The sequence below is a fragment of the Miniopterus natalensis genome, chromosome 10 (assembly GCF_054644295.1).
Source record: "Miniopterus natalensis isolate mMinNat1 chromosome 10, mMinNat1.hap1, whole genome shotgun sequence".
Lineage (NCBI taxonomy): Eukaryota > Metazoa > Chordata > Mammalia > Chiroptera > Miniopteridae > Miniopterus > Miniopterus natalensis.
Genome location: NC_142090.1, coordinates 54,180,458 through 54,252,546, shown reverse-complemented (window position 1 = coordinate 54,252,546; position 72,089 = coordinate 54,180,458).

Sequence of the window (72,089 nt, the reverse complement as noted above, 5' to 3'; positions counted from 1 at the left end):
GGTCTTTCCAGTCTTAAGTTACTGCACTGCAGTATTTTATACCAGTGATAGGTCTCACTGTCTCTCTGTCTCTCTGTCTCTGTTCTCTTCTACGTTTCTGTAGTTCCTACTTAATCTTCTTGGCAGGTTTCTTTATCTTTTTACCTGTTGATGTTCACAAAAGGCTGGTCTCATTCTCTGGATTATCTAATGTGTTCTCTTTTTTTTTTTTAGGTATCTGTATTCTCAAGACAGTAAAATTGCTATATCCAAAAATGTTTTGTCTTCTGACTCACATATCCAGCTGCTTATATCTCTTTCTGGGTTTTCCTGGGAAATCCACAGATTGAATGTGTTTAAAAAATATCTATTTTTCTTCTATATCTGACATATGGCATTACCATCTGTTCACTCACCCATCAGAAACCTGAAAATCCTTCTTTTCCTCTTCACTCAAATCTTAACACAAATATGTAACTGTTTAATTTGCTTTATTTTTTTGATATCTTGCAATTCCATCTTATGTGAAACTTAAAGTCTACAGACTTAGTTAAGTCTCCTACCCATTTCTTGATTATTGCTGGAGATTTCACAGAGCTTTTACTTTCCTAGGTCTTAGCACATTAAATGGCTCTCAGAATTTTCTAAGTCAAACAGAAATCTGACCATTATTCTGTGCTACTTAAATCCTTCAATAATAACTATTATACAGAGAATAGTCCAAAGGTGTTTTTTTTACAGGTAAAACAATATTTCATTCTTACATTATTGCCCATAAATTTGATTCTCCCCAATTATTAGCTGAGTCCTATTTGCCCTCCCATTTAAACAAGGTGGGCCACCGTGACTGATTCTGTAAAGAGAAGAGCACAAATGATGCTGCTCATCCTTGGGAACCAGCTACCATACTGTGAGACAAGGCTACCTGGATAGGCCACATATATGTCTTCAAACAAACATCCTCACCTAAGGTCCAAATTGAAAACCAGAAGCAATGGTAATGTGTGAGTGATCACATTTGCGTGAATAGACTTTCAGATATTAATAAACCCCCAGGTATTGAGTCACCCCCATAAAACATAATGAATGAAGTTAATAGGAACACTGTGAAGTCATTTTAGAGGTCAAGAAATAGAACACCGACAGCACCCCAAAAGCAATCTCATTACTACCCTCTCATTTTTCCAAAGTAGTACTTACTATCTAAATTTTGCTGTATTTCAATTTTACATAAATTGCTCCAGATGGCAAGTACATTTTTTGTTGCAAGTTTTATTTGCTCAATTAAATCAATTAATTTTAATAAAATTTATTCATTGTTGCCTATGATTTGGTTCATTTTCATTATACTATATTATAGCACTATTTGAGTAGATTATGATTTATTTATGCTTTGGGCTGTTTATGAATATTTGGTTTGCTATAAATATATTTTGCATATGTTTATTGATGCAAATGTTCAGTATGTATTTTGGATATACCTGACAGTATATTTGTTTTTTCATAAGTAAATATTCCTTTAACTTTAATGGATAACAGCAAACAGTATTTCAAAGAAAGTTTATCCCCACAACACTATGAGAGTGCTGGTGCTCCACAATCTCACCATCTTTTGGTATGGCCATCCAAACACATAAGAATTTCATAATTATCCCTTTATTATTGATGCCTAGGTTTTTTGGGTTGTGTCTAAAGAACATATTCTCCATGATATCAATCATTTGAACTTTAGTGAGGATTATTAAATGGCTCAGCATATAATCAATTTGATAAATATTCCATATGTGCATTAAAATAAGCATTCTACAGTTGTTGGACGACTTGTTTTATACAGAAACACACACTATCAATTATATATTATATTAATTTTATAATTTTACATTAATTAAATTTTAGGTAATAAGACATATATAAAATCTTGTCCAAGGGCTATTGAATTGTCTGTTTCACCTTTTAATTTAATAAATTGTCACTTGTATATTTTGATGCTATTTTATAGGTGGACACAAATTTGAAATATTTGCATTTTACTGGTGAATAAAATTTTTAATTCTTATGAAGTATCCTTCTCTATATTTCTCAAAGCCTTTTATTATTATTATTATTATTTTAATTTTTAAAATTTAGGTTCTTAGAGCCAATAGCTATCAGAGATCAACTTAATCTAATTCTGTGACTGACATGGAATCTGGAACTGGGCTATCCTCTCTGCAACTACTATGTCTCCTAGGATGTGTCCTTTTGATTTGTGGGAGTTTAACATGCAAACTCCTTGGTATGTTTTGTCCAACTTTTGTTTTCCTAGAACTGAATAGGTTTACCTATTCAGCCTTTTAATCTCCCCTTTCTTTCTTTCTTTCTTTCTTTCTTTCTTTCTTTCTTTCTTTCTTTCTTTCTTTCTTTCTTTCTTTCTTTCTTTCTTTCTTTCTTTCTTTCTTTCTTTCTTTCTTTCCTTCTTTCTTTTTCTTTCTTTCTTTCTTTCTTTCTTCTTTCTTTCTCCCTTCCTTCCTTCCTTCCTCCCTCCCTCCCTCCCTCCCTCCCTCCCTCCCTCCCTTCCTTCCTTCCTTCCTTCCTTCCTTCCTTCCTTCCTTCCTTCCTTCCTTCCTTCTTTTCTTTTTTTTTTTCTTTCTTTCTTTTTTGGTTGGGGAGGTAGGAGGAATGGGGCAACAAGGGTGAGAGAAATAGGCAAAGAGGCTAATGGGATAGTGGCACTTAATAACATTCTCACCTGTCCATGTTTCCCACTTTTTAAAAACTATTTGTTGGTAATTGTTTACTGCCATGTTAGAGTTCCAATTAATTTAGGCAAATGATTATTATATCTCTACTTGTCTTATGTGGGGGACATTACCTAGTTTGTCATTACCAGAAACAGCATTGCATTTATTAATTTATAGAGTCAATGATATTTTAGGATTTTTTTCAACTTATTTACACCTTCTTTGTTCACCATATCTTCCTGAATTTCAGACTTCGGACAAGGGAATACTTTCCCTTTCTCTAAAGTACATATTTCAGAATTTTCTTGAATGAGAGTCTATTGGTAACAAAATGTCAGTTTTTGTTAGTATAACATTGCCTCTTTTCCACTCTAATTTTTGAAAGATGCTTACATGGGTGATACATTTTTGATTTGCTATTTTATTTTATTTTATTGGATATTGCATATTCTCACATAGCTTCCACTTTTGTACTTGAAAAATTGGAATCTTATTTTTATTTCTTTGACTATAATCTTTCTTTTCTCTGTGTATATTTTAAAGTCTTCCCACATAATGTGCTATTATAAAGTTACCCAAAGGCTTATTATGATGAGATTTTTTATCTTGCTTTTGATTCTTTGGAATTTATGATTAAGAGGATTAGTATTTTTCATAAGTTCTGGAACATTCTCTTATTATCTCTGCAAATACTGCCTTTATAGTCATCCTTTCTTTCCTCTATTTCTATAACTCCATTTGAACCTATATGAGACCTCATTTTATCCAAAATTTCTCTAAATTTATCTTTTATATTTTCTATGGTTTTGTCTTTCTACATTGTTTCATATAGATATTTTTTAGCTATATCTCTGAGTTCACTAATTCTTTATTTTGCTTTATAGTCGGCCTTTAAACCCATCCATTGAAGTTTTGTTTCTTTTTTATAATAGGTTTAATCCTTTTTGTTGAAAGTATTACAGATGTCTCTTTTTTCCCCTGTTGGCTCCCTCCACCCGGCTCCTCTCCCCTCCCCAAGCCTTCTCCACACTACTGTTTGTCCATGGGCTATGCATATATGCATGTAAATTCTTTGATTAATCTCTTCCTGCCTTCTCTCTTTACTTCTGAAATATGTTAGTCTGTTGCATATTTCAGTTTCTCTGGATCTGTTTTTATTTTTTGAGAATATTATTAATCACTATTTATGTGAAAAAAAAATTGTTTGGTGTTTTCCAAATCTATTTTGCCATTTAAATATCCTCCTGCCCTATATTTATACTTAAAATTACCTTTTTATGTCCTTAAATGAAATAAATGTTTGTATAATCCACATAGTGTGAATTCGGTTGAACAATTCATAAAAGGACTGTATTACAGTTACACATTCTCATGATTACATTCCTCCATTATTGCCTAGATTTTACAAGGCACTCTGGTGAACAGTTTTGTTTCTAGTACATTTTTTCCCTTATGGTATACCTCCATGAGTACCTAATTTTCAATAAGCAACGAGGTAGTGCCCTATAAGATCTTTCATATTCTATATTTTTAAACATTTTAATTTACATTTACCATATTCTTATTCATCTTTACAGACTAGTTCAGACACAAATAACTCTACAAAGCATTTTTTGTCATGCTAATGGCCAAGGTAGAATTGACCTCGTTCACTTTTGTGCCAACAGTAAACATAATGCATATAAAAAAACTGAACCTTTAATATCTTTAAAACTTATTTTTCTAGTATCCATTTCTCCCAACAATATACAAACTTCTTAAAAACAAGACTAAGTATAATTTTTTGATTTATATTCATAACACCTAGTGATACCATTGTAATTAACTAATTATTAATAGGAAAGGAGCAAAAGGGAAGGCCAGACATTACAGGCATGTCATTTGGGCAGCTTTACCAGGAAGCTGAAACTTTGCATTCAGGAACCACTGGCCCTTCCCTGCAGATCATTGGGGGAAGGGGTCCGACAAGGGCAAGATAGGCACATGCCCAGTGAAGCTGGGGTGACATAGGAAAGCTACTTGCCTGTCAGTCCAACCTGGGCACAGGGATGGTTGGCCAGAATGGGCATGGCCACTGCAAGCCTGAAAAAACTGGGGGATACATAATGCTCTAAAGAAAAGAATTATCTCTCTTGTTGTGCTTGACTCTTGGCTCATGGGACTGTTTTTAAAAATACGTATATATATATTTTTTATTGATTTCAGAGAGAGGAAGGGAGAGGGAGAGAGAGATAGGAAACATCAATAATGAGAGTCATTGATTGGCTGCCTCCTGCGTGCCGCCTGCAGGGAGATCGAGCCCATAACCCCGGCATGTGCCCTGGATCATAGGTCAATGCTCAACTGCTGAGCCATGCCTGTTGGGCTCATGGAGCACTTTTGCTTCTGCTTCCTTGCATTTTCCAATGTTTCCTCCATAGCCATGCAGACCTGCAAATCCCACATGCAATGAACTGTTGGACTGCAGCAGGGAAACCCAAATTAAGCTAGCCTGATACTATATTGGACTCTGCAGACATGGAAAGGAAATTCTGGACACTCACTTTGATTTTAACTCTGCTAAAGACAAAATGGGACTTCTTCCTTGGCAGCTCTGAGGGAAATGAAATCTTGGAAACTCTGGAGTTTGAGCACACATAAATAAAGATTTCTACAATATCTCATCCTCCCTTGAGAGTCTCAGAAAATTTGTTTTCTCAGGATATCACAAGAAATCCACTCCTACAGGTAATCAGGGTAGATGAGGACTTCTCCCCATCAGAGACACTAGAACCACTTTTAGTTCATAAGATGTGCTCAATAAATGCTTGGATATCTATAGATTTCAAGACTGGATATGGCCCAGCTGGCACGGCTTAGTGGTTGAGTGTCCACCCATGAACCAGCAGGTCAGGGTTCGATTCTGGGTCAGGGAACATGTGTGGGTTGCAGGCTCAATCCCCAATAGAAGGTGTGCAGGAGGGAATTGATCAATGACTCTCATCATTGATGTTTCTACTTCTCTCTCTCTCCTTTCCTCTCTCTGAAATCAATAAAAACATATTTTAAAAAATGACTGGATATGGAAATAACTTCCATTTCTGATTCACAAAGAAGTCTATTAGACTTCCTATGCTTTATTCATTAGTGCATCCAAATAGTATTTTGTTATTTTTTAAATGGCTTCTATGGTTTGAATAGAAACTTGCTCTAGATACTGTAGACTAGAATATCTCATTCAATTTTTAAAAATTTCTCAGTGCCTAAAACATGCCATACTCTATTCAGGTGCTAGCATTGCAGCAGTAACTATTAAAAGTAAGTGTGAAGCGTGTGAATAAAAACCAAGATTCTTTTCTCTTTCCTTTCCTGTACCTCATTTTCTTCTGACCCTTAGATAAAATCTAGGGCAAGTCCTATGATTTATGTAGTCGTGCTCAGATGATAAAAATATCTCCTGTCATTTTTTATCAAACATGTAATTTTATTTCAGAAACAGCCAAATCTACAAATTTTATTTGAATACAATGTTTTCTTCCTGCTCCACTTTGCCTGCAGTGTGAAAAGGGGGTCATGATTGGATTCTTCATTATTTCTTTAGCTAAGCTTTTTACACCAGTCTTCCTATGCCAAAGAGGAGTAGGAAACCAGGAAAAGTCTTATTAGATTAATATTGCTTAAAAAACTGATTTCCTCTGGCTGTAACAGATACTGAGAAATACTATTTCTCCTTCAGAGTGCTTTGTGGGCTCATTGCAGACATCCTGAAATTGCTCATCACTTGTCTAGTGCACTTTATAGTACGTGAGTACTCCACTGTACAGTGGCCACTTGTTCCTCTCCACATGGCTTCTTATTAGAGTAGTCCACTTATACTCGGAGGGCCCTTATGAGGATCCATAGTCAAGGAAATCTGAGTCAAAATCATTTAAGACAGTTGCAGACAAGTTCCCTCCCTCTCTCTCTCTCTCTCTCCTTTCCCTCCTCTTTCTTTTCACATGGCCACATTTGATCTTTGGGAAACACACTTTTGAATCTATAGCTACAACAATATTGTAAGTTGTCTAAATGCAACCCTCTACTCTGTTGGCACATGTAATTTCAGTCAAATTCTCATCCTTTATATCTCTTATGCATGTATTAGTTTATAGCATCCCTCAAATGCCAGAAGATATATATCAAACTCTCCAAATGGTCTATTTGAAGCCTCCCTCACCACGCTTAAAGGAGTAACCTTTCCTCCTTTCCATATCAGGTTATGAATTGTTATTCAAGTGAAAATTTTCTGCAAAGAAATATCTCGAATTTCCAAACTCCTTTTAGAATCATCAGTTTTATAGCCAGAAAATGAGTGATAATTACAAAACCTATTTTTATCTATCTCCTAAGCAAATTCAATATTGGTCGCTTACAGTAGTCTTTAGAAAATAAAAATATTCAGTACCTGTTATCTTAGAATCTCAGCTCTTTCTCCCTTCCTTCCTTCCTTCCTTCCTTCCTTCCTTCCTTCCTTCCTTCCTTCCTTCCTTCCTTCCTTCCTTCCTCCCTCCCTCCCTCCCTCCCTCCCTCCCTCCCTCTCTCTCTCTCTCTCTCTTTCTCTCTTTCTCTCTCTCTCTCTCTCTCTCTCTCTTCTCTCTCTCTCTCTTTCTCTCTTTCTCTCTTTCTCTCTTTCTTTCTTTCTTCTTCCTTTTTCTTTCTTTCTTTCATCCTCACGCTAGGACCCACAGATGCCCGACCAGGTGGACCAGGGTGGGGGATCGAGCCTGCAACAGAGATACATGCCCTTGACCTGAATCGAACCTGAGACCCTTCAGTAGGAGGGCTGATACTTTAACCACTGAGCCAATCTGGCTAGGGCAAGAATTTTGTTTTTATCATCCATTTATGAAATGCTGACTAGAAGCATACTACAATGAAGTTGACATTCTAGGAGAAAATAATTGGTATACAATTAATTGCTAACAATAGTATACTTGCTTTAATATACACATAAACTATGCACTCTGAAGCCAGCACAAGTGGGAGAATAACTGTCTGGTTATGTGAAATAATGTTCAAAGGGCAAACAATATTTGAGGAAAATATTTGAAAGCTGTGTAGAAGTGTGGCTGGAATAGAATAGCCAAAGATTACCAAAGCAGAGTGACCTCTATGTTCAAAGGCAAATAGTAGTAAGAGAGCAATATTGGTTTGGAGGAATAAAAGAAAAGCTTTGGTGTCTATAATGAGTGGTGCATGAGATGTGGTGACAGAAAGAAGTGATGAATAGAAATGATGCTGGGTAGGTATTTTGGACAAGATGTACATAGTTTTATCCCACGTTTTTAGACAATGGGGGTTTATAATCAGGAGAGTAATAGGATGAGATTTGGATGAAAGTATTTCTCAAGATGTACTGCATGGAAAAATAATGGAGAAGAAGTGGAGGATCCTAGACAAGGTCCTCAGAAACAGGCTTTATAATTAAATTTTGAGATAGTTAGTATTAGCTTATCATGTATACAAGTCTATTGAATGGTCTGAGAATTTTTTAAATTTTCAAAAAATTTATCTTTATTGTTGAAAGTATTGCAGATGTCCCCCTTTTTTCCCCTCACTTATCCCCTCTGGCCCACATTCACCCCACCCAGGCCTTCCACACACTATTGTCCGTGTCCATGGGTTATTCATGTATGCATATTAGTTCTTTGATTAATCTCTCCCCACCCTCCCCCTCCCCTACCTTCCCTCTGAGAGTCCTCAGTCAGTTCCATGCTTCTATGTACCTGGATCTATTTTGTTGATCAGTTTATTTTGTTCATTAGATTCCACATATGAGTGAGATCACGTGATATTTGTATTTCTCTCACTGGCTTATTTCACTTATCATAATACTCTCCAGGTCCATCCATGCTGTCCCAAAGGGTAAGAGGTCTCAGTTTTTACAGTCGCATAGTATTCCATGGTGTAAACATCCCACATTTTTTTATCCACTCATTTCCTGGTGGGCACTTGGGCTGTTTCCAGATTTTAGCTCTTGTAAATTGTGCTGCTATGAACATAGGGATACATAAGTTGTTTCTGACTGGTGTTTCAACTTTCTTAGGATATATTTCTAGAAGGGGGACAACTGGGTCAAATGGCAGTTCTATACTTAATTTTTGAGGAAACTCCAAACTGTTTTCCACAGTGGCTGCACCAGTCTGCATTCCCAGCAGCAGTGCACTAGGGTGCCCCTTCTCCACATCCTCACCAGCACTTGTCATTTGTTGATTTATTGATGATAAACATTTTGACAGGTGTGAAGTGATAATTCATAGTTGTTTTTATTTGTATTTCTGTTAATTAGTGACTTTGAGCATTTTTTCATACATCTCTTGGCCATCTGCATTTCCTTTTTTGGAGAAGTGTCTATTTAGGTGTTTTGCCCATTTTTAAATTGGATTGTTTGTCTTCCTTTTGTTAACTTATATGAGTTCCTTATATATTTTGGACATTAACTGTTTATCAGATGTGTCATTAGCAAATATGTTCTCCTATACAATGGGCTCCCTTTTTGTTTTGTTGATGGTTCCTTTGCTGTGGAGAAGCTTTTTATTTTGATGTAGTCCCATTTGATTATTTTCTCCTTTGTTTCTCTTGCCCTAGGAGATGTATTAGCAAGCATATTACTACTATGAGAGATAGTTGAGATTTTGCTGCCTACATTTTCTTTTAGGATTTTATATGGTTTCACATCTTACGTTTAAGTCTGTTATTCATATTGAGTTTATTGTTTTATGTGGTGTAAGTTGGTGATCTAGTTCCACTTTTTTGCATGTACCTGCCCAATTTTTCCAACACCACTTATTGATGAGACTGTCTTTACTCCATTGTATGTTCTCGCCTCTTTTGTCAAATATTAATGGAGCATAATGGCTTGGGTCATTTTCTGGGTTCTCTGTTCTCTTCCACTGATCTATATGCCTGTTCTTGTGCCAATACCAGGCTGTTTTGATCACAGCAGCTTTGTAGTTTAACTTGATATCTGGTATTTTATCCCTCCAACTTTGTTCTTCTTTCTTAAGATTGCTGTGGTTATTTGGGGTCTTTTGTGGCTCCATATAAATTTTTGGAGTATTTGTTCTAGATTTGTGAAATAAGCCACTGGTATTTTAATAAGGATTGCATTAAATCTATAGATTGCTTTGGATATTATAGACATTTTAGTGATGTTAATTCTTCCAATCCATGAACACAGTATATTCTTCTACTTGTTTATATCTTCCCTTATCTCTTTTTGCAACATCCTGTAGTTTTCTGAGTACAGGTCTGAGAATTTTTGAGGTAAAGAAACCTTTTAGCAATGAACTAATCCTGTATCAATGAAATGTGTTAGTAGCCATCATTTTAACAACAAATTATGACTTAGAGAAATATTAAATAGCAAAAAAACATCTCTTGGGTTGCCTGGTGTTAATGACATTTATGAGCATTTAGAGGCTACTTAGAAAGTGATCATAATTGTATACATGACAGATTTTGAGAGCCTTCATTAAAAGAATTATAGGTTTGATGACTCAGACTACCTATGTAGAGAATTTATTTCACTGCTGGACATGAGTGGACAATGAAAAAAGGAGTAAAATTTCACTCTGAGTGCTCCATTTTCAATTGTCTGTGACTGTCAAATCATTCACAGGTGATGAGCAAGCATAGTAAATTTATGTTTAAATTTTAATTTTTAATTAAAATATTAGTTTGATCATCTGCTCTAAATTATTTTGCATTATATTAAATCTGCTAAATACTTTTTTATTGTCTACCGGAATGTGAATCCACTAGTAATTCAATTGCTACACCTTTAGGAATTAAATCCTCATAAGACTTATCACAGCATCTCACACACACGTAAGATTCCTGTCTCAGTTTGGAAGAACTATCTCCGAATAACTTCTGAATCAAGAAGAAAATATCCATGCGTTTGGAATAAAAACCCTGCTTACAGCCAATACTCTATTAATGTTCTTAGTTACATTTTTTTTCTTTTTTTTTCTTATGTCTACAATTCTGAAAAGTGAGGATTATTCAATATTTTTTAAAAGTAGCCATGTTTACAGCTTGAAAAAAACGCACACAAAAAAATCCCTACTACTTTTTGTTAAAAAGCTATCCTTTGAGTTCTATTTCCAGTAACATTGCTGACTATATATCATGAAAAACAAAAGCTACTGGCATAAAATACATAGAAATGCTATTTCTGAATGCATAGCTGAACTCACAAGATGTTGAGGAAATCCCCAAAAGCATAAAATGAAAAATAAGCTGAAAACCACAGTGTTAAGTGAGCCCTGAAATCATGAATGTCCTGAGGGCATTTACTGAGTTCAGTAGCTGAATTTTGGGTTTGAGTGCTTGCATAAGGAATAGGAACAGGTCAGTGCTTTGGGCATGGTGAAGTAGTAATTATAAATAAGGCTTCCACCTAAAATAAGACCATTAAAGGATGCAACTTTAGGAAAGTGTGGATGTAAGAAAGTTTTCCTACAGGCAATATCAGAAACCACAATATATATTTATATCAGTGTGGGTTCAAGGAAGAATTTAAAATATAAAAAAAAGAAAAAGTTTGTTGACCATTCATAAAAATATGACTGGTTTCATGTAGATATTTGTTTAAGTTTACAATTATTGAACAGTTACTAAGTCAAAGTTTAGTTTAAATTACATTAATGTTTAATAACAATCTGTGGTTCCTGGTAGAGGAAAATCCTCCTGGGAGACACTTACGTTTGGACTCAAAGAGTATGAAAAGGTTTGAGACAAAAACTGACACAGTTAAAAAAAATCATAGGAATACATACATAATCATAGGAAATTGTAGCACATCAATCACAGTAATTATCAGAAAAAATGTCCTCAAATTAATATTCATAAATTTATGTCAATAAAATTTATACAAAAATTATGTTTATATAAAATCATACAACCTTAAACTTAGAAACTAAATATCCTTATATAATTGTTAGACAAAAGTAAACCTCTGTAATACAGCTGAAAAAGCAATTAGCAATATAGTAACTTAAATTTAGATAGCTAAAATTGCTGGGCCAGGTAAAGTTACTTTAAAAACAAGATTTTTCAGTGATTGAAGATGGCGGCAGATTTAGAGGAAGCAACACTGACACTATCCATGGACCAAACTTGAATTACAACTAAAGTATAGAAAAACCCCCTTGAATAATCAACCGCAACTGAAGGCTAGCTGGACAGCACCATCATAACCAAGGATGAAAAGTGAAGGCCACATACAGACTGGTAGGAAGAGTGGAGGTGCGAGAGGGATGGCTGGGCTCCCACAGACAGCAGCTGAAGTTCTAAAGGGATATCTCAGCTGTGGGGGTGTTCCCACTGAGACCTCTGGGGTCTAAACCCCAAGCTGGGCTTCCCAGCCAAGAGCAGAGAACTGAGAATGGTGCCCACATAACACCTGGCTGTGAAAAGCAGCAGGGTTTCTGTCTGCCAGAGAGACAGCTGGAAAAGCAGGCACCCTCTTAAAGGGCCAATGCAAAAAGTTTTGTGTGCGGCTGCTCACTTGGGCTCTGGAAGAGGGAAAGCAGAGTGGACTAGAGCCATGTGAAGAGAATCCAGGTGGACTGGTTAGGGGAAGAGATATCAAAGGGCACCCATCTGAACCCAGGTGCTGAGTCATTTCCCCATTCAACAGAGAACATAGTTCTCACACGGAAATTTACCTTCCAAGCAGCTTTTGCTTGGGGGTGGGGGGAGCAATTGCCCCATCCTGCTGGAAAACATCTGTCCCCATCTGTGGAGTTTATACAGTCTGAGGCTCCTTAAGAGACTGATAACAATCAGCCACACCACCCTGGAAAGTTTCTACAGTCTGAGGCTCATTAAAAGGCTGAATAACAGCCTCTGGGTGCTTTAAGTCTTTATCTCATTTGCTTCTGGACCCAGGGATTGAAAAAGCAGACCTTGGTGCATTGCTTGGTCTTGTCCAAACACATCCAACCTCAGGAGAGGAAACCAGAAGCTGTGGAGTGTGGAAAACTTCAAATGGTACTCAAGGCAAGTCACAAACAGAGTCTGACAGTGGTCTGCACCAGAGACCATCCAAAAAAACTGGGAGTCCTAGCATATCTAAGTAATACATAGAAACAAATACAAATAGACAGCCAAAATAGGGAGACAAAAAAAAAAAAAAAACAAGCCCCAAAGGAAAGAACAGAAGAATTCTCCAGAAGAAGAACTAAGTGAAATGGAGATAAGTAATTTATCAGATATAGAGTTCAGAATACTGATCATAAGAATGCTCAGCAGCATGAAAAAAGATATAGAAACTATGAAGGAAATTAAGAACAACATAGTAGAAATAAAACATAAAAAACATTGGAAGGAGTGAACAGTAGAATAGGGGGAGCTGAAGAATGGATCAGCAAATTAGAAGATAGAGTAGAAAAAATCACTAAATCAGAGAACCAAAAACAAAATCAATTAAAAAACAGTATACAGTTTATGGGAGCTGTGGAACAACATGAAATGTAACAATATTCCCATCCTAGGAGTGTCAGAACAGGTAGAAAATAAGCAAGAGTTAGAGAACCTGTTTGAAGAAATAATAGTAGAAAACTTCCCTGATCTGGTAAAAAAAGTCACACAAGTTCAGGAGGCACAGAGAGTCCCAAGCAAGAAGAACACAAAGAGACCCTCATCCAGACACATCATAATTAAAAAGCAAAAAATTCAAAACAAAGAGAGAATCTTAAAGGCAGCAAGAGAAAAGCAAGCTGTTACCTACAAAGGAGCTCCCAGAAGGTTGTCAGCTGACTTCTCATCAGAAACTCTACAGGCCAGAAGGGAATGGCATGAAGTATTCAAGGTAATGCAAAACAAGGATCTGAAACCAAGACTTTTCTATTCAAAATAGATGGTGAAATAAAGAGTTTTTCAGAAAAAAAAGAGTCCAAAGGGATTTATCACCACCAAACCAGCATTTCAAGAAATGTTAAAGGGGCTACTCTAATAAGAGTTGAAATAGAGAGAATGAGAAACATAGGCATAAAGAAATAAAATGGCAGTAGGTAAGTACTTATCAATAATAACCTTCAATATAAATGGATTAAATGTTCCAATCAAAAGACATAGGGTGGCTGAATGGATAATAAAACAAGACCCAAATATATGCTGTCTACGAGAGACCCGCCTCAGAACAAAAGACACACAGGCTGGAAAAAAAAAAAAAATACAAAAACTTCTGAAGGATTTTAAAGGAGAGATGGGCAGCAATACAGTCAGAGTAGGGGACTTGAACAACCCACTGGCTTTACTGGATAGGTCTTCCAGACAAAAAAAATCAACAAGAAAACAGTGACTCTAACTGACACACTAAATCAGATGGATTTAATTGACATTTACAGAACATTCCGCTTCAAATCTGCAGAACAGGCATTCTCCTCAAGTGCACATGGGACATTCTCAAAGATACACCACATGTTAGGTCACAAAATAAGTCTCTATTAGTTCAAGAAGACTGAAATCATATCAAGCACCTTCTTGGACATTTACACAATGGAATACTATGCAGCTGTAAAAACAGAGGATCCTTTTTTCTTTGAGGCAGCTTCTTGGGACCTAGAGAGCACTATGCTAAACAAAATAAGCCATTCAGAGAAAGACGAATGTCACAAGATCTTTCTCATATGAACAAAATAAACTTAAACTAATGAACAAAATAGATCCAGAGACATAGAAGCAAGGAACAGACTGACAAATTTCAGAGGGAAGTGGAGGTGGGTGAGGAGATCAACATAAGAATTTATATGCATATATGCATGACCCAAGGACACAGACAATAGTGGGGTAAAGGCTGGAGGGAGGGCTACAGGGTGGAATGGATCAATGGGGGGAAAAGGGGGACATTTGTAATACTTTCAACAATAAAGATAATTTTTTTAAAAAATAAGATTTTTTCAAATTAATAATTATCCAAATATATATGAGCTCTTGCAGATATTTTTAAAAATCCACTAATTATATGAGGCTAGTATAAACTAGATAAAACACAGAAAAACAGAAGAATAAAAAATCTCTAGCTTAGCCAGTGTTGCTCAGTTGGTTGAGTGTCATCTGTTGCACCAAGAGGTTGCCAGTTCGATTCCCATCAGGGCACTTGCTCAAGTTGCCAGTTCAATCCTAAATAAGGAGTGTTCAGGAGGCAACCAATCTTTGATCAATGTTTCTCTGTCATCAATGTTTCTATCTCTCTCTCTCCCCATCTCCCTTCCTTTCTCTAAAAAAATCAATAAAACCATATTTTTAAAATCTCTAACCTACTCTCTATATGCACATAGAGGCAAAATTCTTAAAAAAGAAGATTATTCAGCCACATAATTATTCAGCCACTGTAAGGAAAAAAGATAAAAAGATAAAATTTCTTAGGACACCAGGAGTAGAAGAGAGCTTCCTTGGGGGAAAAGAGGTATATATTATAAATATTATAAACTTACCATTAGTATTATATGTAATATTAATGTATACTAGAAACATTCTTTTAAAATCAGGAAAAAATTAAGATTCTTGTTCATATTTAGCATTGTACAAAGAATACTAGTTGTTATGTCAAGACAAGAAGGAATAACTAAAGCATGAATTGCAAAGTTAGAAGTAAAACTGAGCCCAGTCATCATGGTTCAGTGGTTGGGTGTCAACCTATGAACCAGGAGGTCATTATTTGATTCCTGGTTTGTGCCCAGACCCGGTTGCAGGCTCCATCCCCTGTGAACGGTGTGCAGGAGGCAGCTGATCAATGACTCTCTCATCACTGATGTTTCTATCTCTCTTCCTCTCCTTTCCTCTCTCTGAAATCAATAAAAAACATATTTAAAAAAAGTAGAATTGATTCAAATTACTTAAAAATGTATGCTATTGAAAATAATATGATTGTCTACTCAGAGACTCAAATAAACTAAAAAAGGATATAAAATTTTAGAAAAAATTAAATAATTGCTGTATAAAAAGTTAATTTATGACACTAAATATATACTTATATATCAGCAAGAAGTAGCTAGAAAATGTAATAAAAGACATTTTTAATAACAATAAATCACCTACTTGATTTTTATGGGCCAAATTCCCTTCATGAGAAAATGTGTCTGCCATTTTTATACCTGTTTATCATTGATATTTCATCTTGGCTACTCATAATCTTTCCTTTGGCTCAAATCGCTGTTGCTCACATTCTTCGTTTGTATTATAAGGTAAAATTAGAGTCATAGACTTTAATTACTTAATTAGACTTTAGCTAGTTTAATTAGATTTTAATTAGGTTTATTAGACTTTAATTAGTTGAGTGTGGGATAAGAAGGTAGACAATCATTTTCTCAGAAATCAACTACAGGGTTTCCCAAAAACATGTATATACATTTTAACAGCTAATATCTCAATTTTGAAAATGAAATGTATTTTAATAAATACTGCCTTTTAATTATTCAAAGTGTATGCATACATTTTGGGGGACACCCTATATGAAGGTGAAAAAAAGTCAAAAAATATTTTAGCATTGTGAAAACTGACCAAAGACATACAAACATTTATGCATAAAAATTGCTAAAGTTTGCATAGAAAGAGGGTGATTCTGTAGTATTCGTACTTAGGGTTGTTTTCATGCCTCACTTCCAACTCTGTGCAGTCCAACAACACAATGTGTGTGTGTGTGTGTGTGTGTGTGTGTGTGAGAGAGAGAGAGAGAGAGAGAGAGAGAAAGAGAAGGTGTGACACTGCTTGGAAAAAACTAAAAGAAAAGGAAGACTTCAAAATGGTTTGGACTTTGAATGCATTCTACAGAACACATACAGAACTGTCTTCAGAGAATGTAAACCCTGTTGACTTGGGCACTCTCTTTTTTCCACTTGTGGCTGAACACAGGCTGTGTAGATCCAGAGACGACCATAAAAAGCAGGCTTAAAATAAGCATAAGAAAATAAACTGATCAAGAGATTTACAATCAGATATATCATAGGTAAGCTCATAAACTTCAAAGGGGGGAAGAAACAAATTTTAGAAGCAACAAAAGAAAATTCATTATGTACAAGAGAAAAATATAATTAATGATTGAATTTCTATCAGAAAAAAAAATAGAGACCCAAAGGAAGCAGAAAGACATTTTTTTTAAGAGTGGAAAGAAAATAATCTGTCAATTATGTATCTAGAAAATCTACCTTTAAAATACAAAGGTAAAATAATGATATATTTAGATTTAAAAAAAAATAAAACTGAAAGAATTTATTGCTATTAAATCTGTCTTACAAGTAACACTAAAATATGCCTAATAGACTAAAATAAAATGAGGCCAGAAAATAAATTAAATTCATGAATAAAAATGAAGAATATTAGATATGGCAAATGTAGGATAAGTATAAAAGAATTTATACACATATTTTTTATTTGTTTCATTAATCTTATAAGATTGTATAGAGCAACAAATGTAACATTCTGTTGTGGGGCTTATAACATGTAGATTTAATGTATATGATAATAACTTACAAAGGAGGGGGAAGAAAACATTGAAACAATGTTTTTATATTTTAAAAGAATTAGGTCAGTGTTATTCTAAAGTAGGATAGAACAAATTAAAATCTATTTTTTAATTTCTCAAACAATGACTAAGAAAATTGATGGAAAAGGGCTAAAAATAAACACAAGAAATAAAATAGTGGACACAGAAAAGGACACAAAAAGAGAAAGAATGAAACAAGAAAGTTGTCAATAAAATAGAAAGCAAAGAGTAAATGTCTGAAATCCAACCATAACAGTAATACCTTAAGAATAAATGGACTAAACATTCCATTCAAAAAAAGGAGAGATTGACACTCTTGATTAAAAAAAAATGACTCAAATATATGCTGCTAGAAGAAGAATGACTTAGATACAAAGACAGAACAAGCTGAAAATTAAAATATGAAAAAAATTGATCATGTAAAGGGTATACATTAGAGAGATGGGATGATTATATAAATATCAGAATAAAATCGTCCCTGAGATAAGAAATATTAAAGAGAAAAATCATTTATAAAATGGCCAGTACATCATTAGGATATAACAATTGTATATACATTTAACAATAGAACTATGAAGCCAAAACTGACATTTTAAAAAAATGGACAATTAAAAAATAATAGTTACAGATTTCAATATGCCACTCTCAAAAAAATGATAAAACAACTAGATAGAAAATCAGCAAGGGAATAAAAAATGAACTATGTTATTGACATATTTAATAAAAAGCCCACCCAATGACTGCAGAAAACACATTCTTGTAAGTATAAATGGAACTTATTCTAGAGATGCCAAATGCTGGACAACGCATACACACAAAAATAATCTCAATAAATACAAAAAACATTAAGTCATACAAAATGAAATTGAACGCCTGGGAAAACCTGTAATACTTGGAGGTTAAACATACTCTTATATAACCCATGATTAAAAATTGCTAGCACAGGATAAGTTAAAGTATATTTGAAATTGTATGATAATGAAAATATAGCATATCAAAATTTATCAGCTGCAGCTAAAGCAGTGGTCAGAGAAAAATTCATAGTTTTAATCTCTTAGATCAGTAGAGGAGAAATGACTCAAATCAAGAAACTAAGCTTTCACTACAGGAAAGTAGGGGGGAAAAAGATCAAGTCTAAAGCAAGCAAGAAAAATAGAAAAATAAAAATTAGAGCAGAAATCAATGATATGGAAAAGAGAAAACAATACACAAAAATCAATAAACCAAATGATGTTTTTTAAAAAAGAGAAGCCAAGAAAATTGTCAATCAGCATACTGAACAAGAAAATAATTCAAAATTAGAGATAAAACAGGGGAAGTCACTAAAAACCCTATAGAATTTAAAAGAATTATAATGACATATTATGAACAGCATCATGTCAACAAGTAGGTTAACTTTGATAAAATTGACAAATTCCTGAAAGGAACAAATTTCAAAATTTGACTAAAGAAAACATGAAAAATTGGAATAGACTGGCAAGTGAAAAATTGAAATAGTGATTTTAAATCTTCCTACAAAGATAAGCCCTAAACCAGATGGCTTCACTAGAAAACTCTATGAAATATTTAAAGAAATAATACGACTTCCAAAAGTCTTTCAGAAAGCAGAGTATGAATGAGCATTTCCCAACTCATCTTATGAAGCCAGTATTACCATTACACCATTGACAGACAATGATACTGCAATAAATAAAATTACCAATCAATAGACCTTATGAAAATAGATGCAAAATTCTTAATAAAATATTAGCAACTGAATCCAGCAACATATAAAAATAATTATAAATTGTAATCAATTATAATTTCTACCAGGAATGCAAGGTTAATTCACCATCAAAAAATAGAATAAATGACAAAAACATATGATCTTTCCAATAGACTCAGCAAAAGCATTTGGCAAGTTCTTCTTTTATAATAACAACACTTACACTATGAATAGAAGAAAAATTTCTCAACCTGATGATGCTCTTTTTTGAAAGACCTGTAAATAATATTATACAAAATAGTGATTGAAAACTTTCCCACTGTTTGGGAATAAGAAAAGAATGTTGACTTTTGACATTTCTATTCAACATTATACTGGTAGCTCTAGCTAATGCAAGGAGAAAAGGAAAGAAAATAAAGGAAATAAAAGAAAATGAAAAGGGAGAGAGTGAGGAAGGGAAGGAAGGAAGGAAGGAAGGAAGGAAGGAAGGAAGGAAGGAAGGAAGGAAGGAAGGAAGGAAGGAAGGAAGGGATACAGAGAGACAGAAACAGGTGTGTGTGTGTGTGTGTGTGTGTGTTTGAGAGAGAAGTGATTATATGTGTAAATACTAAGGAATCCACAAAAATATTACTAGAACTAATTAAAGAGGTTACAAAACACGATAAATATATTAAAATAAAATTTATATTAGCAATAAACAATCCAAAAATAATACCAAGAAAACTCTTGATAATAACATCAAAATTAATAAAAGTAAGAACCATAAAAGTACATGCCATATTTATACACTGAAATCCATAAAATATTGCTGAGAGAATATCAAGAAAATGTAAACAAGTAAGTATAGAGATCCTCCATGTCCATGGGTTGGAATGTTCAATATGGTTAAGCTGACAATTATGTCCAAATTGATCTATATATTCAACATAATTATTATCAAAATTTCAGCAGCAATTTTTGTACAAATTGATTAGCTAACCTTAATATATTTACAGAAATTCAAAAGCGCTAAGTATTTATAGAGAGGAGAAGATTTGAAGAATTTATACTACTGGATTTTTAAAGTAACCATAAAGCCACAGTAATAAAAACACATCAATAGAACAAAAGTAAGAGTCCAAACAAACCCTGAGATTCATGATGAATTGATTTTTGACACAATGCCAAGAAAAATTCAATTGAGAAAAGGATAGTGTTTTCGATAAAATGTTCTGAGACCATTTTTTTTTTTATCCAAATGCAGTAACATGAACTTAGACACTTCCCACAGTACACAAAATTAATTTAAAATGGATCATTGACCTGAATGTAATGGAGAAAATACTAAAACTGCTACATGGAAACTAAGGATAAAACCTTCATGACCTTGGGATGAGTAAAGATTTCTTAAATATGGTAACAAAAGTATGAATGTTAAAAAGGGGCAAAAAAACCCAAAACTTGGACTTTATTAGAGTTAAAACTTTTATACATTAAAAGACACCATTAAGTAAATAAAAACACAAGCTACAGACAGGGAGAATATATTTGCAATACCCCCAGGGGTTTCTCCTGGTCCCGTCATTTAACCCTGTCCACTCGTGTAGTTAGGGCCTTTGACTTGCTCCAAACATATGGAGTATGGCACCGGCAATGACACAGCATGCCCATCGTCGCCTAGATTTTGTAAAACGGTCAGAGATTCTCCGTAAGCCTTGACGAACTGTACAGCCATAAGGCAGAAGCTCATGTCTCAAGCAACGGTGGTCGCCTCTGGCCAAAAGCCAGAACAGAGCAAGGACCAGCATGTATATATCGACAAGAAAATGAATTCTGCCAACAACTGAATAAACCTGGAAGCAGATTATTCCCCAAAGAAGCCTCCAGAGGAAAACAGAGCCCTGCCAAAACCTGAGGGCAGCCTCAAAAGACCCTGAGCAGAGGATTCAAGCGACCCATGCCTAGACTTCTGACTCAGGAGTGAGATTATAAGTGTGTGTGTTGTTTTAAGCCAGTAAATTTGTGGTAATTTGTTAGGTAGGGATAGAAATCAAATAAACCATATTTCTTTTAAAATATATAAAAATGGATCCAAAAGGGGAATAACTTTTAAATTTGATATTATAAAGTCAAATGTTCCAATTAAAAGTGAGCAAAATAACTCAATAGACATGTCTCTAAAAAGGACATAGAGAGGAAAGATGGAGCCCCAGCTACCAGCCACGGACTTGATTTACTCCTAAAATCCTACAGAGCCAGCTTGGAAAAACCAGAGAAAGATACCTGAGTGGATGGAATGAGAGTGGGGAGCACCGAGGAAACATCACGGAGTCCGGTAAGAGAGGGGGCATAGGAAGGAGGAGCCCCCTCTGAAGCCTGTGCTGGGCTCCGAGCCCTGAGGCCTGGAGGCTGCAGGGCTCCCTCCCCTCGGGAGTGTGGACGGCATCCAAGAGCAGGGACCCCACACCCGGAGCGATGAGAGGGAAGGAGCACCCCACGCACAGGGCAGAGGGTCCCAGGGGAGCTGTGAGTCCCAGAGGGGACAGCGCCTTCCTAGGAAACAAAGCCTCTAGTGGTGGCTGCGATGGGCGTCTGGTGCTCAGGGTGCCAACCACAGGGAAGGCTGTCCCAAGGTCTGTGGCACCCAAGTGGTAACGGACCAGAGGACTGTGCTGAGCAGCCACACATGAGGACCCACTGCCTCCCTGTGGGGCATTGTGTTGAGCCCCAAAAGCGCAGAATCTGTGTGACAAGGGGGAGGGGAGGAGCCCTCCCACCCTGAGCTCCCGGTGCCAAGAGGCTGGGATCTGTGACCAGCCCTGAGGGGCGCCGTGGTGGCATCTGAAGCCGTCCCAGCTTTGCTGAGACCAGCGGTGCGGGGAGCTGCGTGGAGCTGACTTTGGGTCCCCTCCCGCTGGGGACCTTGGTGCTTGGGCAGCGGGACCTTGCAGGGTGGACTCTCTCCCTGTGTTGCTTCGGGCGTTTGTGAGTTGACCATTGAACTGGCTCCCACCTTCCCTGCGTCCACTGGCCTGACAGACCAGCAGAGGCTGGGATTGGAGTCTGCGCAGTAGACTGTCTGAGGGGCGGGCCTGGGGCAACCAGCCAACCAGAGCTGAGCAGGGAGGGGCAGAGCCCACCCACCTCTCCTGCAGCCGGGAGCACCGCCCCCAACAGGAAAGGGGCAAGTCCGGCTCCCTGAGGCCCCAGACACCCCCATAGGGCACAGTCCTGTGGGGGAAGGGAGAGCAGCTCACAGGAGGACTTTGCAAGAATAAGACTCTCAGGGACTGTGGTTTGGGAACTGGAGGAAAAGCTGAACACTCCTGCTGGGGACTGGGCAGGCAAAGGGCCCACCAGAATGTGTTTTTAATCGAACCCACTGAGCCCAGGCTGCTGAAACGGCCAATACAGAAAAGGCAACAGGCTGAAATCAATCTGAAGCTGCAACAGGACAGAGCCTAGGGAACTAAAATCAGAGCACAGGGTAGGGACTGAGGAGCTGGCACTGGAGCAGAGACTAACTCCCGCAGAGTGAGAGCCTGACAGTGAAACCTCTAAGGGGAGTGATACCCTGGGCTACACCAGCCACCTTGCACCCTAAAAACTACAGAAGACTCTGGAGAAAGACCAGGCAACTACAAGGTTGCAAAACAGTTGACAAGAGGAGGTGGTCCACGGAGAACCTCAGAAAAACCATCTACCTAAGGAAACCAGAGCCTAACCTAGATGGCTCCTCACATTGGCTGATACACAAATACCTCCCAGGAGAACTGAAATCAGCAAACTAAACAGAAGAAGAGAAAGGGGAGAAAATTTGTTTTTTCTTCTTTTTTAAATTTTATAATTAAAAAAAATTTTTTTAAACATTTTTTAACTAATTTTTTTTTCTCTTTTTTATAAAAGAATCTTGTCTTGCTTAACTTTGTTTTAGTTTTGTTTTGATTATTTGCTTTGTTTTGTTCTATCCTTGCTTCTACTATCAAGACTTTCTTGATATCCCTGTTTAAGGACTGGGACTTTATCATTATAACCAAGTTTACTGCTTTCCTCTATAGTTTCCCCCAAATCTCTTACTGGACTCCCTCACTGCCTGGGCTATATCTCTCTCTCCTCTTGATCCATTAGCATAACTTTTTTTCTTGTTATGTTTTCTCTTTCTACTTTTCTTTCATTCTTTTGTTGTCCTCCCTTCTGTCTTCCTGTCTTTTTGTTTGATTGTTAGTTTCTCCTATTCTCTTTATTGTATTTTTGCTTTTTCATTTTCAACCATTATCCTATTCCCATTCTCTCCCTTAATTTTTTTCTGGCCCTTCTTTCAGAATCTTTTCTCTGCTTCTGTTAGCTCCTAGTAGCTTCTCTATTTCTTACATTTTAGTTTATTATTATTTTCTAAATTTTCACCACTATTAACAATATACATCTCTCTCTCTCTAAGTGTTACTTTTCTTTCTCTCCTTTTTTCAAGCATTTTTGTGTGTGTGTGTTCTCCCCTCACTCTCCCAGTTCTATTTTCACGTGGATTGTTTTCACTGTGAATGTCAAGGTATTTCTTAAGATACCTCTTGTTTCCTGGAAGTTTAGTTGTGTATTGTCCTGCCTTGCCAGCACCCGTACAACAGCTTACACGATAAGGTTGGGGCTGAGACACAGTTAGCCAACCTGAGGGGAGGGTCCTCCCAAGGACTGGTCAATGACAATCTAGACCCAACCACAATAGGAGAACATAAAGAAACCACAAAAGGGACACCCACAAGGAGGACACACCTAGAGCAAAGAGCTCAAAAATATAAGGAAAACACACCTCTGGGCTCCTCTGGACCCACAAGACAAAATCCCATCCCACAAGACTGGGAGACAGCAAATATAACTAATATATAGATACAAACACTAAGAGCTCCCAAAATGGAGAGACAAAGAAAAAAACCCAAATTAAAGAAAAGGAAAATTTGACAGAAAAAGACTTTGATGAAATGGAGTTAAGCAAGTTATCAGAAATGGAGTTCAGAGCATTGATGAAGATGTTCAAGGAACTTAAGAAGACACTAGATGATAAGATTGAGGAACTTAGTGAAAACATGAAAAAAGAGATACATACCATAAACAAAACTCAGACAGAGATAAAGAATGCTCTATCTGATATCAAGAATGCACTGGAAGAAGTTAAAAGCAGGCTTAATGAAGCAGAGGATAGAATAAGTGACTTAGAAGACAAGATAGAAAAAATGGATCAGAGCAGCAAAAAGAAAGAACACTTAAAAAGCATGAGGACAGTCTAAGAGAGCTTTGGGACAACATGAAGTGAAACAACATTCGCATTATAGGAATGCCATGGGGGAGGAAAGAGGGCAAGGGATAGAGAAATTAGTGGAAGAATAATGATAGAAAACTTCCCTAAGCTGGCAAAGGAGAAAGCCACACAAGTACAGGAAGCACAGGGGATTCCAAACAAGAAGGACCCAAAGAGATCCACTCCAAGACACATCAAAATTAAAATGGCAAATGTCAAGAACAAAGAGAAAATATTAAGGGCTGCAAGAGAGAGATGAGCAGTGACCTACCAGGGAACCCCCATAAGGCTGACAGCGGATTTCTCAACAGAGACACTTCAGGCCAGAAGAGAGTGACATGAAGCTCTTCCAGTAATGAAAAGCAAGAACATGCAACCAAGATTGCTTTATCCAGCAAGGTCATCATTTAAAATTGAATGTGAAATAAACAGCTTCCCAGACAAAAAAAAGTCAAAAGGAGTTCAGTACCACCAAACCAGCACGGCAAGAAATGCTAAAAGGGCTGCTTTAAGAAAAAGAAGAAATAGTGAGAGAAAGGTACATCAGTATAAAGGGCAAAAATGGCATTAAACAAGTTGATATCAATAGTAATCTTAAATGTAAATGGAATAAATGGTCCAATCAAAAGACATAGGGTACCTGAATAGATAAAAAAACAGGACCCAAATATATGCTGGCTACAAGAGACCCACCTGAGAGCAAAAGACTCACACAGGCTAAAAGTGAAGGGATGGAGTAAAATGTTCCATGCAAAGGGAAAGGAAAAGAAAGCTGGAGTAACAATTCTTGTTTCTGACAAAACAGACTTCAAAATAAAGACCATAACAAGAGACAAAGATGGTCACTACGTAATACTAAAAGGATCAATCCAACAGGAGGAAATAACCCTTATAAACATTTATGCACCCAAAATAGGAGCACCTAAATATATAAAAAATTTCTTGGGGAACTTTAAAGGGGAGATTGACAGCAACACAATCATAGAGGGGGACTTTAATCCCCACTGTCAGCATTGGACAGATCATCAAGACAAAATATCAACAGGGAAACGCAGACTTTAAATGAATCACTAGACCTAATGGATTTAACTGACATTTACAGAACATTTCACCCCAAAGCAGCAGAATACACATTCTTCTCAAGTGCACATGGAACGTTCTCAAAAATAGACCACATGTTAGGGCACAAGGCAAGTCTCTACAAATACAAGAAGATTGAAATCATATCAAGCATCTTCTCGGATCACAATGCCATAAAACTAGAAATCAACCACTATAAAAAAACTCAAAAATATTCAGACACATGGAGGCTAAATAGCATGTTATTAAACAATGAATGGGTTACCAATGAGATCAAGGAAGAAATCAAACATTCATGGAAAGTAACGAAAATGAACAGACAACAACCTAAAATCTATGGGACACAGTGAAAGCCGACCTGAGAGGAAAATTCATAGCATTACATGTCTATCTCAAGAAACAAGAAAAAGATCTAATGAACCATCTAACAAAACAACTAAAAGAACTAGAATGAGAACAGCAAGAAAAGCCCTGAGGAAGTAGAAGGAAGGAAATAATGAGAATCAGAGCAGAAATTGATGACATAGAGACTAAAAGAACAATACAAAAAATCAATGAAACAAGGAGCTGGTTCTTTGAAAAGGTAAATAAGATTGATGAACCTTTAGTCAGACTCACTAAGAAAAAAAGAGAGAGGACCCAAATAAATAAAATCAGAAATGAAAGAGGCAATATAACAACTGACTCAACAGAAATACATAGGATTGTAAAAAAATATTATGAGCAACTATATGCCAACAAACTGGACAACATGAAGGAAATGGACAAATTCCTAGAAATACACAACCTTCCAAAGTAGAATCAAGAAGAGGCAGAAAGCCTGAATAGGCTGATAACAACTAATGAAATTGAAGCAATAATCAAAACACTCCCAGCAAACAAAAGTCCTGAACCAGATGGATTTACAGGCGAGTTTTACCAAACATTCAAAGAAGAATTAACACCTATTCTATTCAAACTATTCCAGAAAATTCAAGAGGAGGGAAAACTCCCAAATTCTTTTTATGAAGTCAGCATCATCCTAATCCCAAAATCAGATAAAGATACCACAAAGAAAGAAAATTACAGACCAATATCCCTGATGAACATACATGCTAAAATCCTCAGTAAAATACTAGGAAACCGGATCCAGCAATACATTTAAAAGATCATACATCATGACCAAGTGGGATTTATTCTGGGGATGCAAGGCTGGTACAACATCCACAAATCAATAAATGTGATACATCACATAAACAAAATGAAGGACAAAAATCATATGATCATAGCAATAGACCCAGAAAGAGCATTTGACAAAATCCAGCACAAATTTCTGATAAAAACTCTTAGCAAAGTGGGAATAGAGGGATAACACTTCAACATAATAGAGGCTATATATGACAGACCTACAGCCAACATCATGCTCAATGGGCAAAAACTAAAACCATTGCCATTAAAAACAGCAACAAGACAGGGATGTCCACTTTCACCACTCTTATTCAACATAGTACTGGAAGTCCTCTCCATAGCCATCAGACAGGAAGAAAACATAAAAGGTATCCAAATTGGAAAGGAGCAAGTAAAACTGTCATTATTTGCAGATGACATGATATTGTACATAGAAAACCCTAAAGACTCCATCAAAGTACTACTAGATTTGATAAACTAATTTGGCAAGGTAGCTAGGTACAAAAATCAACATCTAGAAATCAATGGCATTCTTATGTACCAACAGTGAACTTTAAGAGAGAGAAACTAAAAAAGCAATACCATTTACCATTGTAACTAAAAATATAAGATACCTAGGAATAAACTTAACCAAGTAAGTAAAAGACATGTACTCGGAAAACTACGTGACACTGAAAAAAGAAACAGAGGAAGATTTAAACAAGTGGAAGAATATACCATGCTCATGGATTGGAAGAATTAACATCATTAAAATGTACATACTACCCAAAGCAATTTATAAATTCAATGCAATTCCTATTAAAATACCAACAGCATATTTCACAGACCTAGAACAAACATTTCAAAAATTTATATGGAACCAAAAAAGACCCTGAATAACTACTGCCATCTTGAGAAAAAAGAACAGAGTGCGAGGGATCACATTACCAGGCTTCAAACTGTATTACAAAGCCACTGTAATCAAAATGGCCTGGTATTGGTACAACAGGCATATAGATCAATGGAACAGAACAGAGACCCCAGAAATAGACCCACGTCACTATGGTCAGTTTATATTTAACAAAGGAGGCAAGAGTATCCAATGGAGTAAGGACAGTCTCTTCAATAAGTGGTGCTGGGAAAATTGGACAGATAACTGCAAAAAAATGAAACTAGACCACCAACTTTCACCATACACAAAAATAAACTCAAAATGGATAAAAGACTTAAATGTAAGTCACAAAACCATAAAAATCCTGGAAGAAAACATAGGCAGTAAAGTCACAGACATCCCACATAGTGGACTGTTCACTGCTATATCTCCTAGGGCAAGAGAAACAAAAGAAAAAATAAACATATGGGACTACATCAAACTGAAAAGCTTCTGCACAGCAAAAGAAAACAGCCTCAAAATACAACGGAACCCCGCGGCTTGGGAAAACATATTTGCCAAGGATGTATCTGATAAGGGGCTAATTTCCAAAGTGTACAAAGAACTCATAGCACTCAGCAAGAGGAAGACAACCCAGTTAAGAAATGGGCAAAGGACTTGAATAGACACTTCTCCAAAGAGGACATACAGATGGCCAAGAGACACATGAGAAAATGCTCGACGTTGCTAATCATCAGAGAGATGCAAATTAAAACCACGATGAGGTATCACTTTACACCTGTCAGAATGGCTGCCATCAATAAATCAATAAACAACATGTGCTGGCGAGGGTGTGGAGAAAGGGGAACCCTACTACACTGCGGGTGGGAATGCAGACTGGTGCAGCTACTATGGAAAACAGTATGGAGATTCTTCAAAAAATTAAAAATGGAGCTGCCTTTTGACCCAGTGATTCCACTCCTAGGAATATATCCTAAGAATCCTGAAACATTAATCAGAAAGAATATATGCACCCCGATGTTCATAGCAGCACAGTGTACATTAGCTAAGATCTGGAAACAGCCCAAGTGCCCATCCATAGATGAGTGGATAAAAAAGCTGTGGGACATATACACCATGGAATACTATGCAGCTGTAAATAAGAAGAATCTTGTACCCTTTGGGACAGTATGGATGGACCTGGAGAATATTATGCTAAGTGAAATAAGCCAGGTAGAGAAAGACAAACATCACATGATCTCGCTTATACGTGGAATCTAAAGAACTTAATAAACTGGTGAACAGAATAGATTCAATGACATGGAAGCATAGATGAGACTGACAAATGTCAGAGGGAGGGAGGAGAGCAGGTGGGTGGAGGGAGAGAGTAACCAAAGAATTTATGTGCATATATGCACAACCCAAGGACAGGGAGAGAGACTGGGGAGGGGGATTGGACGGGGTGGAACAGGTCATCGGGGAGAAAAAGGGACATCTGTAATATTTTAAACAAAAATAAAATTTAAAAATTAAAAAAATAATAAAATAAAAATAAATAAATAAAAAGGACATATAAATGGCTAATAAGCACATAAAATGTGCTCAATGTGATTACTCTTTTGGGCGATGTAAATTGAAATACAAAGACATAACACAGTCCACCCATGAGAAAGGCCATAATGAAAAGGATAGATAATACCAAATTTTGGCTAGAATGTGAAATAACCAGAACTCAACAACCCAACATAAAGTACTTTCATTCAATGTCATTTGCATAAATAATCCTTTGAGGGATTAGAAATTGAACACACTGCAAATTAAGAAAGCACTAATTATTGTTTAACTAACTATTAAATTGACAGGTGACTTTTACTTAATATCTCATTTAATCATAAACTGAGGATATATTATAATTTCTCTATTTTATATTTGAGGAACTGTGACAAAAAAGACTAAATAGTTATATAGAAATAGATAACATTTATTGATCAAGTACTATGTTCCAAACATTGCTCTACATGCTTTAGGTAAGTTAATCTTTATAAGAACCCATGAAGTAAGTACAATTATCATTACCACTCACTTTGGGAAATGAGTGAAAAATAAAGGAGCAAGTGGGAAAGAGAAAGAGAGAAACTTAAAGAAGTTAAGCAACTTGTATACCATTAAATATTAAGTGACAAAGCTGAATATGAATGAAGGCAGTATGGTTGGAGATCTCAATTTTTAACCCCTATGTATAAATCCTCCCCAATACCCCTATGCATCATAGCCATAAACTGGCAGATTCCCAACTGGAAGATATTTATTTGCTTCCAAAGCCTGTGATATTTTCTTTACAGTATATCTGCTGAGGGTGGGGGGAGGCACTTGAGTGATTTTTCTTTCTTGTGTACTTTAGGAGGGACTGAGGAAGCTGAATAAAAACTGAAGGTGGTACAGAGCAATTGTTGCTAGTGACCTCACAATCCTATGATTAAGCCGTTAGGCTGCAGAGACAAATGGATCCCCTACCACACTATCTTCTGTGTCTTCAAACAACCTTTTTGCTTTCCCTCCTCCAGATCAAGATGGTAACACGCAAGGGTGAGGAGCCAGGACTTAGACGCTTCTGCTCTGCATCAGCCTGGATGACTGACGCCACATTACTATGCCTTCTCTGCTCCCAATTTTCTCCGGAATTAGAGCTTTTTCTTTCTGCATAGGGCCATCTCTCACAATCTAAGCTGTCATCGCCCACATTCCCTGTCCTATTGCACTTATGTCTAGAACATTATCCCATAGCAGTGCAGAATTTATTTTCAGGCTAGTGTTAATTATAATGACCCCACATCAAGTCATTCTGTAGGAAGAGAATGACTTTTTCTCCATTACACAGAGCAATTTTCTCTGACATATTAACCTTCACTGAACATTTTTCTAATTTTATACAGGCAGAATTATAGATATGAAGCACATTTTACAGGGAGAGGTTTTTTGGGTTTTTTTTTGCTAGAAACTTTCTTGTGAGAAAGAGTGAAAGAGCTAGAGAGATTTACATTTTAGCATTTCCTCAATGTTTCTATTTTAGCTAGTGCAATAAATTCTCAGAGGATTGAAGAGAATTTCCTAGAGAATAAAATAAACTGCAAAATAGTTTGCAATCCATTTAAGAAATGTTAATGGCATTGAAAAGAAAATAATTGGGCTAAATTAGCAATACTCACGATTTTTCATTAAAAGTGTTCTGTTTTCCTTTAAATTTTTCTGCTTTAATGAGGCATAATTGATAAAGAAAATTATAAGATATTTAAATTGCACAACATTATTTAGATGCACACACACATCCTAAAAGAATTTTCCTCACTTAGTGGTAATTTATCCTTTTTTTTTTTTTTTTTTTTTTTTTTGAGGACATTTAAGTTCTATCTCTTAGAAAATTTTAATTACATAATACAGTGTTATCAACTATAGTCACCATGTTTTACATCAGGTCCTCAGGCCTTATTCATGTTAGGGCTGAAAGTTTGTACCCTTTAACCAACCTTTCTTATTTCTCGCACTGCACAGTCCTCAGCAACCACTTTTGTACCTTCTGTTTGTATAAGCTTGACTTTTTTTTAGTTCCCACATATGTGATACTGTGCAGTATTATTTTTCATTCTCAATCTGGTTTGTTTTATTTAACATAACGCCCTCCGGGTTCATCCATGTTGTTGGAAATAGCAGGGTTTCCTTCTATCTTGTGGCTGAATAATATCCTTGTGTGAGTGTGTTGCATGTGCGTATGTATAATGCATCCACTGATGGACAGTTACGTTGTTTCTATGCCTTGGCTATTGTGCACAATGCTGCAATGAACATGGTAGAGCAGATATTTCTTTGAGATCCTGTTTTAATTTTCTTTGTATGCATACCTAGAAGTGGGATTGCTGGATAATACGGTAGTTCTTTTTTTTGAGGATCCTTTATACTGTTTTCCAAGGTGGTTGCACCAATTTCCATTCCAACCAACAGTGCACAAGGGTTTCCTTTTCTCCATGTCCTTGCCAACAGTTATCTCTTGTCTTTTTTATAATATCTATTTGAACAGATGTGAGGTAATATCTCTTTGTGGTGTTTGTTAAATTTCTCAGTTGATTCGTGATGTTGAGCCCCTTTTAATGTACCTGTTGGCCATCATATGTCATTTTTGGAAAAATATTTATTCTGATCCTCTGCCCATTTTTTAAATCATGTTGTTTGTTTTTTCGCTAATGATTTAAATTAAAATTTTATTACAATAGGTATATATATATGAAATATACAAGTGGAATGGATATGGAAAAATATGGGTAAGGCCTATAGTCCCATCTACTTGGTGTCCTCTTTTGCTCATAAGGCAGTACTCAGATACCTCAGTGCAACTCTAAGGGTCTGTGGAACATAGTTTGTAAACCAATAAAGTAATTTGTTATAAACCTCAGAAAAATTATCTTCAGATATAAAAGTAGGTACCACCATTAACAAGACAGTATCAGGAGAATTTTCTCATAGATGGAATTTTCATGAAACAAAGGAAATAAGCATAAGGATGTGCTCTGATGAACTGCTCACTGATCTGTAGGTCGGTAACAAATTCAGATCTACCACATCAGAATAACCTGTTTTCCTCCTAACCTCCTTCCCTTTCCCCACTCATCTGTCGCTCTCTAAGCCTCCCTCATTATCATCTTTTCTTAAGTCTTAGCCATGTGAACAGTCAAGCTGAACTACTATAATGGCTACAATAATAAGCCTCGTAATGAGAAAATTGTAAGAGTGAGCAGTTGACCTGATTTTAATGACCGTGGCATTTTAATCTAAAGAAGAAAAAGGCAAACTTTTTCTGTAAAGATCCAGATAGCAAATGTTTTAGTCTTTGTAAGCAATACCTAGTGTCCATTGCATATTATTTTCATTCCTTTGTTTGTTTATGCACTCTTTTAATATAAAAAGCATACTTAGCTCACAGACCTCACAAAATAAGCCTCAGGGCTGGATTCCACTGGTCATAGTTTCCCAATCTAGGGTTTAAACAATCTCTTCATTCTCAGGCAAAAAAAGGAAAGAAAAAAAAAAGTGAAGAGAACCTCCAAAGCCATATTCTATCATAACTAATATGCAATTCACTATATATATATTCATACCAAAAAACCAATGAGTTTCAAGATCAATCTACAATTGCTGCTCTGGAAGAACTTTTGGCGAATATCAACCTGTTTCTTTGGTTTGGTTCTCAGACAGTGAATTTTGGAAATCTGTGAGGTCATTTTGGCTTGTCACACTGACCACAGGAGAAGGTGGCTGGACTGAATGGAGGGGATTTAGTAACAGGCATTTATTGCCTGAGGTGTGTGTCAGGGTCAGTAGTGCCAAATATCCTCCAATGGAAGTTTTAACCATAAGCTAAAATTACCCTTCCAATGTGCTAATAGCAGTCATGTTATGAAACACTGGGCTTTTGGGGACAATACTTTTATCCAGATTTCAGAACAGATTTACATGTTGTAGGGCCTGAAAGCTTATGCAATTTGAGGGCTCCTATTTCAGGAATGTAAAATTATCAACACAAAATTTGGCATGAAATCAATGTCTATTTAGGATAAGCAAGTAAAACACTAAATACTACACATTTTTAAAAAGCTGATAAGTCTCTTAGACATCTGTGTATTCACTTTGGAGAACTGTCTATTTAGGTCCTATGAGTTTCAAGATCTATCTTTTTAAATTGAATTGTTTGTCTTCCTTTTGTTAAGTTCTATGAGTTCCTTATATATTTTGAATATTAACCCTTTATTAGATGTATCGTTGGCAAATATGTTCTCCCATACAGTGGGCTCCCTTTTCATTTTGTCGATGGTTTCTTTTACTGTACAGAAGCTTTGTATTTTGATGTAGTCCCATTGTTTATTTTCTCCTTTGTTTCTCTTGCCCTAGGAGATGTATCAGCAAACATACTGCTATGAGAGATGTCTGATATTTTACTGCCTATGTTTTCCTCTAGGATTTTTATGGTTTCATGTCTTACATTTAAGTCTTTTATCTATTTTGAGTTTATTCTTATGTATGCTGTAAGTTGTTGGTATAGTTTTATTTTTTTGCATGTACCTGTACAATTTTCCTAACATGATTTATTGAAGAGACTATCTTTACTCCATTGTATGCTCTTCCCCTTTTTGTCAAATATTAATTGAACGTAATGGCTTGGGTCAAGTTTTGGGTTCTCTGTTCTGTTCCACTGATCTATATGCCTGTTTTTCTACCAGTACCAGGCTGTTTTGATTACAAAGGCTTTGCAGTATAAATTGATCTCTGGTATTGTGATCCCTCCACCTTTGTTTTTCTTTCTCAAGATGGCTGAGGCTATTCAGGGTCTTTTTTGGTTGCATATAAATTTTTGTAGTATTTGTTCTAGATCTGAGAACAATACCCAAAATAAACTAATAAACAAAATAGATCCAGAGACATAGAAGCACGGAATACACCGACAAATCTCAGAGGGATGGCGGGGATGGCGGGGGATGGGAAAAGATTAACTAAAGAATTTATATGCATATATGCATAACCCATGGGACACAGACAATAGTGTGGTGAAGGCCTGGGGCGAGAGGTGGGTACGCGGTAGAAGAGGTCAATGGGGAAAAAAACAAGACATCTGTGATACTTTTAACAAAAAATAAATAAATATTAAAAATAAAATAAAATAAAAAGGCGATAAGTACTCAGATGTCACAAAATTTTTCAAAATGTAAATATTACTTGTCTAGTCACATTGTAATTTTATAGTTATAATGATTCTTTTTTTCTACATTTTTGAGACATACTCATTGATATCTTCATGTGACAACAGTGTTACAATATTTTTGTAGAATCTATATAAAGTAAATATAGTTCAGTATTTCCTCTAGCATGGTTGATCAACATTTCTTTTTAAATCTATTGGTGACAGTCGCAATTCATCAATCTATAGTGCAGCATCTGTAATTTTGCAGATTATTTCTCAGGAAGTGCTTCCTGGGGAGGCAAGACTTTGGGGAACTCCATCTCTCTGATCTCATCTGGAAGCCACTACAGCAGCTGGGCCAGGTCTGCCTAGTACTCTCTGATCCAGTTTCCTCCAAACACCCACAGGTAGTCTGTCCTCAGCAAAGACTGAGCAGCATATTAGTCATACCTTTCTCCTTGGCATCAAGAAGAGAGTTTTAGCCCTGGCCAGTGTGGGTCAGTTGGTTGGGCATTGTCCCCAGCATGGAACCGTTGCTGGTTCAATTCCCAGGCAGGGCATATGCCCAGGTTGTGGGCTTGATCCCTAGTAGGGGGCTTGCAGAAGGCAGCCAATTGATGTTTTGCTCTCACATTAGTGTTTCTCTCTCTACCTCTCCCTTCCTCTCTCTCTAAAAATCTATTTTAAAAAAATACGGAACTGGTAATTTATCTTAAAAAAAATAATAGAGTTTTGGATGCTCCCCTAGGTCCAACATGGACATCTTACTATTGGAAACATGATTTCCTCTGACTCCTGCCCATTCCCAGCCCCAGAAGCACCACTAGGACTAAGTGGATGACTCCCACGCTGGGGCGGTGCTCCAAGCCCTGGCTCAGGCTGGGTCTTCAGGTGTTCCCTAAGGAAAATCCCAGATATTAAAGGTAATTGGGCCACTGAGGAGCCCTGGAGATTAAGCTGCATTAAGTTCAGATAAGCTCATTTCTGCCAACCTGGATCCACTCATGTGAGTCTCATTATTATATGACATCTGTATTTTTTCTGAAATATCTGCTTCTGGATCACTTTTTTGTTTCTCACATCCCAGTTTTAACAATTACATTATGATCAATACACTGAATAGAAGAGTTTGTTTCTCATCAGTACACGATATACAAACTGGCCATCTTCATTTTCTCTCTCTCTCTCCTCTCTCACTTTTTACCTCCAGTGTTATAAATCTGTGTATCATCTAGGAACATATTGTCTGTGCGCATGCAGCAGCTTCTGTGAACATTAGCGGATTATCTTAATTCCTTTAATGCTTCAAGTATAAAGTTTTTTCCATTGTGCTGTGCCATGATACCTATAGTATAACACAACTCAATAATCCCGGACAGCAGTATCTGGAGCATTAACATTTAAAAACAATGGTACTCCTCTCATAGATGTTGAATTTCCATTCTTTAAAGAACTGTTTCCTAGTTTCCTTTGCATAGATTCCTTCTTATAATACTCCCAATTCCATACAAATGTATGCCAGAAACAGGAAATGATATCAACATAAAGCAAAACATTAACTGTAATCACTTACTTTCTTGTAAAATAAAGATAAATGCAGTTTAAAATTAAGAAGACCCCTTCAAAAAAATTAAAATATATATAAGAATCTTATCTTCAGGCAATAAAAGCTCTAAGACAATATGTAAATTTTCAGTCTTATATGCTTCTCTGATAAATTTTCCACCTGCTTATTATGAAGTTTCCTCTTATCTTTTAAATAAAATAAATAATATATTTTATACAAAATAACTCAGAGAGAGAAATAGAGGTCTTATAGCAGTATAAGATGTACATAAGGAAGGAGAATTTTCATTTTTCTAAAGTAAAGATAAGTGGCATAATTATAGGAGAAAAAGCATCCTACTCTTCCCCAAATAAGAAATATATAGTGTGAGTTTGTAACCTGGCAACTCTGTACTTACTACTTTCAGAATTTGAGTGTTTCCTGAATTGCTTTGTCAGTTGAGTTGATGTTATCTTTTAATGCTGCAGTGCTTCTTTTCTTATCTTTGGTCCCTCCAAATGTCCTTTTTTTTCCTTTGGCAGGTATTTTAAAGGAAGAAAAATATGCATATGCAGCTAAGTATATGTGGGAAAATGCAATTACATTTTACCTCCACTTACAGTTTACTTTTCTCTGAAGCATCAGGAAATAAGAATTGTTATTTTTAAAGGTGTCTAATTTCAAAGAAATAAAGGTCTTCTCACAGCAAAAAAATAAAAATAAAAGCTATATGGAGCTTATTACAGCACTAGAATCTAAAAATGTGTGAGATGTATGAAAACTTTAAAAAATATATTTCTAATTTGCCTTATGTTGATTGCAGGGGGTTATTATAGGGTTATATGATATAGACAATGGTTTCATATAAAAATAGAATCTAAGGACAACCATTTTTCTGGTATTTAAATCTTCTTAAATACAATTAGTGATTGGCCTCTGAATATATCCAGTGATCAAAAATTAATTTCAGCCAGGCTGGGTGTGGCTCAGTGGTTGAGCAGCTACCTATGATCCAGGAGATCCAGGTTCGATTCCCAGTCAGGACACATGCCCGGGTTGTGGGCTTGATCCCCAATGGGGAGTGTGCAGGATGCAGCCTATCAATGACTCTCTCATCATTGGTGTTTCCATCTCTCTCTCTCCCTCTCCCTTCCTCTCTCTGAAATCAATAAAGATATACTTTTAAAAAATTGATTTCATAAAGTTATCTCTTTCATTTCCCAGAAAGTTCTGTAATTATAAAGTTCTCCATATTAAGTTGACATTTACTTCCATTAGCTTCAAATTCCAAAATCTGTCCTATCAGGAAGAACAAATGTAATTTTTTTCTTTTCTTTTTAAATATATCTTTATTGATTTCAGAGAGAGGAAGGGAGAGGAAGAGACAGAGTTGAAACATCAATGATGAGTCATCATTGATTGGCTTCTTCCTACACACCCTTGACTGGAGATCAAGCCCACAACTTGGGCATGTGCCCTGACTGAGAATCGAACCGCAATCTCCTGGATCCCAGGTCAATGCTCTACCACTGAGCCACACCCAGCCAGGCTGTAATTTCTTTTCTACATGATCACATTTCACATCTTTGAGGCTTCAGTTCTAATCCATTTTACCATTGTTTTCCAGTTTTTGCAGTGGCTCTTGAGAAGTATAACAGAACTTTTTTGGAAAAGAGAGGGAGGGAGAGAAAATGAGAGGGAATGGAAGGCAGAGGGAGAAAGGTCAATTGTGAAGCAGTGGTGGGTGGAGGAAGTGCCAGCTTAGCATTCAGATGTTCTGAATTTAGCTCTTTTCTAAAATGGACTTCCTCTCATGTGAGATTTCAATTTTATTAAAAATATTTAAAAGTCAATATTCCATATGACAACCCTAAACATTTCCAAGTTATATAGAAATTTAAGATTCTGTGATTTATTAGTAGTGTTTTTACTCACACTCTCTGAATGGAGCCACTTCAAACTGTTGAAATCAATGTGAATGTCAGACCTCATTTATCTCAGGATTGAAATAGAATCTCAGCATTAGCTGTTTGGTGTGGATTTCAGCTTTCCAGCAATTTCCTCCCAAATGTTATTGGAGTCCCTCAGAGGTCTCCTATTAGTTCACCAGAAAATAGCTCTCTTCAATATGTAAAGTACTTATAATTGTCCTCTCTGTCAATTCTGGCCTCCCTACAGACACCCCTTGCTTTTGCTTTTTGCAAAACATGGAGGCTTTTTCTTTATTATTGACCGTCAAGGACAAAGCCATCACTCCTCCTGAGAGTCAGAGCATGTGTCTCGCTGCCAATATTTAAGACAAAGCTATCAGTGCTCATGCTTGAGATACTGATGCCTCAGGTAAGAGCAAGGAAGCCCGTGAAAAACACATCTACACCCGCCTCTTCCTGTCATTGATAATGGCATTGCCATTCAACCTGGCACCACCACCTTTGCACAAACACCACCAATGTGGCCATTTCTACCACCAATGCTACTGCTTCCACCATCAGCATTGTGATAGCATGATGTTGTCAATGCCATTGAAAACACTTTTAAGTTTTTTTAAAAATGTAGATTACCTGTAAGTCCTTATCAAAAGATTCTTGGAAACTGCAACTTGGAAACCAACTTACCACAGGCTAATTGATATAAATAAGAGTTAAGTTCCTATGATATATTTCTGATCACAAAAACATCACCAAATTTCTAAACAAAGACCCAAAACACTTCTATTATTAAGCATTGAAATAAATGTGAGCTATGTTGACATTTAGGAAGGATAAATCAAAACAAAAGAATTCTTTTCCAACCCTCTTAGCAGGTGGCAGAGCCTCTCCTCACAGCACAGGGCACCAGTCAGGACACACACTGGACAGGACAGCCTTCTATTGAAGGGCCACTCAGACCCATACCCACACTCAGGGTGAGACAATTTAGATTCTCCCATTTACCTCACATGCACATCTTTGGGATGTAAGGGGAAACTAGAGTACTTGAAGAAAACCCACATAGACATGGGGGAACATGTCAACTCCACATAGGCCGCGGCCCCAACTGGGAATTAATTTTTTCTTCTTCTCATCAACATTATAACAAAACAATTTCAAACAAAAGGACTTACTTGAGGAGGACCTGCTGTATTTTTAAATCTTATTATTTTGACTAAAATAGCCCATGTTTTTTGGTCATATAGGAATTTTTCAACACTTTTCTATATTTTAGGAATATCCATTTTAAGAATGTCTGCTTTGTAAAATTAAGGCACCCTTGAAGCCAAGCTCAAATATTTGATGTGAGCTTTGTAGTTTGTGTACATGTAATGGATGTTGATTAGGCAGAGAGGAACATTAGTGAGACACTACCCAGAAGCAGCCATTGTGCATGTGTAGCAGTGGCCAAGGTCTTAGTAACAGTCTTTCTATTGACTGTCATTCTTGTGCTCAGTAGCAGCCAAAAGAGACTGTTCATTAATACAGACCAGGCGTGTAATATGGTCATGGTTCTTGGTTATGTAGATGCCTGGCCTGGTTATCTAGCACTGTAGAAGATTTGATGGACCTCCTTATGTTTTAATGAATTTATGTTTCATGTAAAATAACTACGGTGGGTTAGTGGTTTTTAATTATGCCCTGACAGATAGAATCAGCATACTAAACATTTGAGTAGAGACCTGAATAAAAGCATTTGAATTAAGAACAAAACTATATAAAAAGCAAATTACTTATATTTTAAAGTAAAAATTCAAGGTAGGTTAGAAGACAGTGCTCTGAAAGTTTTTTTTAAAAAAACTACATATTTATAACATAATTTTATTAAATATTATTAGTAATGATAATCACAATCTCTTAGGGCAAACTTTTCTTCTAGGTTATAAATACTATATAAATTCATATTTAGAATAAAATGTATTTAACTCTAATGCCAAGTATTTCCTTATTTACTAGTCTTTTAATATAAAAAGTAATGAGAGTGATACAGAATTGGGAATAGCTGATGAAGCAAAGTTTAGAAATGTTTTTAAAATATTGTTTATTTTCAATTGTGTCAAAAGGTTTTATTCCCTAATAAACAGAATAAGTTAGCAAAAAAGTGATCAATATAGAAAAAAATCTAAAGTTCAAATTTATCTATTACATATTGAGTACAATTTTACTACTTTGTTTCACAGTTTTCTTAACTCTGCCCTGAGTGTTATGTCTGTTTTAGCATGCCTCATATGATCTCAGTGGGGGGAAAAACTACTATAAGAGTAAAAATTTTATTTTTCATTTGCTGAAAATTTTTGTCTAATGAGAACTAACTTATGCTATTTTTTGCAGTCACAGAAACAGAAGGAATAATTGCTGGTATAACATATGTTCACCAAGAGCTGGGTTACTCACCATAATGAATGTCAGACTGATAATAGGATTTGTGTCAAAGGAGGGAACTGGTGAAAAGTCCAATTAAAGCAGATCCGACCATGATACATTCTTTTACATTCCAGCAAACTTCACTCTTAGTTTAGTACAAGTGCATTTTAGAAACAGGGAAATACATTTTAGAAATTATCATCTATCTTTTTGATAATGTATATTTTCATAATAAAGAGAATGCATCCTGTATTAGCAGAAACTATACTAACAAAGTGTTTTTTATAATATAAATAAGAACCTATAGTATGACACATTTACATATGAATATATATAGGAAAGAGAAACAGAGACAGAGATACACATACTCTTAACTGCAAATCTAAAACCCAGAGAGCTTTGCATCAAGATTTTCCTGTAAAATCATCTTTTTAGCAAAGGTGAACAATCTCTAGGCTACTTGTGGTCTTTTTGGAAAAACAAACAAACCACTAATTTTGATTGTTCACACATTTTACAGCAAAAATAACAATGAGTTTGATGACAAGTTACTGCCTCAGATCCCTCTGGCAGTGTCAGGTATTATATAGTATCTGCAATGCATCTCCTGTTTAAGAGTTGTTGTTTTGTGTTTTTTTTTTTTAAAAAAGGAATTCTAAAGCACAGCTTTCCTCAGAAAACTAAGATGAGGATTGTCAACCTGTATTTTTAAACCTTACATCCCACTGATGGGAGGGATTATTTTCCCAAAACCATGTATTTATAATGCAAACACATGAATATTCATCTAAAATACTATGAAAAAAATTTTAATTAGTACACAAAATTGAAAAGGCAGGAAGGGTGGGCTTCAGCAGAGTTTGGTCAGTGTCATCCAAGCTCTAAATCCCTGCTAAGATTTTCTTGGCTGTGTTCTTTTCTGGTGGTTTTTCAGGCTGTCTCTAAAAACAACAGATGTCTGCAGCGTTCATGGAGATAATTATGTCTACATAGAGTGGCAGTGCTTTCTGATCCCACATATCTAGCCAGGATCCTGAGTTTCACTCTGGATTGAGCAAGGTAGTTTATAAATTTGGATTGGGGATGGGGTGTACTAGTTAATTAAGCTTCTGTCATGCGCTCTATTTTTAAAAAGAAGGTAGGGCCAGCTTCATAAAACCACCAGATTCTGCAAGATAAAACCATGAACTGTTACAAAAAGACAACAGAGAAATTGAATTTGGGGAGTCACTCAACATTATCACAATATAATCCACATTACAGAATGGTGGAGAGGGAAGCCCAAACAAGCCTAAATATAACAAGAGACAGATTTTAGGATAGTTCCATGTGATAGCAAAACCTACTCTCAACTTCTCTGAGCTGTACATATTTTTGTTTTTTGACTGATCTTTGATTTTCTTTAATTGAATATCTTTTAGGAGAGTTTCCAGTATAAGTAAAACTTTAGTTTCCAAATACATTTCTAAATATATACATTTATTTTTTAAATGCTTTCAATGCATTGATATATAAAACTAATTTGTTTTTACAAATAAGTTTTGATAGAGTTTAGAAAACTTTGTTAAAGCTGATGACATAGTAATATGAATTGAAAATTTCAAATGCAGTAACATAGCTAAATTATAGGCAAATTCTGTAGCAATACACCATAAGCAAAGAAAGCACATGAGAGTAGTTTGGTTTTCATACAAGTGAATATTAAACTTTGTACAGAAACAACTGTTTTCATTTGTGAAACTGTTATACTGAGAAATTAAATGCACTGAAATAATGTTAAAAATAAATTTTACAACTCACTCAGATTACTCATTTAAAAAGACTATTTAGTAATATAAAAATTTACAACTTTGATATGCATAAAAAAGCATATTAACATCATTGGAAGCAATATACAATATACAGTGCTATATAGCAATAACAGAAAGATAAAATAGTTCAAATATCTTTTAGTGATTGCTTAAGTCTCTTGACAGTATAAACTAATACTGGACTTAAAAACATTTTATTTCAAATGAAACTATCATACTATCATCATTGAGGCTAATACAGTTTTCTATACAATATATTTTAATGGAATATTGGAGATATTTTTGAAATTTGGAGATCATCTAGTCTAGGTCTTTATTCATTATAGTTTTTTCTTTCTTTGTTTGTTTAATTAGAAAAGAGATCCAAAGAAACTAAATAACATGCTAAGGTTCGCAGAGTAGCAGAGTAGCGTTTAATTCCCAGTATGCTACTTTTCAGGAATGCAATTGCATTTCCCTTCCTTGAATTAAGAAAATTGATCTCTAGTTTTGGAAAGAAAATTTGTTACCATGGTGTACCCAATGGTTCATGTAAACTTTACAGAAGGTGATTACTGGGTGAAGCAGCGAGGAGGGCTCTGATGAAAACCTAGGTTGTAATCTTGCTACACATTTCCTACCAACTTGAGGAAGTGCTGACATCACAGCAATCCTTAGTTTTCTCACCTGAAAAATGCAGGAACCAGTAAATAATGCATACTCCAGCAAGGTTAATTAAGTTGAGTTTAATTAGCTATTTTCAGCGTTGCATTCATTATGTGTCATCTGCAAGGTATTATCCTCTGTACTATAATTTCCACCACCCCTATTATTCACATTCATTACCTTCTTGTTTTGACAATATCTTAATGAATATATATCTCTCAAATATGGTATAAGTACCATTAGTGCAGAAAATACTTATTACCTTCTTATATACTGGATAATTTCATCCACACACACAAAATGCCGAGTTAGGGTCTAATATAATACCCTTGTTGCTCATAAGGAAATAAATAAAAGAGAGGTTAAATGACACATAACAAGAAATTAGAACCTGGGTTCAAACATGAGCAGAATGTCATTTTTATCCCAACATCTTAAGCCTTACTACTAAGTTTCACTATCTTCCAGATAAGCTCTTGGTAAACATTTTCAGAAGAAATAAATAGTAATTAAATATATATTTTTCAATAATATTCACTTGCTATTATAGTTTCAAATATGATGTTTAAACATTATCATGCATAAGTCCAGTATGTATGGTTATTTCTTTACATATCAATGCCTCTTTAAGTAACTTCAGATCCTTTCAGAACTGAATGAAGTATAAATAAAAAGGACTTTAAAGATTTTAGAAAGGGACTCATACTTTCAACGATAAAGATAAATCTTTAAAACAGAGAAAGAAATAATCAAATAAAAAAGAATTATTCAGTCCTGGCTGTGTGGTTCAGTTTGTTAGAACATCCTCTCACACACCAAAGAGTTGAGGGTTTCATTCCTGGTCAGGGCACATAACCTAGGTTTTGGGTTGGATCCCCGGTTGGGACCATATGGGAGGCAACCAATCAATGTTTCTCTGTCACATCAATGTCTCTCTCTCTCTCTTCCTTCCTCTCTCTCTAAAACCAATAAACATATCCTCGGGAGAGGATTAAAAAATAATTATTCATTAGACAAAATTGAAAGAATATGGCAACAGAGGCATGTATTATAACCAGTCATGTTGTCTATGTGTAATATGTGATTTACTATATTTTGAAATAATTTATAGTATTCTTTGACATGAGCAGTGAGTTAGAGCCATAGCATGATTACTTTCCCCTAGATATTTAGTTCCAATATAGAAGCTGGAAGACAAAAACTGCTAAATAGAACTTGGAGTCTGATAAGTAATAAATCAGAAATGATTATGGAAAAGAAAACCAGGAATGTGTCTTGAGGTTCTGCTCAAGATGGTGGCATAAGTAAATGTGGTACTCAAATTCTCCCACAACCACATCAAAATTACAACTAAAATACAGAACAAATATCATTCAGAACCACCTGAAAGCTGGCTGAATGGAAATCTTACAACTAAAGATATAAAGAAGAAACCACATGGAGACTGGTAGGAGGGACAGAGATGCTAAACAGGCTGATCCCACATCCATGTGTGGCAGATAAAAATCAGGAGAGAGATCTCAATGGAGAGGTTGCCCCTGAGGAGCAAAGGGTCTCAGCTCCACAACAGGTTCCTCAGCCCAGGGTTCCAGTACCAGAAAGAGAAGCTCCCCTATATTCTGGTTGTGAAAAAAAGTGGGTATTATGGCTGAAACAGAGGGCTTCTGGAGTCCTAGGCATTCCTCTTAGTGGGCCAGCACACAGACTTACTTCAACTCACTTGCTCTGAGCTCCAGCACTGGGGCAGCAGCTTAAAATGCACCAAGGATGTATGAGGAGAAACTAAATTGTCTGGCATCAGGGAATGAACTAAAAGGCCCCTTTTTCCAAGACAAAAATGCTGGCAGAGGCCACTGTTCCTTTGTTGAGCCTTCCCCCAACAAAGCCAGCAAGTGGGTGTTATATTTGAATCCCCATCAACCTGGTAAACACTGTCGGCACTACCTTGGTGATTCCCTGAGACCCTGCCCCAACCAATTTGTGGGTCCACCAAAGCTGCTTCCAGTGGTTTTTCTATACAAATTCCCTGCTTTGTTTCATGATTCAGACTTTCCTAAAATGTCCCAAAAAAGCAGTATCTGGACTTGGCATGTCCCATCCCTCTTGCTAAGTAACCCCAGATCTGCTGCTAGTGGCAGCTGGCCTTGGTTTACAGTTCTGCCCCTCTTAGAAACCTCCAAGCCAGAACAAGCAGCAGCTATCTTCAGATAACTTTGTAGCTCATGTCAGGTGGCCCCAGGCAGGGCAGAGGTAGTGAGTGCCATTTGCCTGCACCTCCCAGGAGGCCCCAGAGCCAGTAACCCAGTAGAAATCTTCAGACCATGCCAAAGTACCACCCAAACACTTCCACGAGCAACATATTCAAGGGGAGAACTCAAGAGGCACCAGAGCCCCACTGAACTAAGTCCTGTTCCGTGGGTTAAGCTCCTGCACAGTTGATCCTCCATGGTGGTTGCAGCAAGTCCTTGCAGCCAGTTGACCTGAGGGTAAATACCTCCCATTGAGGTACCAACAAAATCAAGACTCAAGTAAAACAGGAGGATGTACACAGCCCACATAAAGGAGCTCACCTAGAGTGCCCAGCTCAGGTGATTGAGGAGGCTGTGCTACTAGACCCTACAGGACACCTACTACATAAGGCCACTCTACCAAGCCCAGGAGATGTAGCAGCTCTACCTAATATATAGAAACAAACACAGAAAGAAAGCAAAAATGTGGAGATAAAGAAACATGTCTCAAATGAAAGAAGAGAACAAAACTCCAGAAAAATAACTAAACAGAATGGAGGCAAGCAACTTATCAGATGGCTATCTGGTAAGTTATCAGCAACTTATAGTTATCAGAAAGGAGACAAGCAACTTATCAAAACACTGGTTATAAAAATACTCAATGAACTTAGAGGGAGAGTACATAAACTTAATGAAGACTTCACCCAAGAGATAAGAAAGATAAAAACAGAATTAGAAAACAAAACGAATAAGTTAGAAATGAAGAATACATTAACTGAAATGAAGAATACATTACAGGGAACCAGCAATAGCGCAGATGAAGCAGAGGATCAAATAAGCAATTTGGAAGATTAAAAAGTATAGAATACCCAATCAGAACAGAAAAAAAGAAGAAAGAAATAATTATAAAAATGAGGATAATATAAGGAGCCTCTGGGAAAACTTCAAGCATCACAACATTTGCATCATGGGGATAAAGAAAAGAGAAGAGGGAGAAGAAGAAATTGAAATCCTATGAGAAAAAATAATGACAGAATACTTCCCTAACCTGATGAAGGACATAGACATACAAGTCCAAGAACAGAGTCCCAAACAAGGTGAACCCAAGGAAGCCCACACCAAGACACATCATAATTAAAATGCCAAAGGTTAAAGACAAATAGAATCTTAAAAGCAGCAAGAGAAAATGAGCTAATTACCTACAAGTGTGTTCCCATAAGACTATTAGCTGATTTCTCAACAGAAACTGCAAGCCAGAGGGGTTTGGCAAGAAATATTCAAAGTGATGAAAAGCAAAGACCTACAACCAAGATTACTCTACCCAACAAAGCTAACATTTAGAATCAAAGAACAGAAAAAGAGCTTCCCAGACAAAAAAGCTAAAGGAATTAGTTCATGGTCACCAAACCAGTATTATGAAAAGCGTTAAATGGTCTTCTTTAAGAAGATGGAGAAGACAAAAAAATAAAATAAAAAATTTGAATAATAAAATGGCAATAAATACATGTGTCTATCAACAATCACTTTAAATGCAAATGGATTAAACGCTCCAATCAAAAGACAAATGGTGGTTGAATGGATAACAAAACAAGACCCTTACATACACAGTCTACCAGAGATGCACTTCAGATTGAAAGAAGCCCAGACTGAAAGTAAGGGGATGGAAAAAGATATTTCATGAAAGTGGAAACAAACAAACAAACAAATAAAAAGCTAGGATAGCAAAACTTATATCAGAGAACATAGCCTTTAAAACAAAAGCTATGTAATAGAGAAATAAGGAATCAGAAATTCCACTTCTGGGTATTTATCCAAAGAAACTCAAAACACTAAATTAGAAAGACATATACATGCATATGTACACTGCAGCATTATTTAAAATAGTCACAATACGGAAGCAACCTAAGTGTCCAGCAATAGATGAATAGGTAAAAAAGTGGTGAATATATACGCTGGAATATGACTAAGCCATAAAAAAGAATAAAATCTTGCTCTCTGAAACAACATGGATAGACCTAGAGGGCATTGTGCTGGGTGAAATAAGTCAGTCAGAGGAAGACAAATGTCATATGATTTCACTTATATGTACTATCTAAAAAACAAATAAATGAAACAGACTCATATATATAGAGATCAGACAGTTGGATGCCAAAGGGGATGGGGCTTGGGGACTGGGTGAAAAAGGTGAACGGATTAAGAGGTACAAATCAGTAGTTACAAAATAGTCACTGGAATGTAAAGCATGTATAGCATAGGGAAGATAGTCAATAATATTGTAATAACTATGTGTGGTGTCAGAAGGGTACTAGACTTATCAAAGTGATCACTTAATTATATAATGTTTAATCACTGGGACATATACCTGAAGCTAGTACAATATTGTATATCAACTGTAATTGAAAAATAAAAAATTATTTAATGTCAAAAAATAATATTCTTCTAATGAAAATGCCTCAAATATATAGAAAACAATCCTTGATATATAATTAAATTAGGTTAAGTAAGCCATAATCTCTATAAGGATGATAGCTTGCCCATGAACCCTGGGCAAGGAGACATTGCTGCCCTAAATGTCAGTGCAACTCTACAATTGGAAAACTACATCCATTCACTTTTTTTCTTCACATTATACCAATGCTTTACTCAGCGATTTTCACTACGCTGCTACAGTATCTTGAGACAAATGCTAGATCATCTGTCAGCAACTGAAACAGCTATATGGGTGAAGAGAGTTATTGCAAAAAATTGATTTGTTGATGGTCAATTGCTGGGAACTTTAGAATTTTCAAATAGTTCAAGGTTGAGCATAAAAACTTTTAGTCAGTATTCCTCCATCCTTTACTCAAAAGGTTCAATGTATATGTTTCACATCATTAAAGTTTATAGATATCTAAAAAACACAATTCTACAAACATTTGCTGATGCTGACTATATTAAATTCAGTATTTAGGATTTTGGTATGCAGGAATGACTAATATGGGTCTAAATTGCAATGAAAAAGGAATGAGGCAAGTACAAATTGACTCTGTAGATACCTAATCACATGAAGGAGGAGAGAAGGAAGATGCTTTTTTTCTAGTTAAAAGAATTTAATCAATTTTAACAAAGCCATGAAGTTATAGCTTTAGATTAATACTTATACCCTATTAGTACCCTTTTTTAGAAGTATTTATTACTTCAATAGTATCACTTGAAAAAATTTTTAGATCTCTTTATTTAACGTGCCAAATAGTTTCAACTTTTGGAGTTTATATGTGTCCTTTATTTTGTTGGAAAGGACACATGTAATAAAAGAGTGAACCTGGTTTCAGTCAATGCTGTTAAAACAATCACTAACTTGATGGGGCATTTCAAACACATTCAAATATGTCTTTAGAGTGAATTGAAACCAAGAAGACTAAAATAGTCTTCCTCTGACCTCAGGTGTCAGCGTATTATCTGAAGTCAAATAAATATCTAGAAGTTTCTAAAGTGACATGAACAACATTTCACTGATAATCAGCAACAATGGATGTGTGAGGTTGGGGAGGTTTGCAAACATTAGGCGCCTTATTGAGTTCAAGGACAAGCCTATGCAATCTTTATTATTCTTTTTTTTAATCAAATTTATTGGGATGGCATTGATTCATAAAACAATACACGTTTAAGGTATACAACTCTCTAATACATCATCTGTATATTGTTTTGTGTGTTTACCAACCCAAGTCAAGTCTCCTTCCATCACCATTTATCTCCCCTTTACCTTCTTCTACCTCCTCCTCCTATCCTTCCCTCTGGCAATTGCCCTACTGTTGTTGTCTGTGTCCATGAGTCTTTCTTTTTATTTTTGTTTAATCCCTTTGCACCACTGGGTCCCACAGGACACCTACTACATAAGGCCACCCCACAAAGACAGGGAGTCATAGCAGATCTATCCAATGCATAGAAACAAAGACAAAGAGGCAGCCAAAATGGGAAGACAAAGAAATACTCTTAAATGAAAGAACAAAAGAACTCTCCAGAAAAAAGACTAAATGAAATGGAGGCAAGCAATTTTTTTTTCTTGATAGAGTTCATCAGGAATCTTATATGTCTTTTTTTTTTATTAAGAGCATCCTTGGTTTTAGCTCAAAATGTTACCAAAAAACTAAGATAATAACAATAAAAATACTACTTTATGTTATGTGGTACTTTATATTTTTCAAGGAATTTTTCATATACTTTATTTTATATGACCCAACTATTCTGTGAAGTACATAGGATAAGCATTGTTAGTTTCAAGTAAGAATATAGAACAAAGAATGTGTTTAATGTCATTTCATATGAGGATTAATATTTTTAAATGCTTGGATCAAAAACTATATTGATATTTATGTTTGTAAATGGTTGTGGTCTGTGATGGGTGTTAGGTGAGGTGAGGAAGACTAAAAGGTGAAATTTTCCTAAAAGATTTAATTAAAATCAATTAGCTTAAGCAATCACCATATAAAAATTCTGTACAGCTCTGTCAGTGTCTCAGCATCAATTTGCATTTATACATATTTTAAACACCTAGTTTCCTTCATCAGTGGTTTTCTTTTTTTCTCCCTCTCTCTCTGTATCCCTTTTAAGGGTGAGCTAGGAGTTTCAGGTATGAAAGTAAATTTATTTCCAACTGAAAAACAAAGCAGAAAAATTCTACCTAAAAGAGAAGACTCAATCAACAACACACTTTATGGCTTGAAAGACAAATTATAAAAAATTTTCTTAAAAAGTCACATTGTAAAATGAGAAGCAAAGGAAGACTATTGAATGTATTCTTAAATTATTATAACTGATTTTTAAACCCTTCACTCATGAGCTTTGCCTTCTACAATGAAAAATAATTGACTCTGTATGCACAAAGCACATTAATCATAATGTGTGCAATTGAAAGTTTTATGTTTTGTCCTGGCTAGCGTTTTCCTTCTTTTTTTTTTTTTTAAACTTGTTGATTTATTGGCTCTACTTTGTTTGTGTCTTCACTAATTATTTTTATTTTTGTCTATGTTACTAACATCTCTTTAAAATAGTAATCCTATAAATCTGTCATTTGAATTAAATATTTAAATGTTTTTCTTTTCTCTTGTGCTTTATTGTCACTTAAAGTCTGAAAATTAGAGTGGTTTAAGACTCCCAAATTCTCAATACTCACAAATATAGGACCTTCACACACCACTACTGAGCTCTCTAACCTGAGTTTGGAGTGAGAAGCAAATATTTGATGACAGAAATGAGAAAAAAGTTAAATGCAAGAATGTCATTGCTAATTACGCTAAAAGTAATGAACAGTCCTTAAAACTTAAGCTGTAAATCTATCGTTACTCACAATTCTTCCAATGATTCACTAAGTCACTCAGAGACCACACACCATCTCGCCTGAAAAGGTATCATGCTCTCTAATGACATGAGGCAGTGTATTTAAAGAAGAAACTGTCCAAATTTTAACCAGGGCAGCTGGCAGCTCATCCTGTACAATGATGTTAATAGCCTGTGCCATAGTTCTTTCTTTCTATTTTTTTTTTCTCTTTCTATTTTTAAAATGTCATTTTATAGCAACTATTATTTGGATATGCCTTTCACAAGCAGCAGATTCTTAACGCTAATTATTTTAAATACCATGTTTAAAAACCCCTACATTCTGAGAGAAACTTTAAAAAGAAGTATGAAAAAATGTAGCAGGGAATCCTTTTCCATCTCAATCTATTACTCAAATACACCAGAAATCACGTCACTTGCTAAAATAGTCCAGAACAAGGAATAAAAAGACACCTAAGGTGCGCACGCGCGCACACACACACACACACACACATACACATATCATCATCTAGAAGGAATCAGAATAACACTAACACTGACTTTCTCATATAAAATACAGTATTTTAGAAAACAGTGGAAAATTATTTCAAATATCAGAAAAAAACATATTTGAATCCTAAATTCTAAATCCATTTAGTTATGGGAAAGAACCAAAACATATATTTTCAACATTCATGGAATAAAAACATTTATCTCTGAAGCATTCTAGCTTAACAAATTCCTCACAAATATACTTTATCAAAAGAAGTAAATAAAACAAGAAAGTGAAAGATATGAGATTCAGGAAATTTTTACTTCATTTAAATAGAGCAAAGGGAGGTCCCAGGATGATGGCTTTGTAACAGACCTAAAAATCAATTATTACATTTTGTAGAAGTAAGATAGTGAGCATGTGGAGAGAGAGTTCTGGGGTAAAGAGGACTCATGAGAATAGGTGATATGACATATCACTTGAGTATAATTATTAATATGATATAGATAAATTATACAATTTAAAATGTGAAATTCAATTAAAAACATTTTAGAAAAATAAAAATCCTGTACAAATAAAAAAAATGCAATACTCTCCCAGTTACCTTTTTCAGGATTTAAAAAAATAACAATAAATTAATGAGTAAATATCAACTCATATTTGACAAGGGGATCAAGAATTCTTAGTGGAGAAAGACTAGTCTAGTCAATAAATAATGTGGAGAAAACTGGATATCCACAAGCAAATTAATAAACTTGGACCCATATTTTATACCACTCATAAAAAGTAACTTAAAATGAATAAATGACTGAAATGTAAGACCTAAAACCATAAAACCCCTAGAAGAAAACATAGGGAAAAATCTCTTTAACTTTGGTCTTGGCAACAATTTTTTATATATAACATCAAAAAACAAGCACAAAAAGCAAAAATAAACAAGCAGGGCTACATAAAACTGAAAACCTTCTGCACAGGAAAAGAAACAATCAACAAAATAAAAAGACAACCTAAACGGAGAAAATATTTGAATACCATATACCCAATAAAAGGTTAATATCCAAAATACAACTCATACAACTCAATTGAAAAAAATTAAAAACCCACAAATAATCCAATTAGGAAGTGGGCAAAAGACCTGAATAAACATTCTTCTATTCAGAAGAATACAAATGGCCAAAAGGTTTATGAAAAGGAGCTCATCTTTAATCATCATGAAAATGCAAATTAAAACCACAATGAGATATCAACTCACAGCTCTTAGGGTGCCTATTATTAAAAGACAAGAGACAAGTGTTGGCAAGGTTGTACAGAAAAGGGAACTCTTGTACACTGTTGGTGGGGATGTAAATTGGTACAGCTTCTATGGAAAATTTTATGAAGATTCCTCAAAATATTAAAAATACAACTACCACATAATCCAGCAACTCTACTCCTTGGTATATATTCAAAGGGTATAAAATCACTGTCCTGAAGAGATATCTTCACCCCATACTTACTGCAACATTATTTACAATAGCCAAGACAAGGAAGCAGCCTAAGTGTCCATCTGTGGATGCATGAAGAAAATGTGATGTACACACAGACACACACACACACTAAAATATTATTCAGCCATAAGAAAGAATATAATCTTGCCATTTGCAATGACATGAATGAACTTTAAGGCCATCATGCTAGTGAAGTAAGTCAGAGAAAGACAGATACTATGATTTCATTTATATTGGGATCTAAAAGAGCCAAATTCATAGAAACAGAGTAAAATGGTGGTTGTCAGGAGCTGTGGGGTTGGGAAAGTGGAAAGATGTCACTCAAATGGTATAAACTTTTAGTTATGAATATGTTCTGAGGATCTAATATACAGCATGGTAACTATAGTTAGCAATATTGTATTGTATACTCGAAAGTTGCTAAGAGAGTAGATCTTGAGTATTATCACACACACACACAAAAGGTAATTGAGGTGATATTTTAACTAACCCTATCATAGTAATGATTTTGCAATACCTCACATTGTACACTTTAAAATTGTACATCAAATGTCAATTATCTCAATAAAGCTGGAAAAGAACAAAAATGGAGGACTGGAGGATCTGGGCAGATGGCAGCAGTTGTATAGTTTTTTGGGAGGAAAAGAGTTAGTAGCTACTAATTTTTAAGTGCACTTAAAGAGATATAATTATATTATAATGGAGGTCTAACATTTATTACCAAAAATTCCATATTGGGTATTGATTAAAGTCTTCAGCCAGAAAATGCTTAGGGAAATAGAAAATGTATTTGTCCCATTTTTCTCATCTGTCACATCTTTATCTTGATGCACTCAATTAAATGTCTTATCAAGTGGTCATATCCTTGTATGAAGACTGGCATTATAAATGCAGAGTGCTCAATCTCTCAGGCTGGAATTGATTCAAGTACCTATTTTAAGAACTGTTTTCATCCAGTTTATTTCATAGCTCTGGTTATTTCAGTTTCTATTTGTTATGCACAGATCTTTGCATCAAAAACTCCAGGAGGTAGAACTCTCCTACAGTTTGCTAGCTACAGCTGCTGGTAAATACCAAGGAATGTATGAATCTAAATGCCTGCTCTTGTAGGAGGGCTTATATAAGATTTCCTGGCTCTTGGTGGATAGAACAGTCTTCCAATTTGAGGAGAGAATCATTTTCCTTCTCTCTACTTTATCCAGCCACAATTTACTTAGAAACCATTTGTACTATAATCTTTCATGTAGTTGGTGTTAAAAAAAAATATTATTTTATTTCCTCTGAATTTTTATAGGTCAAACTAGTTTCAAACATATTTGCAGTCTATTAATCTAGCATCAACTTCTTCTAAAGATCCTGGAATATCTAAAGATCATAGTCATTTTCAAATCAGAAAATGATTCTCCTAAAGCTTTTAAAATAAATCATGCAGAAACACAAAAGTTACCTTGAATATATTGAATATTTCATTTAATCCATTGTCTCTCTTATTATCTTCTCTCCTTATTTTTATTTTAGGTTTACATGGTCTGATGTGTTGCTTTTCTAGTGACTGCTATTCATTCTACCAGCCATTACTTCAGTACAAACATATACATACAGAGAATTCACTCATTAGAAAATAAACATGTTTGAACAGGTGGTGGTATCTAGGGTACTAGTTCTGGATCCAGTCATGATCTTTGAGAAGCTCATGGTTGAGGGGTGGGCAGACAGGTACACAATACATTTTTACCTTTCAAGGTGATGTATTATCATAGAAACACATTTAGAGGGCTGCAGGTATCCAGAGGAGGGAATACCCAATAGCTAAGCAGGTCTGGAGAAGGTGAAATTGTGTCTTTGGCTTTCCAGTAGCTATGAAGTGAGCTATACCACTAATACACACAACTTTATCTTTAAAAAAGGAACAAAACAAAACAAATAAACAGAATGCAATATTGTAAGACAAGTGATATTGTTTCAATGAGTGCATGAAATTGGAAAATCAATAATGAAACCAATATATGTCAAGTTAAGAAAAATTTGCTATACCACTTGCCCTTCAGCTGTTTTACAGAGTAGTGATATCATGAAATCTCAGGAGTGAAGCATCACGCTATTCTCCCAAACATTCCTAAACTAAAGGGGATTACCTGAGCTTTAGGTCCTAACATCAATGGTAACAGATTTAGGGGGAGGGGGTTAGTTACATTTTCAGCCAAGTGTTGAATATTAGGATGTACAGAGAAGAGAAGACTTACCTTAGAAGATCTTACTGCTACCCTTTGGAAAGCATACTTACAAGGTTGGCCTTTGGCCAATATCTAGGAACTTAGATTTGGGGAAGTTCCCTTATAGTAATTGATAAGTGACTTGCAGTGCTTAAACTCTTTGAACAAACAATATGATTTATGCTAAATACCTGCTTTCTTCCTGGGAATCTGGAATTAAGGTACTTGACAGGCAGGGAGTGCCTATGTGATCTGCCCCCAATAAAAATCTCTGGGCACTGAGTCTCTCACAAACTTTATATATGTGTTCTCACAACTTGTTACAGTTCAGTGGACTTTACTGGGAGAGGATTTTGGAAGCTGGTTTCTATTTTCCCCCAGGCTTTTGCTCCATGAGACTTTTCCTTTGTTTCTTTTTCTTGGTATCTTTTCACTTTAGTAAATCATAGCTGTAAATATGACTGTATGTTGAGTCCTGTTAGTCTTCCCACTGAATCATCAAACCTGGGGGTGATCTTTGAGACTCTCAACAAATAAGATATATATTAAATTAGAATAGTCATATTTTGACAGTCCTGAATTTTTGCTAATGTAAACTCATAATATAGAAATCTACATACAATCAAAGAGAAAAAGCTATTGCCTTATAGAACATGAAAAACTTTATTAATGTTATGTCACATTAATTTATATAAATTCTATATAAATTGCATATTTATATATCAATATGCATGTGTGTGCCACGTTTGAGCTACTAACTCATAAAGAAAAAAAACATTCTGACTAAATCATAGTTAATACAGTGTAAACTCTTTAAGCATAGGAATTATTACTGGGCCTCTCTTAGACCCAGCACTACCACAAATCCATTGAATGAACTGGAGCCAGTTACTTAATTACCTTGAGTGAAGTCACTCATTTCACTTGCTATATGTATGCTAAAGTTTGAGATGTAGGAATAGTTAATTTCTGGGATGTCTTTCCTTTCTGAAGTTCTAGTTGTTATGTGATTAAAGGGTGCCCTTGGCATTCACTCCATTTCTGTTTAATCCTACAGACTGAGTTGACTCCTAGCTGACAAGTGGGTGATCATGTACTCCCTAATGCATACTGTGTCCTACCAAGCTGTTCATTCTTTCATAGATGAAGAATATCCCAGTTAGATGAAGGGTGAATCTGCTTTTGGTGATGGACCAGTCTGGGCTCATAGAGAACAACTAGAGTTGTTAGAGAATAAAGCGGCTTAAAGAATCTGGGTTTATACATACACATACGATAAGAGTTAGGGAGGAACTGTGGGAGTGATGGTTTGGAAAGAAGCAAAGAGGAGATGGTAGAAAGAGCCATGAAGCACATCACCCTGAAGTACAGGAAAATGAAGAGCTATAACAACTGTGAAGTGGAAGCTTGTCAGGAGGGCTATGAAGCACAGCATTTGGTCACTACAGTCTTTTCAGAGGAGTGGCTTCTGTTTCATTCTCTACCATTGGCAAACTTTAATGATAATTAATATAAGGAAGAGAATTATAGAACATTAGTTTCCACTCTTAGAAGGAGTGTTGGGGTGCTTCCTTCACAAAAGACAACCTAGCACAAGTGGTATGCTGGTTGTTGGGAATTCCTACAAGACTCCACACAAATAAAGGCTTCTAGAAATATGTAATTTTTAAATATATTTTATTGTATTTTTAAAAATAAAATTTCAGGATACTTAATAGAATGTTAATTAGTTGTCCATTAATATCTATGGTATTTTCAATTATAAGGAAAAGGGGGAGAAAAGATTGATTTTTTAAGGTTTATTCAAAAACTTTTTAAAACTCAAGATTAATATTTTATTTGACCAAAATAAATACTTTAAGAAGTACCAGTGTGTTCTCTATTGTACAAGGCAAAAATAGTGACATATTTAGTTACCTTAAAAATTATTTGGAAATCTATAAAATTATTGTTATAGTTCAAATTGAACTTCTTCATGAAAAGTATAGCAGAATATTAACTGATATTATGTTTCTCTTAAAGTAAACTGACATTTAGATATTCTTGCCCACTGAAAAGTTTATTTGGCACACAGGTTTTTTTTAGCCCTTCTCATATTTACCAGTTATAAACTAATGGATGAATCATCTGTATGTTAAAGGACTATGATACCAAGTTTAGGAAAACATTTTAAAGTTCTAAATTAAAAATTAGTTTTTCATGCATGATTTCTATCAGTTCTGGAGTTGTACACCTCAATATATACTTTATTATACTTATCAATAAATATGTGGAAGGATATATTATCAGTTCAGACAAATTTCTCACAGTGCAAAGATGTTATGGACTGAATAATATCAGTATGCCAAACAAAACTCAAATAAAATGAGCAACTGATAATTGCATTAAGTAACCTAAATAGGGGAAGAAGTATAAAGGTCTTGACTTGAAATTTGATGGGTACAACAAATGTAGAAATACTTGAAATTGTGATGGTTGTGCCTGGTCAAGTTGAAAACACAGTAAATAAGAGTCAATAGCCATATGGTAACAATCACTTTCTGGCACACAAGCTAAGTGAAGATAGTCAAAGGACAGTCTGAAAGGGTGAATGCCTGTATACTCTAAAACCTTTGAAACCTTAAGTTGTCCTCTTCAATTGACCTTGATCCCCTGGTTAAATACTTCTGAGGAGCGTGCATGCTTTTCTTGTCTTCAGGGTTCTGACCCTTACTAATGTACTTCTTGGATCTTAACTAGTTTTTCCATTAAATGGCTCATTTATCAAAGGAAGTTAGCACTTCCTTGTGTTGAATTCAGTACAAGTTGATGTTTCCAATATTCAGTCAATATCATAATATTTCAACAACCTAATAATATAAATTCCCTAATAAGATTCTTATATTTTATTTATTTTTATTTATTTTTTATTTATATCTGAAAGTTAATCATAGTAAAACAAAATACTTTTATTAAATGCTATGTGTACAAAAGAGAACAAGAAAGCAACCCAGAGGGACATCTAGCACAGACAAGGGAGAAAAGAACACATGAGGTTATAATACTTCCTGAAAGAGGTGACATTTTCTCTGAATCTTGAAAGAGTCACGAAGTGAAGAAACATGTACCAAGCAGAAAGAAACAAGCTACAAAGAATAGAGCTTTCAGAGTGAGGAGCATTCAGTTAACTACAAGTAAATTGAATTTGTTGGAACAATGGCATGAGTAATGTCAGGAAGTGAGCCTGAAAACTTATCAAAGAAATAAATCATGAAAAGCCTTGACTTTTATTTTGGGAAGTTTAGATTTCTTCTTTAAGCTGATGGAAAGCCACTTGAGGATCTTATATAAAAATATAATTATTGTGATGTTTATGTTTAAAAATAATTAATCTACCTCTTTACTGAGAATACATTTAAAATTAGAAAAAATGTTAAAAGACTCTCAGATTAATTCAAGATAAAAATATTACTGTGAATATAAACTAACATAAGAAGGGAAGATACAATAAATATTTAGGACATAAAATACACGGGGTTTGATTGGGTTGGAGATAGAAGAAAAATGAGAGATAAATCTTAAGTTAACCTTGGATTTCTTGCTTGGTTGACTAGATAAAATGTGTTATTACCCAAAAGATTCATGTTAGGAATAGATTTGAAAAGAAACTGAGGAAGTTATGGTGTGATAAATTTGAAATGTCCAAGTGGAAAGAAACTATTATATAAATAGTCTTAGAACTCAAGAAAGTATTTTCTGGAAAATGTTGACTTGGTAATTATCAGTATACTGGTGAAGCAATGATGGTTCTACACAATCAGGCTTCAACAATGTATTTCATAACTCTCTGAATATGCAGCAACAATTTTTATACCTGTTCACAATCCAGTAAGAATTATAGCCCTCCTCCTCCATCAACTCATTTCCCAACATATGTCCCATGCCTACATATAGAGCCTTACATCTCATCCATCTCATCCACACCTCAAAATTCACATCACACTGTATGACATATATGACTTTCAAGACATGTAAAACTCATGTGCCATGGAACATTTTCTAGGATAGACCACATGTTAAGACAGCAATCAAGTCTCAATAAATTTAAGATTAAAATCATATCAAGCATCTTCTTTGACAATATGGTATGAAACTAGAAATTAATTGCATGACAATAATTAAAGAACACACAAACACCTGGAGGCTAAATAAGCTGTTATTAAACAATGAATGTGTTAACAATAAGATCAACAAAGAAATCAAAAGATACTCTGAAAAAAAAAGACATAATCCAAAATCTATGGGTCACAGAAAAACCTGTTGTAAGAGGGAAATCCACAGCATTACAGGCCTACCTCAATAAACAAGAAAAAAATCTCAAGTAAATAATCTAAACTTACACTTAAATAAACTGAAGAGAAAAAAAACACAAAAAACAAAACCCAAAGTGAATAGAAGAAAGAAAATAATAAAAATCAGAGCTGAAATAAGTAAAATAGTGTCTAAAAAATACATAAGATCAATAAAACCAAGAATTAGTTCTTTGAAAAGATAAACAAGGTTGAAAACCTTAATCCAGACTCATTAAGGAAAAAAGAGAGAGGACACAAGTAAATAAAATCAGAAATGAAAGAGGAAAAGTAACATCTGAGCCCTGGTGGATGTTACTCAGTTGGTTAGTTGGTTGGGCATCACCTGATTCACCAAAAGGTTGCCAGTTTGATTCCTGGTCCAGGCACATGCCCAGATTTCGGGCTCAATACCCAGTAGGGGGCGTGCAGGAGGCAGCCAAGCAATATTTCACTTTCACATTGATGTTTCTCTCTCTCACTCCTCTCCCTTCTTCTCTCCTTTAAAATCAATAAAAAAATTTTTTTAAAGAATCTTTACAAAAAATAGAAAAAATTATATAATTTTTTAATTTGACATAAAATATTATATAAATCATAAAAGTTTAAAGATGGAATGTTAATTAAAATATATTTTTCCTCTGGAATCTAACTAAAATTAGGTGGAAATTGTGTATTATTAATTTTCATTAGACTTGTATTCCTTGCATCATGCCTAGTGAGAACTGACTCAGTTTCTCCTATATGTTGAGGCCCTAGAAAAAAGAATGTTAAACTGAAATATATCCAAGGAAAAATGAGCAAAAAAGTTAAGAATCCTATTTATATCAATAACAGAGTCTCTCCTTTGGACATTTACCTGTAATTTTTATTACATATATGTATAATTCTTCTGGGATATTTGAATATATTTATGATCACTAGAGATAAATCATAATATTTTCAGGAAAAAAATAATCAGCATCTTTTTATAATGAGGCAAAGGTCTGTAAATCAAACTTTAAATTGAATTTTGAAGTATATTTCTCTCCTCCACATCTCTGTGGTTCAAAATGTTTTAACCTTGAAAAATAAATTTTAAAACCTGTGGATAATTTCAAACTCATTATTCTTACATTAATCTTAAACATGAGCGACTGAGTTCTTCAATGTTAGCTCAGTACAAGAATTTTCAGTTATAGGTAATGCAGCTCAGAATTGTTTGAATAAATTTAATGTCTGAGCAGAAAATTGACCTAAGTGATTGTGGACACCACTGTACTTAAATAAGTGATGAAAATACTATATATCCACACATAAATAATATGTGGAATACAGTTATATGCCACAATGGAATTTCCCAAGTTAATCTCAAGTTTATTAGGTCTAAATAATTATGCCAATATCTTTCCTAACTATTGAAAAGAAATTAAAATACATTTATAGTAAAAAAAAAAAAAAAAGGAAACAAATAGGATTGAAAAAAAATACACATTCACAGAACTAACGGAGCAGAGTAGAACTCAGCCTGTTATCTGAAGTTGGCAAGGATATTTCATTTCATACATCATTTAGAGACTAATTTCCCACAATGATTCTAAGAATTTAGTAGCTCTTAAGATGTTAGTGGAATGAGGGTTAAAAAAATCAACATTCGTTTTCAACAAATGTCTATACCAACATACATAGTGCTGGTGAACTCTCTGGTGCTATTAGAAATATGTTCACATTTGACTGAGTTAGTATGCCTCACTTTTTGTAAAGTGACATAAAACAAGCAATGAAAAAAGATTTATTTCAAAACAGTGAGTTAATTTAGTTTGAAGTCTCCATAATATATTTAATGACACATAAATTACATGCTGTAATATAATGAATCATTCCTTGCCAATATTTTAATTCACAATTACATTAGCTTTAGGACCAATTTAGAGATAAGGTAAAAGAATAAATGGGTCCAAGTGTCTTAGAAAGATAAGTCAATGTCAAATTCTGGTTATAAACCAGAACTTGCAAATTATTTAAGAGACTTAAGAAAGAAATAAACCGTGACATTTATTAATTTCTTCTCATAATATTAGGCCAATTCTTTAGATGCCCATTTTTTCCAAATGTATCAAGCCCTATAACATTAAAGAAGATGTAAATCAGGAACTTTTTATTTCTATTTTTATTTTTTTTAATACATCTTTATTGATTTCAGAGAGAGGAAAAGAGGGGGAGAGAGAGAGATAAAAAATCAGTGATGAAGGAGTCTTCATTAATTGGCTGCCTCCTTCCTGCATGCCCCCCATTGGGGATGGAGCAGGCAACTCAGGCATGTGCCCTGAAGGGAGGAGAACTGTGATTTTCTGGATTCTAGGTCGATGTTCAACCACTGAGCCACACCCAGCCAGGCAATCAAGAACTTTTTAGATCAACCAAGGGTATACAGGACCCTGGTAAGATACAAAAGTAAAATTCAAGTCTTTGTCTTAAAATGTTTACAATTAAAATAGGCAAATTATAAATATTTAAATATTAGAAAATTACAGACAAAGAAATGTAGGTATGATTGGCATACATATAGAAAGATGGGTAAATACATAAATAGAAGGTTGGAAAGACAGAAAGATCCATTGGAATGCATGTCACTGAGTATATAGTGCTTTTTTTCAGGCAACTTTCCAAGGAACATAAATCTTTGACTCATTGAATCCTGACCAAACCCTGTGTTAGTACTAGTTATTGTTGTTATTTAATCAATGAAGAAGTTGATATTTTAAAGAGTTAATACATTTGATGAAATTCCAACACTTAAGAAGTAGTGGATAAAGAAATCTAACTTATGCCTGTCTGGCTTCAAAGCTAGGACTCAACCATGATACTTGCTATTTTTCCTCCCTATAAATAGGACATTTAGCACTAAAGTGCTAGAATCATTTAAAAGAAGCCCTAAATCATTTCTTGGAGACCACTGCTGCACACTCAGATTCTGAGTAAGTCAAATCAGGGGTATGGTGTAGCACTCTGAATTGCTTCATAAGCTCACCAGGCAATTTTGTTACAGGTGGTCCATCATCCACACTATGAAAGCACTTAATGAACTCACCCTGTGGCTATAATTTAAGGTAAAGTATTTGCCATTAAGAGAAAATAAATAAATAAACACCACAGGCAATTATTTCTATTTTTGTTCATAGCTCAAGAAGCCCCAAACTAAAGAAAAGAGAGGTTTAATTGATGTAATTCATGAAATCAGAAGCTCTCTTTCCACGGATTTTCTTACTGACATAATTCACAACGTAGCTATTCAGTCTGCTCTAACCTTTTCTTCATGATGCCAGCAGCTAATTTTTTAAAAAATTAATGAATTGTTTGTTTACATGCTGTTGTAAGAAATAATACAGAGAAATCCCATATACCATTCAAGAAGTTTCTGCCAATTATAACAGTTTGTATAATTGTAGTACAAGATCACAACCATGAAATTCATGTCAGTATAATCCACTGATCTCATTCATATTTCATGTATTTTACAGGCATTTGTTTGTCTGTATGTCTTTGTACTTGGTTATATAAAATACTATCTTATGCAAATATTTTCTGTGACCACCATCACAGCCACAGAGTACTTTCATCACAAGGGTCATACATAAAACTGTGTTAAGGTCACAGCCTCCCCCTCCTCTGCTCCCTTCTACAATCCCTAATCATTAATTTGTTCTCTGTCTCTATAACTGTGCTGTTTTCATAATGCTATATAAGTGCTATATAAATTCATAATGCTATATAAATCACTGAGTGTGTAACCTTTGGATTTTGGCTTTTTTATTAATTCCTTTAAAATTAGATTCATCCAGTTGTTGCTTGTATCAATGTTGTTGTTTTTGTTTCTTCCTTTTCATTGCTGAATAGTATACTATGGTATGGATATACCACATTTTGCTACATATTTGCCTATTGAATGATTTTGGGATGCTTTCGGGTTAGGGTTCAAACCAAAACCCAGGACTCATTCTTTTTTTTTAAATCTCACCCAAGGATATTTTTTCCATTGCTTTTCAGAGAGAGTGGAAGGGGGGTGGGGAGAGAGAGACAGAAAGAGAGAGAGAGGGAGAGAGAAATATTGACGCTAGAGAGACACATAGATTAGTTGCCTCCTGCAAGTGCTCGGGCTGGAAATTGAGCCTGCCACCCAGGTATGTCCCCTTGGCTGGAAAAAAACCTTCAATTCGTGGGGTGATTCTCTAACAAAACTGGCTAGGGTTCAGGAGTCACTCTTAATATCATCCAATTATTAAGAAATTCCTATATACATTCCCAGCAAAATATGTCTCACATTATCCACTCCGATACATCTTCACTTGACACATAGTCTAAGCTATTATTATCTCTTTCCTGCAATGCAGCCACAAGTCCTTTAATTAGCAACTTTGCCTTCCTATAACATATAGTCATTAAAGGCAGGTTTTTTTCTACTGTCCCTAGCATTTCTCTACAACCTGCTCTCTGCCTACACTCTCTCCTCTCTTACCCACTGCATCCTCACCGTTTGTGAATAAGATTTTGCCATATGGTCTGTTTTTCTTTCTTAAGCTTCTATTTTGAGGGTCATTGCAAGTACTGCTCCTCTGCCTGAAGCATCTCACTTGCACATGGTGAAGTCAAACATCACCTCCTCGGACAGTCTTAACCCCCCATCTAATGTTGATTACATCCATCTCAGGTGTTTGCTATCATGGGAGCTTGTTTCAATTTATTTTTAGGATGTATTATTATTAACATAACCTGATGTGTTTACTGTGCATCATTCACATAAGAATATTAGCAAATGACTTCTCTTATTCACTGCTATATGTACAAAACCTGAATGGTGTGGTGCCTAAAATATAGTAGATGCTTGCTATTTTTTACTTTTTTTAAAAAATACATTATTCAATTGATCTATCATCTATCACCTATCAAATGTTCTTTAAAATATGAACCATTGACAGTCTCTTTGCCATTGACAAAGTTCATGTATTGTATGCCTTGAAAACAGCATTTCTTATTTTTTCCTAAATATGCTATGACCTCCCCATTTCTTTCCCATAGAATATTTTAATCCCCCAACCCCACAATTCTTTTTTTCTAAAACACAATATCTTGGGCTGAATCAGGAAAAACATTCCCTGATCTTAGAACAAAGTTCTAAATGCTTATTAGAGCCCTGCCCATGATAGCTCAGTTGGTTGGAGCATTATACGGATGCACCAAGGTTGTGGGCTTGATCCCCAGTCTGGGCACATACAGGAGTCAACCAATGGGTGTATGGATAGGTGGAATGACAGTTCAAGGATGTTTCTCTCTTTCTCTCTCTCTCTCTCCCCATCCTTCCCTCTGTCTCTCTCTAAAATCATTCAATCAATAACTGCTCTTCAAAAAAAAGTGACTTTTGGCTTTTTTAACAATCAGTAATTTAGCAGAGTTTTGCAGTGTTTAGCAATCAGTAATAAGCAGCAGTGTTTTGCTGCTTGAGAGTCAGAAAGTACATTATAATATAGTCATGTTCATCTGGCTGATATTTTTTTGTCATCTCGTGACAAGTCTTTTAAAGTCATGTTTGAAAAAGTATCAAATGTCAGGATTTGGTTGATCCAGGGGTAAAAACACATGAAGGGAGTTTCCAACCTCTTCATATCTATTCACTGCTTGTAACCTACAATCTTTCATTCCGCATACACTTCTGTTACCCTCCCTCTTTTTATTTCACCACCCACATGCTGCCCAGCTGTTCCACCATCATTTAAAACAGGATGCCACTATCCACACAGTAGGGATTTTAACTTAGAAAATATGTTCTTTGTTAATCTTATGTATCACTAGCACAGAGAATGGCATATTTATAGGAATAAATAAGGAAGATCCAAAAAAATGAGTGTTAAAAAATCCCTAAGTGCAAAAATATATTTTTGATGGCAGGGCACCTTATGTCAGTAGCCTGCTTTACTTAGAGGCAGCTTTAGAGTGTCTTCATGCTTTGGTTGCCTAATAGTATTCTGTCAGGAGTAAATTGGGTTTCTGGTAACACATTTGCTCTAAAATAGCATAAAAACTAATGACCGTGTCAAGCTATGTACACTGCCGGCAGCTATAGCATGCCAGGATAATTGCTTAAATTTGGATTTCTGATGCCATTGCTCAGTCAAAGGCGGTGTTTTGAGTGTTGGCAGGCCACACAATGAACTCACTGTGAATTTTATGCGTAGATACAAACTCAGAAATAGGCTCTTCTCCCTTCAGAACTCGGATTATTTCAGCAATGATAATGTCCTCTGATTTTCCAACCTGACATTTGATTAGAGAGCTCAAACCATAGAATACAAAGACCAATGTGAGGATTGCTTTTTATTGCTTTTTGGGATTAAAAAAACAAAACTTTTCATATACTTGCTAGTGTCCTACTTTTAAAGAAAAACTAGATGGTTTAGGGAGAAAATTACACCTGGATGCTAGCAGATGATGTGTGGATCTACATGACCTCACTTCTTATAAAGGTATGCATTCTCCTCTTGTAGCTGTTCTGGCTGAACCACTGATTTCAAAGCTCGTGACTGCCTAAAATCCTCTTTTATTGTTATTTCACATTATTCCACTGACCTCCATATGCTCTGTTTTCTTAAACATGTAAGTAAAGCCTTTATTTCACCTATGTTATTCTAATAAGTCCTACTGTTACCAAAATCCAATTTGTGTGCCAGACACTTTGAAAGGTCACAATTCAAAACATCAGAGTTTGGAGTAAGAAAAGGTTTATTGATTCAGAAGTGTCAGCTGAGAAGAGGGGAGACTTAATGGTGCTTAAAATCCATCTTACTTACTGGACTAGATTAAGGGATTTTTAAGGAGCTAACTGGAACAGGTATGCAGAAGTTCTGGTGGGGCAAGTTTTAATTGGAGGACCCTGGAACTTGGCCATTTATGGTAAAAAGGCATCAACATCAGATCTCTCTGGACAACAGTCCCTTGTCTTCTGGAAGGGTTCTGGTGTTCAAGTTCCAGGTTTATCCTAGTCCTTTGGTTTTTTTGGAGGGGCATGGAGTGGAGGGGAAGACTTTGATTCTAGGTGCAGCTGGAGGTCAATGTCCTCTGTGCATGCTTTGGCTTTGGTCTGTTTTCTTGTGGTTTTGGTCTGTTTTCTATAGTGTGGTGAAGGTCTGGGATGGGTCAAGGGCTAGGAGGAGGGGGGGAGAAGGGGGTGAAAATGGGATACATCTGTAATACTGTCAAATTTTTTAAAAAATACCATCACAGATATTTTAGAAAAATTTAGCATTTTAATTGTTTGTTTCAGATAATAATAATAATAATAGTAATAATAAAAGCAACTCAGTATCTCATTAAACAACATAGGATTATTTTGAGTTGGTTCTGTGGTTATACTACTTAATCACAATTTCCATAGACACTTCCAACATTTTAAGACCTTGGTAGCTTCACTGAAGATGTGTGTCTATGTGTGAGGGTATGTATACACGTGCACACATGCAAAGATGAAGAGAGTTGAAGATCATGAAGAAAACATGAACCTCAGAAACTCTCCATCTTTCTGGTTTCACCTCTCCCATCTTATATTCTCTCTAAGGTTCCTTAGTTTGACCAACACCTGGGCTTCCTCATATTCTAGTTCAGTGATTTTTAATGGGTGTGCAGTGGCAGGCATGCTGGTGTGCCACAAGAATTTTTAAAACATGCAATACCTGACTATCTAGTCAGGAGCACCTCTTTTCCCTTAGATTGTCAAATAAAGAAATGACAACAGCCAACATGATAGCTATCCAGTGTGAATGAATCAAAATTATACCTACTTTTTTTGGTAGATCAGAAAAAAGTATAATATATTTTTGGTGTGCCACAGACTTTTAGTAATTAGTTTATGTGTGCCATGAGATGAAAAAGGTTGAAAATCATTATTCCAGCCTAACGCCCAAGTTGTTACCAAAGTTTTTTCTGCAAAGTTCTCTAATTTTGAAAAAGGTGAATGCTCTAGATTAAAATATAATTTGAAAAAAAAGAAGAAATTTGAAGGTCTTAAGTGATTTATTGTTGTACCAGATCGGTTTCATAAATGCCCTTCCTCTGGTGACGAGTGCACACAAGTCTAACAAACAGTGCTTTTCTACCTTTGTCAATTTTCCTGAGGACTTGACATATTTAGTTCCTAATTTTGTAGAATGTGTACATATCTCAGCATATGCCTCCACCTCTTTTTATCTTGACACTTTTTTCTACAGAACACTAAGGTGTGTTCCAGCCTTGAGGATACGTTCTTTTCATCTTAATATTTTTCAGGTGTCTTCAGTTATATAATTGAATACTTTGTTTTGTAATAGATGACTTGTAGAGATAGCAGCACTCCTCCATTATATATTATTATTCATTTAAATGTCACAAGAGAATTTATTTTCAATTTCTAGAGCAAATTCTAGTCATTCTTCTTATGTTAACTATACAATAGGTTCTTCAGGCTTTATTTTAATTTTTCTATCCCACACAAAGCCCTAGTAGTGGCCTTTAGTGGTATTTTATATTAAGTCACAGTACTATGAGTCCAAAATGATATATGCAGAACATGTTTCAGCAAGTATTTTCTCATGAGATTGTACTTTAGAGTCACAGGAAAAATATTTCTGTCATGTAATTAATGGGTATTTGAGCCCTGGCAGGTGTGGTTCACTTGATTGAGTATCATCCCAAGCACTAAAAAGTCACAGGTTTGATGCCTGGTCAGGACACATACCCTAGTTGCAGGTTAGATCCCTGGTCAGGGTGTGTGCAGGAGGCAACAGATTGATGTTTCTCTATCTTCCTCTCCTTTTTCTCCTTCAAAAAAATATCAATAATTTTTTTAAATAAAAATAAATGACTATTTGACATACATAGGTATGTATTATGTATGCATGTATTTATATACACCTTACTTTTTCTTAATTGAATCTAGATAGACTATAAAAAATAATATGCTTTTCTCACTTGTTTAACTTTATGGATTAATTTGACCTTTATCAGACCATCAAAACGTTCTACCAGGAAACAGTAGCAGTCTGCGGGGTCTTAAAACATAATTTTTCCTTCCCGATTTCTGAGTTCTTCAGGCTGGACTAATAATCAAATTACCATGAGGCAGTTTAAAAGGAGAAAATGAAAATGCATTACAGATGTTCCATAAGATTATGAGACCCAAAGATGCAGTTAGCCATTGAGGATTATGTGCCATTCAGAACTAAAGAGAAGTGGGCAGGGGTCTAGGATTTCGAAAGGAAAGCAAGCAATTTGCAAATAGCTGAGAAAGTAAGCATGTAGTAAATGAATTCTTGTTGGGCCACACAGAACACTGGGACACAGAGGGAAATCAAACAAACTGGATTTGATAGATTTCTTCCTGTCTGCCATGCTTAATTCATGTATACTAATGCAAATATGCTAATGTTCCTTTCCTGAAGCAGGTTTTCTATCTGAATTCCTTTAGACAGGGAAAAAAGGAAGGTCAAATTCTCTTTCTGAGTCTTTTGTTTCTAAAAATGACCAGTTTAAAATCAATATCCCAAAAGATACTTTTTGGGGTAGCAAGCTGGTCCCCCTGAAGTCCAATTCTTTTTCCAATCTTTCTTTGGATCTCTTCTTGGTACTTGAAGCCTTCTTTTAATGATTGTAAGAGATGTAAAGGTTAAGAGGAGACAGAAAACCTAATGCTTTAAAGTTCACTTATCATTTATCTAACATAAGTTCTCAAGGGAAGAGAGTTCACAGGATGTTCTAAGTTCTTCCTATTGTTTGATATCTTGACAACCAATTAACTGGGGCTTCAAGAGTTTAGTTCAACTTTAAAAAGGAGAAAAGTAGAACTTCCGTATTACTTTTCATTATCTCAAGGCATCCTATAAAGGTGCACTTTATAACATCATGTTCATGCATTTTTAAACTCTAAATTTTATTAATTTTGCAGAAATTACATGTCTAAACTAATATCATTGAGTAATATACATAAAAACCTTAAGATAAAGAAAAATATAGGTATTTCCCACCACCCAAAGGAAGAGTGTTTGAAGGAGACCAAAGTTTTGCCACTCTAAAACTGTCTTTTGAGATATTGATTTTAAGCTGGTTATTAAGAAACAAGATACTCAGAAAGGACCTTTAACCTTCCATCTACTTTTCTCCCCAAGAGATTCAGATAGAAAAACATGCTTCAGAAAGTCAATCTTAAGATGTTTGCCTTAAATATGTTTGAGTTAAATATGGTAAATATAAGAGCTTTAGACAGGGAACTGTTAGCTAGATAGCCCCTATGTCCTGTTGTTTTTGAGTTCCTAGCAAAAATGTGCATGCCACATGTGTTTGGCTCTTCCTCAACTGTAAATAGCCCATTCTCATTTCTGAAATCTAATACCCTATTCTGCCCTGTTTATCCTTTGTCCAAAATGCCATATATACCTACTATTGCCTGTCTTTAGAATTTTCATCTATATGTGAATTCTCTATGCATAGGTATTAAAATATGATTTTCTCCTGCTAATCTGTCTCTATAAATTTGATTATAAATCCAGCTAGAAGAACTTAGAAGGTGGAAAAAAATTATTAACTTTTTATAACCCCCACACATTCTTATGAAACATTTGTAAACTGAAATGGTATAAAGAAAGAAGCAATTACTGTTAATTGTTATGGAAAATTTTTTGAGCATTCCCAGACCCAAAATATAACCTACTATATCATACCAAATATCTTTAATTAAGTGCAGAATTACACTAAATATAACATACTTACCAGCTCTCATAAGCTTTTCTGATACCTTATGGCACATATTGCTCATGAATGCACAAAATAAATTGAGATAAACCAGATTCTTACAGACACAGTTCAAAGCTATGGTGTCTTGATGCTAAGATACTGAGTGTAGTTCTCAGGGAAAGAGTTTGGTGGTGCCACTGTTATCGTCATAATTAACTAGTTATTAATATTAATAATAGGAGGAGAGAAAAGGGGAGGCCAGACACTCTAAGCATGGTCATCTGGGCAACTCACCAGGAAGCTACAACTTCACACTCCCCAGGAAACCACTGGTCCATTCCCTGCAGGTCACTGGGGGAAGGGATGGAACAAAGGGGAAAATGGACACATACCTAGTGAAGTCAAGATGATGTAGGGAAGGTGCTTGCCTGCCAGTCTAACCTGGAAAAGCAATAGTTGGCTAGAGGTTGGAGAACTGCAAGCACGCAATATCTTGGGAGTTTAAAATCCCTGAAGAGTTCTGCCTCTCTTCCTTTGCTCTTGCCTGCTCTTGCCCTTGTGCTCTGGTACTTTTGATCCATGACCTGGACTTGCCCCATGTGCTTGTCAGTTCTCTCTCCATAGCCATGTGGCCTTAGAAGTTTCATGGCCTATGGCCGTGTCAACCCCACACACAGGGGACTGCAGCTGAGAACTCAAGCTAAGCTAGCTAGATGCTGTACTGAACTGTGCTTTAATGCAGAGCAAGACTCTGGGCAGTAGACTTAATTTTAGCCCTGCTGGAGAGAAGATTGGGCTTTTTCCATCGCAGGGCAGAGAAAAATGGGACATTTGAAACCCAGGAGTTTGATTCCACAGAAATAAAGATCACTCATCCTCCTGTGAGAGTCTCAGGAAATTCCTTTCCCTCGATATCACTAGAACTCCACTTCCACTGGTAACAGGTGAGGACACAGATGGCACCTCGCCAATCACACGTCTATCAATGCTTGGGGTGGGTGCAGCCTCTATAACAACTCACTGCAAAACAAACACTGAACACTATTTTCACCTTTTGTCTTTTTCATAAATGAAAAATCTTCTTTTGGTTAGCAAAAACAGGTCTTTTGTTAGCAAAAACAGCTACTAATGTAGATCTTTTGTTAAAGCAATGTGGTATAACCTGAACTTTCAAAAAGTAAGGGATATTTGTATATTGAATAGAGGCTACTCTGGACAAACAGATGGTGTGAGTAAGTTCAACTATTAAAATCTTTAGTGTCATGAACCTCAAGGTCTAATTAATGTCTATGAAAAATAAATATTTCCTGGAAACTCACTGTCTTGAAATAATTCAAACTCCCAAAGCTATTAAGGATCAGTAATCTCAGATGAAGGATTAAGGGGCCATGGTGTCAGTTTTTAATGTTCAATACAATCAGTTTAGGAGTCATATATATGTTGATCCAAACTACTGGGTGATGTGTAATCAGTTGTACTGTTTACATATTTTATTTGCTTTGGATTTTCACATGTTTCCTATGCAGAGTGCCATGGTTTTTGTTTTGTTTTTTTTTCCCCCTTATACTTCTCTAGTGACATCTGCTGGTCCTATTATCAGTGGGGTGCCCTCTGTGTCCCCACTTGTTATCAGTGGAAGTGTAGTTCTTGTGATGTCACAAGGAAAGGAATTTCCTGAGACTCTCATGGGAGGATGAGTGATCTTTATTTCAGTAGAATTAAACCCCTGGGATTGCAATGTTTCATTTCCTTCCATACTGTCATGGAAAAAGTTCAATCTTGTCTTCAGCAGAGCAAGAATTACAGCCACTGCCCAGAGTCTCCACTCCATATGAAAGCACAGTCCAGTCTAGTATCCTGCATGTGGAGTCCACATGGCCATGGGCCATATGGCTACTTAAGGCCAACATGGCTATAATGAAAGGATGGGCAAGTGAGGGTCACAGAGCAAGAAAGGAGCAAGTGGGCAAGAATGAAGCAAGAGATAGAGAACTCTGGGGATTATAATCAGGAGCTTAACCAATTTCAAGATTTTGCACACTTGCAGTGGCTTCACCCCCCCAGTCAATGATCTTTTTCCCAGATTAGACTGACAGGTGAGTATCTTCCCTATGTCACCCAGACTTCACTGTGCATATGTCCATCTCTCCCATTATTCGATCCCTTACCCCAGTGATCTGCAGAGAATGGACCAGTGTTTCACTTGTGACTGTGCTGTTGTAGCCTCCTGGTGAAGTTGCTTAGATGACCATGCTTATAATGTCTGGGCTCCTCTTTACTCTTTTCCTAGTATTGATATTAATAACTAGCTAATTAGGATGACAATAGTCTTATCACAGAACATCTCCTTTTGAGAAGGTTTGAGAGATATTTTAAGGGGAGATACGTGGGACATGACACATGTTCATAAATGGTTTATTTATGGATTTTCTTATTTCCAGTTTTTAGTGATTTTTAGAAAACTGGAATCTTTCTTCTGCCAAAATGATAGCCACTAGACTTGGACTCTGCCAGTTTTATGAAGCTACTGCTCCCTGAGACTAAACATATCAATCCAGATTCTGTACCTTACAGTGGCATATTTAGTGCCCTCTTATTCCTTCTGGGTCCCAGAAAACAAATTCAACCACAATTCTAGAGTATACACTAATTTATGTACTGAATCCAAAGATAATTTTATCATCAGGGACAGTGCACAGTTTACAGCAATGTTTTTATTTCCTTCTTTAGCTGCCAAGACACTGATATCAAATTTGAACTCTCATCAGTACAGGCATATTGACACATATGGCTGAAATTCTGAATTGTAAGTTTTAAGGTAGAATATTAATTTTATAAAGAAGAAACCCTATGATATAAAATTAAGTAACCTGACATAGCATATAGGTATTTGATAGTAGTTATATTAAATTTATATTAAAGAAGCATCATATTGTTGAATGTGGGTCCTATAAAAAGCTGTTAACATCTGA